Source organism: Strongylocentrotus purpuratus, unplaced genomic scaffold (genome assembly GCF_000002235.5).
Source record: "Strongylocentrotus purpuratus isolate Spur 01 unplaced genomic scaffold, Spur_5.0 spur5_scaffold_6, whole genome shotgun sequence".
NCBI classification, from domain to species: Eukaryota; Metazoa; Echinodermata; class Echinoidea; order Camarodonta; family Strongylocentrotidae; genus Strongylocentrotus; species Strongylocentrotus purpuratus.
Window position 1 is genome coordinate 60,279,261 of NW_022145612.1, and position 60,948 is coordinate 60,340,208.

The window sequence follows — 60,948 nt, forward strand, 5'->3', positions numbered from 1 at the left end:
TAGAAACATAGGAAGAGGAAGCAGGAGAGAAAGAAAAAGAAGGAAAATAAGATGAAAACAGATGGGAGACATATGTGTCGAGAGAAAGAGATAGAAACATAGGAAGAGGAAGCAGGAGAGAAAGAAAAAGAAGGAAAAGAAGATGAAAAAAGATGGGAGACATATGTGTAGAGAGAAAGAGATAGAAACACAGGAAGAGGAAGCAGGAGAGAAAGAAAAAGAAGGAAAAGAAGATGAAAACAGAAGGGAGACATATGTGTAGAGAGAAAGAGATAGAAACATAGGAAGAGGAAGCAGGAGAGAAAGAAAAAGAAGGAAAAGAAGATGAAAACAGAAGGGAGACATATGTGTAGAGAGAAAGAGATTGAAACATAGGAAGAGGAAGCAGGAGAGAAAGAAAAAGAAGGAAAAGAAGATGAAAAAAGATGGGAGACATATGTGTAGAGAGAAAGAGATAGAAACCTAGGAAGAGGAAACAGGAGAGAAAGGAAAAGAAGGAAAAAAAGATGAAAACAGAAGGGAGACATATGTGTAGAGAGAAAGAGATAGAAACATAGGAAGAGGAAGCAGGAGAGAAAGAAAAAGAAGGAAAATAAGATGAAAACAGAAGGGAGACATATGTGTCGAGAGAAAGAGATAGAAACATAGGAAGAGGAAGCAGGAGAGAAAGAAAAAGAAGGAAAAGAAGATGAAAAAAGATGGGAGACATATGTGTAGAGAGAAAGAGATAGAAACATAGGAAGAGGAAGCAGGAGATAAAGAAAAAGAAGGAAAAGAAGATGAAAACAGATGAGAGACATATGTGTAGAGAGAAAGAGATAGAAACATAGGAAGAGGAAGAGGAGAGAAAGAAAAAGAAGGAAAAGAAGATGAAAACAGATGAGAGACATATGTGTAGAGAGAAAGAGATAGAAACATAGGAAGAGGAAGAGGAGAGAAAGGAAAAGAAGGAAAAGAAGATGAAAACAGATGAGAGACATATGTGTAGAGAGAAAGAGATAGAAACATAGGAAGAGGAAGAGGAGAGAAAGAAAAAGAAGGAAAAGAAGATGAAAACAGATGAGAGACATATGTGTAGAGAGAAAGAGATAGAAACATAGGAAGAGGAAGAGGAGAGAAAGGAAAAGAAGGAAAAGAAGATGAAAACAGATGAGAGACATATGTGTAGAGAGAAAGAGATAGAAACATAGGAAGAGGAAGCAGGAGAGAAAGAAAAAGAAGGAAAGAAGATGAAAACAGATGGGAGACTTATGTGTAGAGAGAAAGAGATAGAAACATAGGAAGAGGAAGAGGAGAGAAAGAAAAAGAAGGAAAGAAGATGAAAACAGATGAGAGACTTATGTGTAGAGAGAAAGAGATAGAAACATAGGAAGAGGAAGCAGGAGAGAAAGGAAAAGAAGGAAAGAAAATGAAAACAGATGGGAGACTTATGTGTAGAGAGAAAGAGATAGAAACATAGGAAGAGGAAACAGGAGAGAAAGAAAAAGAAGGAAAGAAGATGAAAACAGATGAGAGACATATGTGTAGACAGATAGAAGGGGATTATTAATGTACATTGTATATACAAATTGTATGTTCTTTATTGTTGTATTCTATTTATTTAATTTCCAGGTACATGTATTAACAAAATAGAAAAGACAACACCTTACAAGACAGTTAAAATGCCACCAGCAGACGGACGCCTGAGGATTACCTAAAAGAATTTCCATTCTGTCTTGAGGTTCTCCAAGTCCGCTGGCTGGGGTTACATGTGAATAGATTTAAGAAGTAAAGGTAAAATAATAGAATTCAAGTACATCCATCAAGAATAATAATTTAAAAAAACTTATAGAAAGATTGCATGTATGTTGAACTTTGTGGCATTAAGAAAATAACAATCATGTATGGCATGTAAACAAACCCAAAGCAACAATATTTTTTCAATGACCTAAATAAATTGAGATAATTAAATCAAATCAATTTCTAACACTAACATGTATCTGCTCGTATAAAAATTCAATTCAAAGACAATGTAAGATGCTCAGTTGAGTCTTTCATTTTAGAATTACAGTATGTGTAACATACATTTTGATGAACATAATTTTAAGTACATATTTTCAAAGTAATTTTACAGGTATATCGAGAGTAGAAGTAAAACCAAAGTAGAAGTACATGTATGTATATGCAAATAAGGTTCAATACAGTTCTGGCTGATTGTCATGAAACGGAGTTAAATCTTTTGCCAATTCTGTTTGTTGCTACGGCAGGCAGCCAGTGAAAACAAATTTGGTTAATAAAATTATGGAAATGCAAGCATTACTTTAAAAAAACATAACTTTGTTATTCCTAGCTCATTTTTCTAGATTGAGGTGTCATATGAAAGGGCAGAAAATGAACTTTCAATAAATGTGATTTTCTCTTTGAAATTCAGATACCATCTGCCAAATGACTCTTTTGGTATCCTTTCTTCAAATTGATTTTAATCACTCATGCGTGAAATATGCATCAAATGAGTTGCATCAATTGAAAGAGGGGAATCTAAGCTTTACAAATATATGTTATTTATTAATTATAATTGTGATCAAGTTATGATAAAACAATGATAATTCTCGGTTTCGTTTTTTCTGGGACGCACTGTATATATACACATACACACATATATATATATATATATATATATATATATATATATATATATATATATATATATATATATATATATATAGGGAGATAGAGAGAGAGAGAGGGGGAGAGAGAGAAAGAGAGAGTGATTCTGGATGAATGGAAGGCAGTTAGCATATTCTACAAAACTACGGACTAAGATACACTAGAATTCTATATGAAGAAAAATGAATGGTTGATCATGAAACAGCCTGAATCTCAATGTCGTCTACTACAAAAATTCATCTAGCATACAAGGGCATGCTTTGTAGGTGTGTGGAAAGGCCTACCATAGTCTAATGTGGTTCTAAAAATAAGTATAAAGTATAAGTCACCATTGTGTTCATCCTCTAACTTTATTTAAATTGTTTGTTACAGGAAAAAAATGTTTCACTTGAATATATCTTTTAATAATAATAATACATAAGATATATAAGGCGCCAAATCCACTTGACAGTCGAATGCTCAAGGCGCAGCTGGTGCAAAAGATGAAATACATACATGATACATTTATACAGAGTGCAATAGGAAAGGTACAGACATGAAAGGTTATGGTAATCAATTATAAGCTAAATTAAACATAACTAGATGGACCTTCGACCGCACACAGTCGAAAATGATGCCTCCTCCATGGAGCAATTTTACAAACCATAACAGAAGCGAGCTATTTTTTGCAAACATAATGAGCCCTGTGACCTGTGACATTTGACCTTGTTACCCCCAAATTTAATCAGTTCATTGGCTCTGCAAGATACATACATGACCCCAAGTATGGCGGGAATGAGATAACGCGATCACGAGCTATTTCTGCATACATAATGAGCCCTGTGACCTTTGACCCTGGATCTCGCGACCCCAAAATCTACTCAGTTCATTGGCTTTGCAAGGTTCATACATGACCCAAGTTTGGCGGGAATCCATCAATGAGTTCTTGAGATAACGCGATCACGAGAACGGGACGTACGTACGGACGGACGGACGGACGGACAACTCGAAAACGTAATGCCTCCGGCTACTTTGTAGCGGAGGCATAAAAATAGACTGGAATAACCCATTAACTTTGAAGCCAGGAAGCAAGCCTTCCTGATTCTTTTTATACTTCTCGTAGCATTGTTTGGGCAAGCTTATCTCATGTCCTGGAAAATAGATCACGTTTTGGTTTGCTGTTTACAATGACATCACATTCTCTCTTCCTCTCTCTTTCTCGCTCTCTATGGGTTGTTTACTTCTTTTTCTGCATTGCACTTTTTTGCATAAAAGGAAAGACAAATACCTCAATCCTGTCATTATCTATCACCATCGTTGTGTTGTACTGGTAAGCCAGATTGTGAGAGTAGTAATAGTTTTGACTTTCATCTTGCATCAATATTCCCTGCTTTTCGTAAACCACATGTATCGATCTCCATTCCCTGAGGAAAAACTTTTTCTGCTCGATATTACTTTCATCTCAACAACATGTACCTGATCAATTCTGTACTGCATGACGTTGTGCGGATTGTCTTCCTGGCAATAGCTTTGGTAATTTCAACTACCGGTAGTGCTACTCCAAGCTGTATCTATGATGAAATTCCTCAATCTATACCAACAGAAGTACACTGACCATTCAAAATGGAAACTTGCGTGCTCTGTCTTCAGTCTCTTTTAGCCACCTAAATAGAAGTACTAACATAAAGACACTGACTCTCTCCGATAATATGGCATCACTGAGATTGGAAGAGATGCCATGCAAAAGTTCCCTGCACTGGAACAACTGGATGCATCAGAAAATTCAATAGTAAGACTTGACTATGCTGTATTTCAGTCTCTGCGCAATCTAACTAACCTTTATCTTCAAGGCAACAAAATAAGAAGCATTTCAAACAGTGCTTTTAAAGGGTTAGAAAAACTGAAAGTTCTACGCCTTGATGACAATCAGCTAAGAAGAATTGATTCATATTTGTCAGATGTTCCTAGCTTGAAAAGACTAAACCTCACTTCTAACAGAATCACAGAGATGTCTTCTGATGCCTTTGATGGAATCACCAAACTGTCGGACCTTCTTCTAGGATACAATCAGCTTATTGAGATGCCAGAACCTTTAAAAGATGGCAGACTGAGGAAGCTGCACGTTCTGAACATCAGAAGTAATCTAATCTGTTTGCTGTGTCATTCCTCGTAGTAGAGCACGATTGCGGTTTGTACTGTCCTCAGCTTAACAGGTGGGGGTGACAAGAAGGTCGCCTGATGTGAAGGGGTGGGGGGAGGGGAAAGCCAAATCATAATACCTCTCACATGCCAGCTCTACCCTAGCTAACTCCTAGCTCTACCTGTTAAATGCACCTCTATTGAACTGATCAATGTTAGTAGGAAGTATGTCAAAGCTTATTGATATTTTTGATCATGAATATCAAATAGTCTCAACTTGATTTTGCTAATGCCATGTTTTTCCTGTAGCTATTACATTGACACTGCATGACTGTTTGCTTAATTATGAACAATCTTTTTCCAAGGAAAACCAACAAAAGACGTCAGACATGTTCAATGAAACTGCCAAGTCAGGTTCCCGGCCCTGGCTGTTGTCTGGCTGCACATGGATGAAGGTTTCCTTTCAAAACATTAGAGAATAGTCCCACCGCAGGACACCTTCTAAAATAAGCTTGTAATCTCATCACGTAAAACGTCCATCACTCCACCTTCAAGTTCAAAGAGAGAGCTTGACGTCTCACAAAAACCTACCTCTCCTAAGGCACGTACAAGTTAGGGTCTTGGCAATCACATGTTGTTCGAGCAATTAACCCAACTTCCAAACGACTTCCCTGATTGCTTGTCATGCGTAGCAAGTCCTCTGAATATTAAACGTCGAATTGAGAGCAGAGTTATCCCCAATTATGATGAAGTCACGGAATGAGACGTTGAGCGCACGCAGCCTTGGAGCAGGATAAGGCATGCCCTGGACCTACCCAGGACCTACCCTCCCAAATAAGGGTCAGTTTCCTGGGGAAGACACAGAACTGCCCCAGGATTCTCTTGCTCTCAATCTGCCTCTAGACATATCAAATTATTAAGATTTGACCTCCTTAAGACTGTCAGTGACACACAATCCAAGTGTTATTTCTTGAATTTCTAGTTCAACCCAAATATGTAATATCATACTGATGAAAATAGAGATTATGATGTTTACAGTCAACCTGTCATATGTAGTTTTGCTTTATTGAATTTCAAAGTCACCCACAATATATAGTACATGTTTGAAATAGGTTTAATACATAAGAGAAGGAAATAGGATATAAAACTTTATCTCATTACTCAGAGGAGTATATATATTCATGTAATACCTATATGTGAGTATCCAGTTATACCTTGACTATACACTTATCTGTCACAAAATACCTGTTTTGGCCCTAAATAAAAGCCTAAGAAAACTAAAAAGGTGTAATAATCCTGATATCAAAAGTCCATCTGATTTAGAGTCTCTTGTGAATCATAGCTTTTTGTAATTACAAGATGCACCTGACTCTAATGTTTTATCTTTAGGAGGACTAAACATTGGCAAGCACTCTGATTCTGGATACATTTACTTATACCAGTAATCTTATTATTATGTGAGTCATAAATGGGCCACCATACAATAGGAGGGTAATAATCACTGAAATTTGAGCTGGGAGGAAAAATTCAAGTAATATTGACACAAATACAACAGGTCATTATCAGTTTTCTACTTAATTCTAAAGCAATTGCTAAATTAAAGAATGTCCTTCTAGTCCTCAGCAGAGGATGTAGTGTCTGTTGAGGACCAGAAGGGCATTAACTCCATGTAAAAGTATGTCTGATTATGCCTTTTTGGCTCTCAACAGGCGATGGACTTCCAAATACAAGCAACTTAAATTTCCCCCCTCTCCCTCTCCCCTAAAAAGAATGTGATAATAAAATGAAAAAATAATAAATGATATTTGTAACGTTATATACTTTTGTGTCTGGGTTAGGGGTGCAGCTCTATCTGCTTTAGATACAATTGTAGAAATGATATCAATTATCTTTTTATCCAGAGATCACTGACATAATCCCTCTTATCGGTCCAACACCTCTTCAATGGCTGATCGTATGACACACTAAACCATTTCTCATCAGCTTAGACCCAACCCAGCTATAGCTATAATCATAGCTATGTTCGCATGAACCATGTGCAATTTTAAGTTTTATGTTAGCGGGAGTGATCCACAGAGAGTGACGAGATTTCACATGCGACCAAAACTTCCAACATTTGACAATTGTAAACTAGAAATCTAGCAAACAGCCGTTGAAACTGCATCACTGTAAGCTAGCAAAAGCTCAAAGTACATTGAATCCACACGACACATAACTTCAAGTGAGGACCCCACTGCTGTAGACTTCCCATAAACCATACGACTGCTACTGGTTTGAAAATTTTAGTAAACTTTAAAGTTTAGAAATAAGTGCTTCCACATGATCCTTACCTATAAGATAAAATCGAAGTTTAATACCATGAGCTAAAATTAAAGTTTTATGTCCTCTTGTGTGAACCTACCTCATGTTTACAGTACATCATCCGATCTTAGCCCCCAATTTGGCTTTTTGGTACCAACCAAGCCCACTACCTGGGATTAAGAGACCGGACCTGAACCCATTTATATCCTCCTCCCTGAGGGTAGGGATAACTCTAATCCAGGTGACAGGATGGTAATCCTAGGAAGAGGCAATCTTTTTTAAAGATTGATTGATTTTGTTCGCATCTCTATGATTCTATACATTGCTTGTCTAAATTTAGGAGGTTATATAGAACTTCTGAATATCTAATGATAACAATAATGATAATGATATCAATAATGATGATGATAATAATATTGATAACAACATCACAGATTCCTAATGAACAGTTTAGGATGTAAATGTCACTGTCCCTCAAGGTGCTATTTGGTTATGCATTGTTCAATCTTACGGTCACTTAACCTTAGAATCCAAACCAGGGGTGGTGTTACAAACATGGTCACTCAATTAGTGGTCTATTACTGTCTTATTAGTAAATAAGTGTTTTGAAGCTTAATTGAGTCACAAATCTCTAAACTACATTGAGATAATCAGTTTTGACAGAGGCGTTAGTGCACATAAACTTAAAATATATTAACATGTTTACCATCAAAATGTCAATAATTTTAGTTCAACATCACGTAACATCACTTTTTTGCCCATTTGAGGACAGCATGAAAGATGAAGGTCAATAATCTCATATAATTGATGTCTGTATGTAAGAAATTAATTAAAATTAGTTGCATCAGTCTTGTTAATGGGCCGGCCCTGCCTTTCTTTCAGACAGAAGATTATTCTTCGACAAATATTTTATTGAAAGACCGAATACAATGAAAAGGGATCAAATGTTTAATTCAGATAATGCACAAACACGTTTAAACAGGGTAAAATTCTTCAAAACAATGATGCTTCTTTTCTATTAATTTAAGTAGGTATACATAAATTGTTATTAGTTTAATATTATCTTCATATTTCTCTGTTTTGTCTTATATCAAATTATCATTAATTCAAATGGCAATTTACTGGTGCCAGTATTTTTTTGTTTAATTGCTTCCATTAATGTTGTCAATAATTGATATTATAATTATCATTATATTTCTTATCATTATTATTGATACAATTGTGTTTATCATTATCATTATTATTATTAAAAAATGTTCACTATCGTCATTAATGATATTGCTATCGATTAATATTAATTGATTTTAATTGTATACTGTACAGTGTTAAATTGACAAATTCAAACTGATTGTAAACTTCTTCGATACCCCAATGTGGATAACATAAGAATAAATTGCCATTGTCCTTGTCATCTTCATAAAAGGCGCAAAGAAAGAGATACAGAACACGAATAATTACGTCACAAAGAGATAAGGCAGACGGTAAGAAATAGGCACGTCGTAAAGAACCAAAGGAGGACAAAAAATGAAAGCACATGACAAAGGACGTGACCAACATGTCAGTAGAGTGGAAAGAAAGCATAGAATATATATGTAGAGAGAGAGAGAGAGAAAGACAAAGAGAGAGACAGAGAGAGGCAAAAAGAAAGAGGGTAAGAAGGGATGGGGCATATATGTATATATATATAAATAATAATTAAAACAATTGAAATACCAATATCCTTGAGAGAGTTCCCAATTAATGATATGTATATTTAAATTTATATCTGAAAAACAGCTTTTTCTGAATGCGGGCACAATTATTGTATTTGTTTTTAACCGTGAATAAGTAAAATATACCATACTATTATGTGTGCATATGTGTCTGCGTTGTAACTACATGTGTGTGCATGCGTGTGTATGTACGTGTGGGTACCCCCCCCCCCCCCTTCCCACAAACAAAAACAATACTTGAAAGTGTAGCAATGTCATTTATTACGATACTCTAATACTGTGTGAGACTCAATGGCCCGAATTCACAAAGCAAGGTTTGAGCTCAAACCTCCTTTTGTTTCGCCAAACCTCCTTTTGTTCTTTACAAACCAGGTTTGTAAATAACGCGTAAAACGCGTCATATGACGTACGAAAACCAAGGTTTGTCGACAAACCTCCTTTGTGAATTCGGGCCAATGTGATTAACAAATTGAGCATTTAAAGTAGATATTCATTGATTTTAAAAACTAACTTTATTATCATTATTGCAAAGTTGAATCTTTGTTTCGACAAGGTTCTCAAAATTCAATGCTTGGAAACATTCGAAGTAATGATTATTATAAATTACAAAACGCTTAAATACAGCCCCGGCATAGCACCTGAAGAGCTCTCCGAACGCTGATGAGATGTGTGAGATCACAGTATGGACATGACTTGCACAAGCAGACGATGTCCCATGACATCATTCTCACACATTTTTAGTGCCTGTGTTTTCATCTTTTCTTGAGTTCTTTCTCTTACTACACTGATGTCAGGCCAAATGTATAATATATTGCCTCACTCTAAACCCCGTGCATGGTTTTATTTTGATGACAAATGCAGCGATATAAAAATAAAGGAATATGTTGCTTGTACTCAAAATAAGACGCCATTGTATATTCAGCTGCACACACCGTGGTATGTTCGGCGTTTCAAGAGGGAACAAATGCCGTCCTTAATATCTTTCCGGGGGGGTTTCAATTTGAAAGTCTGGTTTCTTTGATTGTTAATTAACCCCTATCTTGTGTATTTACAGGCAAAAGATTTTAGTTATCAGAATCGGGTCATATCCCCTGTTAAATGGTTTGACATGCCATTACATTTATATACACTAAACTCATTATAATTTGAGAAATAATAGCTTTGCAATTATGTTCTTTCTCTATGGGATGTCGTCTGCTTGGGCAGTGTTGGTCCATATAGTGACGTCATTAAAACATCGTTATTTTTCCGGCGAATCTCTCGTATATCCCAGCTGCTATGGAGGTGGATGTATTTGTATTTTTATAAATCACCGGATATGTAGTTGACCTAAAATTTGTACGATGGCCATCTGTTAGCTTACCAGTTTCTAGTGATACATTAGTTGACATATTTGTGATCTTCTTTGAATTTTACCTTTAACGAATCATCCATAATTCATCGTCATTATTTACAGATAAAGTTCTGTTCATGCGAATGCATTGCGAAAGAAACGTTTTGGAATCGATCAGAAAAGGTTGATCATCTAGCATCTTAGTATTAATTGGTGTGAACTGCAAGGTTCTGGAATTATCGAAATGATAAGAAATTTGGCCCTGTCTTGGTAAAGTTACAAGAACTGTACACAGACAGATGTCGAGCATGTGGTATTAAAATCCGTCCCGATTTTTATGATGTTACATGCCATATTTAGAATATTTAGGCATTTGAAGAGCCATGCTTTTTAGTGAACATTTTGTATCTGATGTTCTTCCACACTTGCATAATCCAATGATAACACTCACAAATTATTTTTCACCTTTCCCAGAACTCAACCTTCTCTTTAAAGATTAAACATAATAATGGAGATAAGTTAAACACATGCACATATCTATCCCTCGTCACTTTAATATTAGGATTGAATTATGGCGCTTTTCCTTGCAATCCAAGCTATCGAGGGTAATCATGTTTTAATAACTCATTTTCTTCTGGATTTAATGTTTCTTTGGAGGGATCAAATCCGCATATAAAGAAACATGGATGTTTGAAACGATGAATTATGGCCAATGCGTCTGAAGTCAAAGACTAGTTCTCTGCTCTAACATGTAGCATAATTATGTAAGTACAACATAAAATCAATCAGTGTTAAATGAAGCCGATTTTGAAAAGTAACTTTTGTACTCAGACAAGTTAACTGGAAAAATATATCAAACTCTTCAAAAGATATACTTGGTACAAATTAAGACACCAAGAAACCTATTCGAAAATAGAAAATATTACATTGAACCATTTACAGGCACTGTGATATAAGGCACGGTGATTTACATTCTATGGGGGACCATACTTGAGAAGTAGAAACATCAGAAATGAGTAGCCCATTAATTTAAAAATATATATGTATGTAATGGACGGAGAAAAAGAGAGAGAGAGAGAGAGAGAGAGAGAGTGAGAGAGAGAGAGAGAGCAAGGGAGAGAGAGAGAGAGGGGGGAGGGGGAGAGAGGGGGCTATAAATAAATGATTATATAAAACCACAGAGATACTAATCATTAGGCCTATTATTCTCAAATAAAACTGCAACAACAACTCATCAAAGGGGGAAAATCAATTAACCATGCACTATAAGTGATATATGACATTAACGTTGTGCTTCGTTTTATTGATCTGTTACTCAACATGATATACAAACACATGTACGGTTCAGTATACTGGCAGTATTTTAAACAGATGTTACAATCCACTATTGAATTTAATTAATATGAAGGGGAAAATGCAGAAAATCAAAGAAATTGATCTGTGAACTAAGAGAAAATCAAGTGATGATTGAAATATCTCTTCAATAAATGTATGTAGTCCCTCCTATTCTATGAGAAAATGTCTATAAGTATAACTAGACATATAATACTTGTTTGGAACAAGTATAGGTGGGCTGGTCAACTAAAATTTGAGACAAAATAGAGCAAAAATAAGCGACATACTGCTTACAAATTCTTAAAAAACAATATCATGTAGATTCATAACGTGAACTAAATTCACCTTCTATAGGCATAACACGCAAATTATGAAGTTTTTGACATGAGGCCTTCAATCAAAATTTTCACTATGATGACGTCATCAAAATGAAAAATGGTTATTACTGCGCTTGTAGAGAATTGTCTTAGCTACAACATATCGAAAGTTTGAAGAAAATTGATCAATATTTACAGAGATACAATCAATTTTACATAAATATGCTGACGTCATAATATGCAAATTCGTATTTTGAGTTCCAAGACCATTGTGATGATGTCACGATACACTTAGTGGCCAAATGAGACATGGAATCATATTTCCGACTCATACTCTATCTAAATATGAAAAAAAATTGAGGATCCCGGTGCATTCCAAAGAGCTATAACGGATTTTGTATAGGCATGTTTTTGCCCATATATGCTATGTATTAAAAGAGCTCGCGCGCACTGACATTTATCTTGAATTTACGCTCATCTTGTTATTAATGGTCATAAAGAGATAAACATGGTATCAAATTCCTTGAAAAAATATGAGAAATATCATGAAAGAAAAAAAATGGCAATTCTATGTTTTGTAATGGTGTTACGCGCGAAAACGCGCGCGCATGCTCGTACGCGCGATTTTTTATAAAATGCTTAAAATGACCTGAAACGTATGCAAAATAAATTTGAGACCATTTTGAGCATTTAAAAATTTTGCGCGCGCACTGACGCGCGGACGTACGCGCACGCGCGCGTTTTTTGACCTGAAATTAACCGGACTGATATTGACCTTTATCATGATAAATATGAATGAGAAATACCTTTTGGTTATGAAGATATGATCATGAATTGATTTTCCGAAAATTTCACAAAATGGCGCCTAGATGACGTCATCAGTCAAGGTCAAGGTTGAAAACTTTACCGTGTTTTGTCCATATGCCTATACATATGTGTGCCAAATATCAAAGCATTTGATAGAACCATTACAAAGTTATCTTGCTAACAAAAAAGTGGGTGGAAATAAGAAAAACTAGAAATTTAATTCGTCATTGGGACGAATTAGGTGGTCTGTCTTCAAGTCTTATGAGAGATTATAATATTTACTATATTGAGAAAGGGAGAAGTTATATAGACATGTAAACAATGATGATCATCATGATGATCATGATGATGATGAACTTGATAGTAATGGTAATGACGATGATGATGATGATGATGATCATGATGATGTTGATGATTATCATCAACAGACCACGATGACATCAGACTGAACAAAATTAGAGAACATTTAGATAGCGTATAGTCTCAGCTACAACATACTCAAAAATCAACAAAAACCAAGCCGAAATAACGGCGATATTGCTCGCAAAAGACAAGAATGTAGAATCCAGATTTGAGAAAAAGTCATCTCCCATAAGGATTACACGCCAAAAGTAATGTATCTAGTGATAATAGGGTAATAATAAAGTAAATATGGTTGTTTATTACATTATTTGCGATTGTACGTTTTTAAATATTCAAAGGAGATGGTAGAATGAAAGGTCAAAAAGAAAAAAAAGTGAAGAAAAAAAATTGTTAGAGACGCCCGGACTCGAACCAGGGACCTCGAGGTCGGAAGTCAAGTGCGTTACCGATATACCAAAACATTTCCCATAAAGATTACACGTAAACTGAAAATGGAATTATCAAATCCCACTTTGTAAGTGAAATATGAGCATGATCCCGGCATCTGATCGAAAAAATAAAGGGCTAAAGGGCACACTTATGATAGCTTATTTTCTCAGCTACAACATACTCAAAGCTCAGCGTAAACAAAGATAAAACGACGGAGATATTGCTCGCGAAAGACGAGAATGTAGAATCCAGTTAGAGAAAAAGTCATGTCCCATAGAGAATACACGCAAAATGTGAAAAATTGACATGCCTCCTTTAATCGCAAAAAAACGCCATGATACCTTTGTCAAAATGAAATTTCGTGAGGACTACATTTGTAGAGAATATTCTCAAGTAGAACATTTCAAAATTTGAAAGAAAATTGATCAATATTTACAGAGATACAATCAATTTTCCAAAAATCTGCTGACGTCATAATATGCAAATTAAAATTTTGAGTTCGGAGGCCATTATCATGACGTCATGAGTCAATTGAGGGTCAAATGAGACATGAAATCATATCTCCAATTCATACTCTATCAACATATGAAAAGAAAATTTGGTTTATCTTCCATCCTAAAGCGCTACAATGGATTTTGTATAGGCATGTTTTTGCCCATGTATGCTATGTATTACAAGAGCTCGCACGCACGCACATTATCTTAAACGGACGCTCATTCCGTTATTAATGGGCAGAAAAAGGTTAACAAGGTATCAAAATGCTTGGAAAAATGTGCTTAATATGATGACAGAGAAAATGTTGCGATTTTATGTTGGCAAATACAAGTACGCGCGAAAACGCGCGCGCACGCGCGTGTGAGCTTTTTTTGCGAAACGCTTAAAATGGCCTCAAACGTATGCAAAATTAATTTGGGACGATTTTGAGCATTTTTATTTTTTGCGCGCGCGCTGACGCGCGGACGAACGCGTGCGCGCGCGTTTTTTGACCTGAAATTGACCGGACGGTTATTGACCTTAATCATGATAAATATGAATATGAAATGCCTTTCCGTTATGAAGATATGATCCTGAGTAAAAAGTACCAAAAAAAACACAAAATGGCGCCTGGATGACGTCATGAAGACTTGGTGACCTTGAAAATGTTACTGTCACGTCTTATGACAATGTCCTATGACTGTGCCAAAATTGAAAGAAATTGACCAAACTGATCTTGAGTTATCCTCTACACAAAAAAGTGCGGAAAATAAAAATAAATAATAATAATAATAATAATAATAAATAAAGAAAGAAAATTCTGACGAAATCAATAGGTGGTCTGTTGACAACAGACCACCTAATAAAGAAATAAATAAATAAATAAATAAATAAAGGCAATTTTAACAAAAATATAAGGTGGTCTGTATTAGATACAGCCCACCTGATAATTTATAATCCCTATCAGGAAATTTGCTTTCCACTGGTTACAAAGTAATACAATACAAATATATAAATACAATATTACAGGACAGTAATAAACATACACATATGATAAATATACATAATGAATGAGGTTATAAATGAGTAAGCCAAGGTATATTGGTTATAGAAATAATATCAGATTCCATTTTACAAAATATGAAGCTGAATAATTAAATTATTTAATTTGATTATTCCACAGTGAATATTAAGAGCAATTATGAAGTTTTTAATATCTCTTCACAAAGTGGCAACTTAATGATTTCTTTGCTGGCTAGTTTATCTGTATTTACTAATCAATTATGTATTGGGATGTAAAAAAACCTGATACTTGATCATTTTGATGAAGTATGGAGGAGGAGCTGTAAATCATGTTTCTATTGGTTTATATCTTTGACAAACGTTGAAACATTTTATTTGAAGACATTAAAACTTTAAGAAATTTTGATGTAAAAATCAGAGTTACCCATTTCTGTTTGAATGATCATGGCAATTTTCAATATTCAAAACTTCTTATCTTTTATAACATTTGCCTCAAACTTTCACTGATCTATTTATTTGTTGTTCTTCTTTTATCAAAACCAACCTCGTATCAAATGAATTCTCTGAGTTTCAAAATACCAATTCAAACAATACACGTGGGCACTTCAATCAAACAATCATACATCACATAATTTAATTCTAAAATAAGTCCCGTCAATGGTTTTCAATTTTCAATCAAAACATAAGACAGCAAAATCTATTTATGAAAAAGAAACAAGGCAGTTAGAGAAATAATCTTCACTTTTAATTTCTCATATTGCATTAAAAAATAATAATTTTGGAATACATTGCATAAATCTATCAGAATTTCATTGTAACATATCAGTATCACAGTTTCAAGTACTATAAATTGTTGAACCCTACATTTTTTTTGGTAGAGTAAAAAGAGCTCACTTTAGAAAATTGATTAGGGACAAAACAGCTGATTAAAAATAGATAATGAATGATTGTACTAGGGTAAAACAATTTCACATATTAAGTCATCTGTTAGAAAGACACATTCGTTCATTCCATAATTGTGGAAAGATTTCATATAAATTGTAAATTCGAATACTGCCTTTAAAACACCCACTGGCCATTTACTAACACATTGGTATTTTTTGTTGTATTCTACACTGTTATTTGGCCCTAGTCCAAACATTAGTCCTATCCATGACCCTTTCTCTGTATTATGCATATAAAGTTGAGTTCTGATTATGTGATTAACTAAGTACATCGTTAACAAAACTGCTAGGAAACAATTAAAGAAGGTTGATTATATAGCACATTGGTGTATACCCTTGGATTTTGAAATTATCAAAATGATAAACTGAATCGGTTTAGCTGAAAGTCACATGCACTGCACAAAGAAATGTATATATGGGACTATACATCCAGAGTGGCATCAAAGCTTGGTCCTAATATTTCAGCTATATATCATTCTATCTTTCGAATATGACAGCATTTCAGCAGTCTTTCCAGTGGACATTTCTCCAATGATAACCATCTACACTAACATAAAAGAAAGAAAAAGCTCACATTTGTATCTTTACAAGAACTAAACTTTCTCTTGGGTGCCTGTCATTCATGCAACAAAAGCAAAAGCATTCATTCTCACTATGAGTCAGCCTCAAGTTCATTCCTACTCAATTTTATATTTTACCTCTTCTGCAGCATCCCATAGAAACATGTGTTATGATATCAACTTGTGTTTAAAAGGTTTAAAATGTCAGCAAACTTGTACTTTTTTCATCAGTTAAAATGAACTTTGCGAGAAATAATTATCTAAGATTTTCAAAGAATACAAAGTCCACCTGAAATGCAATTTATTAACACTAAATGACATTTGAATAGTTGATCATGAATTATAGAAAATTATAAAATACAAATTCAAAATATGATTTCAAAAAATACATAAATAACATATTTTTACTCTGAATAGTTTGATATACTTTGGCAAAAATGTGACTCTCAAATATACCACTCAATATAAATAAAATCATAAATAATGTGACATTCTATTATTTATAGGGCAATGATTGCTGAGCTTCAAAAAGGACACATTCATTGATTGATCAGCCTAGTAAATGAATCGTCATATCTATAGTGTCTACTGACAGCCAGGAGGGTGTTAACTGACTGACTGTATATCAACAGAAGATATTATGAACAGCTAGTCATCTCAATGACAGACTCCAGAGAAGAAGCATCCTCAATAACATTGTCATACCTGGATCCTCACATGGTGCACCCGCAAGCCTACTGTGTAGAATGAATGCCCTTCTGACTGTATCTCAACAGAAGATATTATGAAGAGCTAGTTATCTCAATGACAGACTCCAGAGAAGAAGCATCCTCAATAACATTGTCATACCTGGATCCTCACATGGTGCACCCGCAAGCCTACTGTGTAGAATGAATGCCCTTCTGACTGTATCTCAACAGAAGATATTATGAAGAGCTAGTTATCTCAATCACAGACTCTAGAGAAGAAGCATCTTCAATAACATTGTCATACCTGGATCCTCCACTTCCTACATTGGAAAGTTTATCTATTGCAACACTACTTGGTTGAGTGCTTGTGTCAGTTCTGCTATGGTTAGGAGCATTTTCAATACCAGATCTGTATTTCTCCAGCTGCTTCAAATTGGCACCACCATTGTTAAACCCTCTTGTTTTCAAGGAGCATCCAGGGGAAAGGTTGTGTTTACTTGGGGTCATCGAAATGACCTTGATGTCATTGACCGATGACCCTTCTGATCGAACAGAACGCTGAGAGCAGATGTGGGTTGCGTCAGAGTCTGACTCGATCACATCATCATCATCACTGATGAGAATGGGAGATGAGGGGTTGTTATCATGATGACCACGCCCAGTATCCTTATGTGCAACGTCTCCTATTACCTCCAGTCTGTCATCATCCTCTTTCTCCTGAGTTGGAGGAGTCTTGGTTAGAGTCTGAGTCAGAGAGGAAAATTGGTGGGAAAGGGACAATTGTTATTCTCGGTACATATAAGTATTATAAATAATCTACAAAAAAAGGGGAAATTGAAGGAAATGAGCAACAAATGGATGATGGCGGTAAGAGAGCAAAGTGCAGAAGGAAGAAGAGTGTGAACAACCAAAGTAAATAAGGAACAGGTGTTGCTTATAAGTATCGGCTTGCATGGTGATGTATATCTACTAAGGAACAGTAGAAAAAAGAGGGTATAAGGAAAAATCAAAATATAAAATAGACAAAGATGTATACAAAAAAGGAAGGGAATAAAGAAGACAGTGAAAGGAGGGTAGAGAGAGAGAGAGAGAGAGAGAGAGAGAAGACAAAGAAAGAAATTTGTGAAAATGAAATGAAGTTAGTTGATGACAAAGTGAAACACAATAAGAAAGATAAATGGAAGAAAATGGGAAGAATATGGAAGAGCCAGAGAGTTGAAACTTGAAAGTTGGAAAGGAAGTAAGAAAAAGAGAAGAAAAGAACATAATTATACTGGCCTGTAAGGTTTTACTAAAAACAACTCTATGCTTCAATGTTTAAACTGCTGTACAAACTATGCCCTCTCTGTTTATTATCAGAACAGGCTCCTATAAAATTTCCATCAGGCACTACTATATATCAGGGATGATCTCTGACTATACCATTCACCAGACCACAAACAAACATTTGTTCACATGTTCATCAATATTTATTTCATACATCACAATCTATCTCCATGACATTAGTCTTGATATCATTTGGCCGATCGATATCAAATCTTCTGTCTTGCATACTTTTGTAGAGATGACTTGTTTAAGTTGCTTACAGTGTTAGTGAATATCTACAACACAGGTTTCAATAAATATGCCATGCTGTGAGACTTTTGAGCAAATCTGATGAAATTCATGCATTTCTAGTTTCAATGACTGAGAACAAAAATAAATGTATGTTTTTTACATATGCCAAGAGAAGAATCCTAATGTACATTTTTGTTCATTTTAAGTTATAATTATATACAATGCCTAAAATGAACAAATATATATATATATATATATATATATATATATATATATATATATATATATATATATATATATATATATATTTTTTTTTTTTTTTTAAAGTGTTGTTTTAAGTCTTTCAAAAGAAAAATTTGATGAAAGTATTTTGACTTCTGATTTCTTTTTCTCCAACATATTTCATTTAGACCTATCTAATAATTGGAAGAAATAACTAATTGTTCAAAATTAAATGTTTTTGTTGACAACCACATAAGAATACCCCCTTCAGTTTTGAATTGAAATTCCCTTTTCACTATTCCATAGAATAGTTTATCATATTTCATAAACCAACTTTTATTTTTAGAAGGGGCAAGGACTTTTCATTTTTTTGTTCATATATTAAGGATGTGAGCATGTTTACTTTCATTTTAAAAACCACAGTGATGCAGCATTTGTATAAAACCTCTATCTGAAAAAGGAGGTCAAACAAATCATAACATTAGCTATTTTCTATTAGCTTCCTGTTATCATTCACGGATCGCATGTTGGTCTCTTTCTCTCTCTCTCTCTCTCTCTCTCTCTCTCTCTATTTATTTATCTCTCTTTCTAACTCTTTCTCCTCTCTCTATCTTTGTTTCCACCCCTCCTCTTCTTATCTCCTCTCTCTTTCTCTCACTCATCTCTCTGTCCTTAAATTTCTTATTCTCCTTCTTATTCTTTCTTTTCTTTCCATCTATCTATCTATCATTCCATCTATCTAACCACCTCCAGCCAGCTATCCATCCATTCATAACCCTTTATAATTAAATAAACTCCATTTGCCTGATTTGGTTGACTTACCTGCTGCATGGTAGGTAGATACTGCAACCAGTTGGTTGAAGAGAGTGATCCTCCACTCCTCTGGCTGTCCCCTGGATGGGAGTCATCTGAAAAGAGCGCCATACTGCCATCATTGGTAGAGGATTGGGAAGGGTTAACGGGCTGAGACTCCTCCTGGTATTCTTCTTCTTGCCTTCCTTCCTTCTCTCCTTCCACTAAACCTTCATCATCATCATCACTTCCAGATGACTGATCCTCTCTTGTCCTCTCATCATCATCCTCAATCTTCAGACGATTACTTTTGTGACCTGCTTTACATTTGATCTTCTTCACACTCTTTGTTCGTCCATCTTTGAAGGAAAGGATGTCATTGCTATGATTATCTCCCTCCGCACCAGAATGGGATTCATCAGAATCAGAGAGAACTCCATCACTATCAGCGAAGGTGCAGCTGTAGGAACTTTCTTTGGTTCCATTTCCTTGTTCCCATGGCAACGCATCAGATATGTGACCCTCCCCATCCACTCCTCCTTCCCTTTCTCCATAGTCCCTTGATTCTTTCTTCAGTTTTGAATCACTACCTTCACTGTCTTTGGTATGATTGAGATGCCCCCTTGAGCTTGAAGGTTCACCTTTCTTATCTCGCTTCTCTGGACTGCACTCAAAAAGCAGACGGAAGTCCTCTTCTGTCTGATGATCTGCTGGATATATACAAGTAAAGACAAAGCTCAGCTATACTGATATGTTACATTTGGTTGCAAATCATATGCACACATGATGATGATGATGATTCACAGCATTTGTATGGCGCCATTTATCTGTTTCAAAAACATTCGAAGGTGCGAGTTCCTCCAATAAAGTTAGCATTTAAATGTCTTAAGGAAGATGTGAGTTTTGAGTGAAGCTTTGAAGTGGTCAAGGTTGTCAAAAGATTGTGACTTGACCGACATAGCAACAATGTTCTGCAAGAGTGAATCCATTTTTAGAGGCACTATGATACATACCAACAACTTAAAAAGGATCTGATGATCAAACAGCCATTAATGAACATGTCTTCGTTGTATTCTGATTAGTTCAATTAAACAAATTAATTATTGATTTTGGACATCTGTGTATCTTAAACAAGGGGCTTGGTGGTCAGTTGAAAAAAAATAATGGGGGCTCGGCGCGAATTAGCCCCCAAAATGCTAAAAAGAGCCCCTGGAAGTCATAAAAGAGCCCAAATTTTTTTGCATAGAGTTCAATGAAAAACAAATTAAAGAGTATATTTTCATGCAAGCAAGCTTGAAAAGTACCCCCCGAAATTTTTAAAGTATTTTTTTCCCTTATAATTTAATGGTGGTGGTATGAAAATGTCATTAGTTGAACTCTGTCACACGTAACATTTTTGTAGACAGTAGTCTTTATTTTGTCTTTAAGTTGTATGTTGATGCATATTTGTTCATAAGGGGCACCATATAAACTAACTAAACCAACAAGCCCCAGAGATGCTACTTTATCTACAAAAATCTCTTTAATGACCACATTCTACTGAATAACGTTTCTGGTAGGAACAATTTCTGGGAACAACTGCAGACTCACATCAATATTTCCTGGTAGATAATAATTATAGATAATTTGGTTAGGTTAGAATTTACAACAGAATAAAGCCAGAGTTGGGCATACATGTATTAATAGCAATAATAGGATGCAGTGGGCTTAGACCTGTTCAAATGTTTCTCAATGTAATCATCACCCACTGCAGATCACAAAATCAGAAGGCTAACAGTAAATATAAAGTAGCAGTTCCCACTATATAGAAAATACTTTCTTCCCCATATCTTTTCTAATGTAATGCAAGAACAACTTATTGGGGGATGTGCTCTTTTATAAACTTGAATCAAAATTCTCTGAAGCTTGAATAAGAATTCACAACAATTTGTTTTCAAATTTACAACACTGATATAAAGGTGATAGTTCAATACACATGACTGACTACAGAATGACTCATTTACGCCCGTCTAATATTGAATTTCCCTTTTTACCATAAGAAATACATATTTAAACACTATACTTTCAAACCAGACAAGGAAATAAGTCACTGCCTTTAGATAAAATTGTGGTATTAGTTTGTGGCTGTTGTCCAAGGCAACAAACAAGGCATGCTTGTATCATTTTCCCCTTTTTATTGCAATTCATTGAATAATGCGTTCAATCAATATACAAGAGTAGGTGGTTCAACATTTGCTCTGTCAACAATTTCTCTAGGTGTTTGTCAAAGGTTAGATTTACATTACTTTGACAGGTTGGTTTTAATTTAGTTACGGTAGGTTAGGTTTAATGTCAAGGTTACATGTAGGCAGTGTTGGTCATAGCTGATGAATTTGGGCATTTGGTTGACTATTAATTGTTGCAGGAGCATGTGTTGTAAATAAAAAGTTACTTTTAATTAATTGATTGCTATTTTCACCCATATAATGAACACTGAATGTGGTATTTGTTTGTGGCTATTGTCCACGTCTATAAACAAGGCATGCTCCTATCATTTTTCCATTCAAACAATGCGTTCAGTCAATATAACAGAGTACGTGGTTCAACATTTACTCTGCCAACAATTTCTCTAGGCTTAATTGTCAAAGATATAAGGTTAGATTTAAAGAACCTTGACAGGTCAGTTTTTGGTTACTAGGTTAGGTTTAATGTCAGGGTAAGTTAGGTGGTGTTCTTCGAGGGCTGAATTAGGGAATTTGGTTGACTATTAATTGTTGCAGGTGCATATGTTGTAAAATAAAAAATTACCTTTAATCAATTGATTGCCATGCATGTTCACCCATATAATGAAAATTGAAAGTGTTTTTGGTTGGTTAAGAAACTTCATCATGGATTAAATGTAGCAGGAAAATGTGTCTTGAAACAAAACAATCACCTTTCATCTAATTATGACTATGCTTATACATCATAACCTCTTACATGTGGATTTCTCATGAAAAGGGAATTAATTCACAAACACCTTTACAGACAATAAATTCCCACCAGTATGGTACCTGTGAACCCACTACATCTCAACCAAAACAAAACAAAAATAGAGTGAATTTGCAAAACCTGTACAGACACTTGATTAAAACAATAACCTTTGCTTGTAGCCTTGTACTAGTGATTGACTCTACTAGGAAGTCTTCCTATCCATATCCTGTGATTGGATAGTCATTCCTGTACGTCAGTCTAGCTTCTAGCAAGTAGACGGCTTTACATTGTGACCTTACAGAATTACAGGAAAAAGTTTGTCCAGCCTAGAAGGAGACTTAAATGATTCTCTGGAATCTTTGATAGAAAAAATTCCACGCCGATATCAAGAAGATAAAAATGTTTGAAATGAATAAAAGGAATCATTAAAATGTTATCTACAGGTTTCTAATATGGTGAGTTAGTATTAACAAATTGAGGGATTAATCTCCTAACAGATAAACTCCTTTTCACGAAAGAATACTGTAGTAGTGCTTTTAGAACTACATGTTTCATTTTTAACTCTTGAACTTTTATCAGTTCACAGCCTTCTCGATCTCAATTATTCCTTCTTTCCTTTCCTTTCCTTTCCTCCTTATATTTCATCTCATTTTGGATGTACACATCACCACCCCCAAAAAGTCTTGTGTAAGTATTTAATAAAACTCCATTCCATTATAATCTCTCCCTTTCTTTCCCTTATACTTCCTCCTCAATTCCTCTAAATGCCCTATAAGCCGGTTCTTTTAATAGACAAATAATACATCAACAGCTAGCCTTTTCAGTTTGACTATTACATGGTGTAACTGAAAGCCTCCTTTCTTTTTTAGATCACTCAAAGTTCGATACTTTGACAGGGGTGCCATGATGGTTGAAGAAATCTTTAACTTGTAGTATTTTTCTTGCCTATTCCTCCCCTGTCTTACTACCCCCCCCCCCCCCCCCCACGCCCTGTCTCCTCTCTCTCTCTCTCTCTTTATCTTTTTTCGCATAGATAGACAACATATTGTAAAATAAAACAACCTTCTCTGTTTCAATAAATGAAATACTAAAAATTATCAAAAATAAACAAAAGGAAACTGTTTCGTATAATTCTTTGCATAATTATTGAATCTGGAATGAAATAGCATTCATAGGGGGAGGGGGGGGGGGAGCTTATTCCAGAAATGCATTCACCTGGTTTTGTTGCAAGATAAAATAGGACAAGAATATTCATTCTCTGTCTAAAATGGAACAAAAGAATATTTTAAAGTATTTATTCAGATTTAAAAGCATGAGGAGCAAGAAAAAACTTGCCGACGGGAAAGTCACAAGAGGTCCTTTTTTATCAAGATTTTTAATTTTCTGGCTTTACAGGGCATGATTAACCACCACTGACAAGTTCATGACTTTGGATGATCTTATTTTCCAGAGGGCAGGGCCTATATTTTTTTTACAACATAAAAGTACACATGGGTACTGTACTTATCTGTGAAAAAACTAGGTTACCGGTACCCTCAATTCATTACTGTCACAACAGGCAGAGGATGCAATACTAAGGCACGATCCTCAACATTTCATCAATATTTTTTTTTTTTTTTTTTTTTTTTAGCCAACCGGTAGTCAAATGCCATTCACTTGAAATAGAAAAATAAACAAAGCAAAAGTGCATTAACAGGTTAACACGTATCAAATCGATTTCCTTAATTTCTTCTCGGGCGATTTATGTTTTCAAACATATATAAATTTATCATTTGGTAGGTTACTCTCCTTTGAAACAAACAGAAAACCTATGCTTCTTTATTCTTCCTTGTATTTCATATCAAGTTGTATTTTCATCAGATAGGGCCTTTAATAATAATATTAATAATAAATATTCTCCCCCTTCAAAAAGTTGTAATTTGTGGCAGTAAACTAAGGGTAATTACAATAGTGATCTTATCAAAAGTAATATTTTGTTCAAGTTATAATTTAATTGTCATCAACAATGGATTAGAATGAGCTGTTAACTTGGAAACTAGAAAGCATACTTTGAGAGAACAACATTGTGGTAAGCCTGACAAACATATTAGGAAGTAAGCCATGCGATTGTTTGCCCATATCCTTGGTTTGTTTATGGAGCTACAAATTATAGGCAAGGCCATTACATCATTTCTATTTCCTCTTTCTCTTTCTCTCTCACTGTGGTCTACTAATCAGTGCATATCAATTGATATTGAAATTATTTTTTTAGTATGAGAGTTAGATGAAATGTTATATTGCTGACACTTCTTGCAAAGATTTCATAGAGGTGAAGCTACGAGGCATAAAGCTTGTGACCGACATAAAATAAAGTATTTCCATCGAAAGAAAGCATATGTTATTAGGAGCGGATCTCGTTGCACCATCTCATTACAAAGTGACAGTAGAATTTATTATTCAGCCCCTTGGATGTCTAAATCTTTGGTTTCATAACTGGAAATCTTGAACCACAGTACTTAACCATCTCCAAGCAATATGTACTATCTGAAGAATAGTATGTTGTACCACCTCATCTGGCTTGTTTATCTGCTACTACCTTTTCTGGAGTTTGGTGAAGCCAGTGATATCTGCATTTATCATGGAATTCCTCAGTCTTTACCGATCAATTGCACAACACTGATCATTCAAAATGGAAACTTGGGTGCTCTGTCTTCAGTCTCTTTTAGCCACCTAACTACAAGTACTAACATAAAGACACTGACTCTTTCTGATAATGGCATCACTGAGATTGGAAGAGATGCCATGCAAAACTTCCCTGCACTGGAACAACTGGATGCATCAGAAAATTCAATAGTAAGTCTTGACTCTGCTGTTTTTCAGTCTCTGCCTAAACTGAAAAACCTTTATCTTCAAGGCAACCAAATAAGCAGCATTTCAAACAGGGCTTTTGAAGGGTTAGAAAAACTGGAAGATCTACGCCTTGATGACAATAAGCTAAGAAGAATTGATTCATATTTGTCACATGTTCCTAGCTTGAAAAGACTAAACCTCACTTCTAACAGAATCACAGAGATGTCTTCTGATGCCTTTGATGGAATCACCAAACTGTCATACCTTCTTCTAGGATACAATCGGCTTACTGAGGTGCCAGAACCTTTAAAAAATGGCAGACTGAGTAAGCTGCACGTTCTGAACATCAGAAGTAATCTAATAAACATACCTTTGAATTCTTCACACCTGCATTATGATTACCTAGAAGAACTCTACCTGACCAACAATGACATACCCGGCCTCTCTGGTGATGTCTTCAAGTATCTCAGAAGGCTACAGGTGTTGCACTTGGACGTCAATTTCCTGACCAACATGGATGCTTGGCTTGAGTACCATCCACAAGAACTCCAGGAGATCAAACTGGATAACAACCAATGGGATTGTAAATGCAACAACACAGAGGTATGGAAGCTCCTTCGCGACCAACAAAACCTTACAATTGTTGAACAAGAATCCACTCTTTGTGTCACACCTACCTCCAGTAAAAATGAGGTAATTTTTGATTTTGTGTCATCTTGTAACAGGGAACCTTTTTTATCGACCGCCGCTCTGACAGGAATAATTGTAGCCTCTGCAATTATTGTCACTTGCATTTTGATGACTGTCTGTATCTACTGCATTAAAAGGAACTGTAAACGCTCACACAGGATGACAGTGAATCCAATTCAATCTCGTCAACCCGGTGTGACAGCAACAGACAGCCAGGTTGAACTACCCACTCACGAGTACCTCTGCCATGCAACTAGTCCGACTGATGTCTCCAAAGCTGGAGATACCTCGACCCTTCGCTCTCACATCTACGACCTGCCAAAGGACCTATGCCGCGATCCGTCTTACATTAACAACAAGGTATTAAGACTGAATCTTCAGAGAAATGGGATCGAACTGAAGACAAGTAGCCAGGATAAAGACTTAGACACAGATAAAGATTACTACTTGGTCCCTATTGAAATGGCAAAGACAAACAGATCAAGATATGACAGTGATGATGGAATTGTTGTCTAGTGCTTTTGCGATGTCTCTACCCTCATTGTAAATTGTATATTTGTCATCTGTAAATTTGCCTTTTTATAATGCTTTTGTCCATATACCTATTCATTCTCGTGCATATTGCCATTGTCAATCGCCTGACCAACATGGATGCTTGGCTTGAGTACCATCCACGAGAACTCCAGGAGATCAAACTGGATAACAACCAATGGGATTGTAAATGCAACAACACAGAGGTATGGGAGCTCGTTGACAACCAACAAAACCTTATAATTCTTGAACGAGAATCCACTTTTTGTTCCACACCTATCTCCAGAAAAAAAGAGGTAACTTTTGATTTAGTGTCATCTTGTGAAAGTGGACTAAGCCCTACTTTTATAGGAATAATTGCAGCCTCTGCAGTCATTTTTGCCGGTCTTCTGATACCTGCCTGTATCTGTTGCTGTTGGAAAAATTGTCAATGCTTCCACAAGAAGAAGACAATGAATCTTGCATCCTCAGCTCAGCCCGATATGGAAACCCCCGAGAGTTGGTTCAAGCGCTCTCGTTTTCCTACTCCTAGAAACATCAGGCCGGTGATCTCAGATGGAGACAATTATGACCAGCCACAGCAGCCAAAGTTCAGCTCAGATAACTACTTGGTCCCAATGGCCATGGAATAAAGACAAAATGATATCAAATGACAGATGGAATTGTTATCTAATGCTCTATCGCTTTATCTCACCATGTCTTTTGCCTCATTACAAATACAGTTGATATCATATCCTCTAAAGAGTTGAGCTACCGCTAAAGATTCTATCAACATTTATCATGTCAACTAACAGAAGGAAATGAGAGCTATTAAATCTAGTTTTCCTGTATCGATAGAACAATTTTTTTAACCTGGTCTTGTAGGGAGGATGTCAGAGAGTAACACATCACACAAAGATATAGCAAATAATTACAATTTAAATTGATCATTTAATATTCTGAAAATCTATAATTTACTTTGGAAACCTCATTTTATTTAGGATAAAGTTGTATCAACAAGGGATGTGTTGTTTTCTGTGCACTGGAAAAACTTCATGTGAAGCATATATGCATGTATGCATGTATATACTCTCTGCTCACCCACTCTGATTCTCCCACAGCCAAGTCTGATTAAATCATTCACAATGAACAGAAGTAATAGACTTTTTGCTTTGAAAGATCAATTATGTGAATTCAGAAACTCATTTCTTGTCTCTTGATGCTATATTATTTTGGTAATACTCAATTTCTTTCACTTTCTATAGAGTGTAATTGCTGTTAATTGATTATACAACACAATATTTTGGTTGCAAATCATGTTTTAACTATCAGTACATGCATAAAGTAATTAAAGCATTCATGCAATTTCTAATAATTGGCAGTACTACTTGTAACGACTAATTCAAAGTTGTGTAATTTGTTATAATGTAAATAATTTTGTACTCTACTAATTGAAATTTAAGATACAGGTAAATTTTTTAAATTACATTATTAACAGACCTAGCAACACTATACATTTATGGTAAGATACCCAAACAGTAATAAAGCAAACAAAGTTGTTTATTTAAATCTCTAACAAGTGTATATACCCTAAATCACTGAGTTGATAGTAAGAATATATTAAAATATCAAAATACTTACAAATATATTTATTTTTAATATACAAAGGTTGACTTACATCCATATAAAACACTGCACATGAAATGTTGTGTTCTACAGGGAGTAATCATTGAACCCTCCTGTTTACTATGTTAATCAATCACATTATCAAGTCTTCTGCAATTTTCTCTTGTGTGTTTTTTTTGTTTTGTTTGCAGATGATAAAGCAATATGACATTCCCAAATCAATATGATCAACATGTAATGCTATTGCATAAAAACAACCCCCATGTTATTTTCGGTAATTCATTGTTGTTGTTGTAAAATTATTTTAAGATTAGAAGTATGAATAAAAGTAATAATTGAAAGATGAATAATGTAAGCACATGTGACTTTATTTAAATGGCATGTTCCTAATTTCTAACAAAAGATAACCAATTAAAAGTAACAAGGAGAGGAGATGTAGAAATAAAGAAGAAAGGCTTGTATGCATTAGAATGGGAAAGATTGTGGTAAAAGAATAGGAACATGAAATGTGTCAGATTGAAAAGAAAGAGGTTGAAAGAAGTGCAAAGAAAAAGAATATGTAATATAGGGAGTGAAATAATACATTTTGGACAAGAGAGAGAATGAGTTTGATACTTGATCACATACAGAATATATTGGACAAATAGAATGGAATTCATAGAAACACAGACGGTAAAGAAAGCATGAGTGAAGATAAGACACAAAGGGGAGAAAAACTGAGAGAGAGAGAGAGAGAGAGAGAGAGAGAGAGAGAGAGGGGGGGGGGGGGAGAAGGAAAGAGAAAGAGAGAGAAAGAGGGGAGAGGAAGGGGGAGTTAAAGAAGGATAGAGGCACAAGGAAAAGTGAGTGAAAATGAGCATATGAATAGCAGGAGGAAGAGAGTCTGATAGAAATATAGGAAGAGGAGAGAAAGAAAAAGAAGGAAAATAAGATGAAAACAGATGAGAGACATATGTGTAGAGAGAAAGAGATAGAAACATAGGAAGAGGAAGCAGGAGAGAAAGAAAAAGGAAAAGAAGATGAAAACAGATGGGAGACTTATGTGTAGAGAGAAAGAGATAGAAACATAGGAAGAGGAAGCAGGAGAGAAAGAAAAAGAAGGAAAAGAAGATGAAAACAGAAGGGAGACATATGTGTCGAGAGAAAGAGATAGAAACATAGGAAGAGGAAGCAGGAGAGAAAGAAAAAGAAGGAAAAGAAGATGAATACAGATGGGAGACTTATGTGTAGAGAGAAAGAGATAGAAACATAGGAAGAGGAAGCAGGAGAGAAAGGAAAAGAAGGAAAAGAAGATGAATACAGATGAGAGACATATGTGTAGAGAGAAAGAGATAGAAACGTAGGAAGAGGAAGCAGGAGAGAAAGGAAAAGAAGGAAAAGAAGATGAAAACAGAAGGGAGACATACCTGTAGAGAGAAAGAGATAGAAACATAGGAAGAGGAAGCAGGAAAGAAGGGAAAAGAAGGAAAAGAAGATGAAAACAGAAGGGAGACATATGTGTAGAGAGAAAGAGATAGAAACATAGGAAGAGGAAGCAGGAGAGAAAGGAAAAGAAGGAAAGAAGATGAAAACAGAAGGGAGACATACCTGTAGAGAGAAAGAGATAGAAACATAGGAAGAGGAAGCAGGAAAGAAGGGAAAAGAAGGAAAAGAAGATGAAAACAGATGAGAGACATATGTGTAGAGAGAAAGAGATAGAAACACAAGAAGAGGAAGCAGGAGAGAAAGGAAAAGAAGGAAAATAAGATGAAAACAGATGGGAGACTTATGTGTAGACAGATAGAAGGGGATTATTAATGTACATTGTATATACAAATTGTATGTTCTTTATTGTTGTATTCTATTTATTGAATTTCCCGGTACATGTATTAACAAAATAGAAATGACAACACCTTACAAGACAGTTAAAATGCCACCAGCAGACGGACGCCTGAGGATTACCTAAAAGAATTTTCATTCTGTCATGAGGTTCTCCAAGTCCGCTGGCTGGGGTTACATGTGAATAGATTGAAGAAGTAAAGGTAAAATAATAGAATTCAAGTACATCCATCAAGAATAATAATTTAAAAAAACTTATAGAAAGATTACATGTATGTTGAACTTTGTGGCATTAAGAAAATAACAATCATGTATGGCATGTAAACAAACCCAAAGCAACAATATTTTTTCAATGACCTAAATAAATTGAGATAATTAAATCAAATCAATTTCTAACACTAACATGTACCTGCTTATATAAAAATTCAATTCAAGGACAATGTAAGATGCTCAGTTGAGTCTTTCATTTTAGAATTAACATACATTTTGATGAACATAATTTTAAGTACATATTTTCAAAGTAATTTTACAGGTATATCGAGAGTAGAAGTAAAACTAAAGTAGAAGTATGTATATGCAAATAAGGTTCAATACAGTTCAATTCCAGACGAAAGACATTTGTGCATGGCTGATTGTCATGAAACGGAGTTAAACCTTTTGCCAACTCTGTTTGTTGCTATGGCAGGCAGCCAGTGAAAACAAATTTGATTAATAAAATTATGGAAATGCAAGCATTACTTTAAAAAAAACAGAACTTTGTTATTCCTAGCTCATTTTCCAGATTGAGGTGTCATATGAAAGGGCAGAAAATGAACTTTCAATAAATGTGATTTTCTCTTTGAAATTCAGATACCGTCTGCCAAATGACTTTTTTGGTACCCTTTCTTCAAATTGATTTTAATCACTTATGCGTGAAATATGCATCAAATGAGTTGCATCAAATGAAAGAGGGTAATCTAAGCTTTACAAATATATGTAATTTATTCATTATAATTGTGATTAATGAAGCTGAGCGAAGGTTTCAGAAGGCTTTTAACCTTAATAATGGTATCATTGCAAAGTTAATGTTACAATCTTTCTAATGGTTCATATTTAGTTATCAAAAAATGTTACAGAATTGACTTATCTGCTATTAAAAGTGGTGAAATTACTACCCGATTATTCCGCCCTCGATCGGCCCGCTATTGTGACGTACGATTTGTGACGTAGGAGGTTGGGCACATGAGCGCGAGAGTGCTCCCAAGAGCTCTCACACAACTCTAGCCTGCTTGCATTATACATATACAAAAACGCCACTCGAACGCTAAATATCTGATCAAAATGTCCGAGCTCGAAGAAGAGGTTTTACTTGATTTAGAATTCGAAGATGATGAGCACAGCTCCACAACTAGTGACAGTGGTACTGATAGTGAGGATGATGATGATGGGGGTGTAGGAGAGATGGAAAAAAGAGAACAATTCGGAAAAGACGGCGTCGATGCTGGTGCAAGTCCAGTGATAATATATCAGCTGAGCTGCCAGCTGCCGCTCAGCTCCACCGGCCCCGCTCAACTCGCGATTGATCTGCCATGCACCTTGTCACTGGGGTGACTGGGCGAGACATTTTTCGAATTTTTCGGGATGTGTAGGGCTTTTTTAGCAAATTTCACGGATAACAAAACATACACGATTAGATGTGAGGTTATATTTGGCGAAAATCTATTACAAATATGCACCATTCATATAGAACTGCAGCTGCAGGACATAAAAGTGCAAAGGGACGCTCGTGATTCACTCATCATAATATTATGGTCTCCGTATATAATCAACAGCAATCACTATCACGCCAAGGCACGATGACCGAACAAATGCAAAACATCTCGGCAAATTACACAGAACGGAAGGGTATTTGGACAAATCGAATTGCACGATTCACCCCTCGTATTATATAACATAAATTTGCTTAATATTATATGTAATTACATGATTTCTAGAGATTGTTATTCCACTTTCTGGTCAGGATATGAAGCATGCAAAGTCTGGATAATGTATACGTATAGGCTTATGCAAAATACCGCACGCGAGCTGTGCGAGAGGCGAGCTTGAGGCCTAGAATTGCGATCGTGCCAAACCAGTGGCGTCATAATCGGCCTACTGCGCGAACAAACTGTTCAAGCCAGGAATAGAAGTTTGAGAAGGTTCTTGGAAAAAGCTTCTTACCGCGTTTCATTTATATTTACAAGACTTTAGAGCAGAATGTGTGTGTTCAAATAGGTCTACGCTATCCGGACATGCATAATTTGCCCATTTTGAGTGATTATGTGGAATTTCTTCGCCAAGCTACTTTAAGTTATGATAAAACATTGATAATTCTCTGTTTCGTTTTTTCTGGGACACACTGTATATATATATAGAGAGAGAAGGAGACAGTGATTCCAGATGAATGGAAGGCAGTTAGATCTAGGATATTCTACAAAACTACAGAGTCAGATACACTAGAATTATATATGAAGAAAAATGAATGGTTGATCATGAAACAGCCTGAATCTCAATGTCGTCTACTACAAAAATTCATCTAGCATACAAGGGCATGCTTTTTAGGTGTGTGGAAAGGTAATACATAAAATTTATAAGGCGCCAAATCCACTTGACAGTCAAATGCTCAAGGCGCAGCTTGTGCAAAAGATGAAATATGTACATGATACATTTATACAGAGTGCAATAGGAAAGGTAAAGACATGAAATGTTATGGTAATCAATTATAAGCTAAATTAAACATAACTAGATGGAATTTTGACTGCGCGCAGTCGAAAATGATGCCTCCGCCATAGAGCAATTTAAACAAGCTTGGAGTTTAAATCTCCAGTGGTTCTTGAGATATCATGATAACAATCTCAATGTATGGAATTTCATAAGTTGACCTCTGTGACCCTTGACCTTTGACCTACGTGCTCCAAAATCTAATCAGATTGTCTTCCTATGGTGATACACACTATCATTAAGTTTGAAGTTTAAATCTCCAGTGGTTCTTGAGATATTATGATGTGGTGATACATACTATCATTAAGTTTGAAGTGAAAATTCTCCAGTGATCTTGAGATATCGCGATAACGATCTCAATGTATGGAATTTCATAAGTTGACCTCTGTGACCCTTGACCTTTGACCTACGTGCTCCAAAATCTAATCAGATTGTCTTCCTATGGTGATACACACTATCATTAAGTTTGAAGTTTATGTAAATCTCCAGTGGTTCTTGAGATATTTTGATAACAATCTCAATGTATGGAATTTCATAAGTTGACCTCTGTGACCCTTGACCTTTGACCTACGTGCTCCAAAATCTAATCAGATTGTTTTCCTATAGTGATACACACTATCACTAAGTTTGAAGTTTAAATCTCCAGTGGTTCTTGAGATATCATGATAACAATCTCAATGTATGGAATTTCATAAGTTGACCTCTGTGACCCTTGACCTTTGACATACGTGCTCCAAAATCTAATCAGATCGTCTTCCTATGGTGATACATACTATCCTTAAGTTTGAAGTTTAAATCTCAAATGGTTCTTGAAATATCGCGCTAACAAACTCAATACAAGGGATTTCATAAGTTGACCTCTGTGACCTGTGACCTTTGACCTACGTACTCCAAAATCTAATCAGATCGTCTTCCTATGGTGATAAATACTATTCCCGAGTCTTAAGTTTAAATCTTAAATGGTTCTTGAGATATTGTGATAACGGTCAAACGGGACGGACGTACGGACGGACAACCCGAAAACATGATGCCTCCGGCACCACCTTCGGTGGCGGAGGCATAAAAATAGACCTGAATAACCCATTAACTTTGAAGCCAGGAAGCAAGCCTTCCTGATTCTTTTTATACTTCTCGTTAGCATTGTTTGTGAAAGCTTATCTCATGTCCTGGAAAATAGATCACGTTTTGGTTTGCTGTTTACAATGACATCACATTCTCTCTTCCTTTCTCTTTCTCGCCCTCTATGGGTTGGTGTCTTCTTTTTCTGCATTGCACTTTTTTGCATAAAAGGAAAGACAAATACCTCAATCCTGTCATTATCTATCACCATCGTTGTGTTGTACTGGTAAGCCAGATTGTGAGAGTAGTAATAGTTTTGACTTTCATCTTGCATCAATATTCCCTGCTTTTCGTAAACCACATGTATCAATCTCCATTCCCTGAAGAAACTTTTTCTGCTCGATATTACTTTCATCTCAACAACATGTACCTGATCAATTCTGCACTGCATGAAGTTGTGCGGATTGTCTTCCTGGCAATAGCTTTGGTAATTTCAACTAGTGCTACTCCAAGCTGTATCTATGCTGAAATTCCTCAATCTATACCAACAGAATGTATGACACTGACCATTCAAAATGGAAACTTGCGTGCTCTGTCTTCAGTCTCTTTTAGCCACCTAAATAGAAGTACTAACATAAAGACACTGACTCTCTCCGATAATGGCATCACTGAGATTGGAAGAAATGCCATGCAAAACTTCCCTGCACTGGAACAACTGGATGCATCGGAAAATTCAATAGTAAGTCTTGACTCTGATGTATTTCAGTCTCTGCCTAAACTGAAAAACCTTTATCTTCAAGGCAACCAAATAAGCAGCATTTCAAACAGGGCTTTTGAAGGGTTAGAAAAACTGGAAGATCTACGCCTTGATGACAATAAGCTAAGAAGAATTGATTCATATTTGTCAGATGTTCCTAGCTTGAAAACACTAAACCTCACTTCTAACAGAATCACAGAGATGTCTTCTGATGCCTTTGATGGAATCACCAAACTGTCGGACCTTCTTCTAGGATACAATCAGCTTATTGAGATGCCAGAACCTTTAAAAAATGGCGGACTGAGGAAGCTGCACGTTCTGAACATCAGAAGTAATCTAATAAACACACCTTTGAATTCTTCACACCTGCACTATGATTACCTAGAAGAACTCTACCTGACCAACAATGACATACCCGGCCTCTCTGGTGATGTCTTCAAGTATCTCAGAAGGCTACAGGTGTTGCACTTGGATGTCAATCGCCTGACCAACATGGATGCTTGGCTTGAGTACCATCCACAAGAAATCCAGGAGATCAAACTAGATAACAACCAATGGGATTGTAAATGCAACAACACAGAGGTATGGAAGCTCCTTCGCGACCAACAAAACCTTACAATTGTTGAACAAGAATCCACTCTTTGTGTCACACCTACCTCCAGTAAAAATGAGGTAATTTTTGATTTTGTGTCATCTTGTAACAGGGAACCTTTTTTATCGACCGCCGCTCTGACAGGAATAATTGTAGCCTCTGCAATTATTGTCACTTGCATTTTGATGACTGTCTGTATCTACTGCATTAAAAGGAACTGTAAACGCTCACACAGGATGACAGTGAATCCAATTCAATCTCGTCAACCCGGTATGACAGCAACAGACAGCCAGGTTGAACTACCCACTCACGAGTACCTCTGTCATGCGACTAGTCCGACTGATGTCTCCAAAGCTGGAGATACCTCGACCCTTCGCTCTCACATCTACGACCTGCCAAAGGACCTATGCCGCGATCCATCTTACATTAACAACAAGGTATTAAGACTGAATCTTCAGAGAAATGGGATCGAACTGAAGACAAGTAGCCAGGATAAAGACTTAGACACAGATAAAGATTACTACTTGGTCCCTATTGAAATGGCAAAGACAAACAGATCAAGATATGACAGTGATGATGGAATTGTTGTCTAGTGCTTTTGCGATGTCTCTACCCTCATTGTAAATTGTATATTTGTCATCTGTAAATTTGCCTTTTTATAATGCTTTTGTCCATATACCTATTAATTCTCGTGCATATTGCCATTGTATCACTCTGCTATACATGTCATTTTATTCAATTTTGTCATTCTTAGTCTTGAATTGATGATCATCTGAAACTATTTTAGCTTTTAAGTAAAAATGGAAAAGGTGTTAAAAATGGGTAAAATGCTTATGCTTAGTTCACACCGATGCCGAATTAATGGCGAATTAAATCGGCGGCAAAGCGTAACAAAGCTTAATTAAAGTGTAAAGACCGTAATAGAGCGTGAGAAAGCTTTGAGCAATTCAGGACATTCGGCAAGAGCGCCAATTTTTTTTAAACTGTTTAAAAATTTGAGGCGATCTGTCAAGAATTGCGTAAAGCGGGGAGAGCGTATTAAAGCTTATCAAAGCGTCACAAAGCTTATCAAAGTTTTGCTCAAAGCGTAGGAAAGCTTAACAGAGTTTAACAGAGCTTGGTTCAAAGCGGTGACACCACTTTGTACGCTCTGTCACCAATTGACACGCTTTGTTAAGATGTCAGAGCTTCCCAGAGCATAACATATCTGAGGAGATTGTGAGATTTTTTGAAAAGTAAACAAAAATGACGCCGAATTGATCGCCGATTTAAAGCGCGACATTCGGCGTCGGTGTGAACTGTGCATTAACAGTTCCCCTTTTAAAGGTGTTTATTCTAGAATAATATTGTGGTATCCTACTATTTGTTCAGTGCATGCCAATGTAACACCTGTGTGGTTTGTATCTGTTAAACGCATGGCGAGTTCTTATTATCTAATGATATGCATAGTCACGTACTCTTGAAGGCCTCCAGGGACTCTGACCTAGGACCCTTCAGCAAATGACCTTATTCTAATAAATAGACAAGTTAGGCTTAGCAGATAATCATTGATCATTCTCTTAATTTATTGTACTTTTTTCAATCAGACTCAAAATACGTAAAAATATTCACGTTTGTAATAGCCGTATGAAAATCTAGACTAAAGCTTATATAGTAAAATTTGCAGACAATTCCATAACATCAGAATAATAATTAATGACCAGTTATCAAAGAATTTTATTTAATTCACAATGTATTTCCATTTTAGAATTAGTATTTTCTATGTATTTATTCTTACCACAAATAAATATTATCTGAAATGAGTTTTAATTTTCAAGAAATAATATTTGTTGATATCCCTTTCAAAAACGTCTTTACAATTGAGCAGAAATACATGTAACATCATGCACAAAGTCACATATTCATTGGAGAATGTATTTGCATGGGTTCACTAAATTACTGCATGTTAATGATTATCTACATACATGTTTATGATGAATTTCCAATCTTAAATGCCAAATACTGTATATCATATTGGTACCTTAAAGTACAATGGAACTATTCAAAGTAAGAACATAAACTATTTTGTCATATTGAAAACATCATGTATGTAGCGGATAATACATGTACACAAGAATAATTTGTATTTTGTAAATATAAATTAAAAATACCAGTTGAAGATAAATTTTTGGTGGAAAATATAATTTGTTATGAATTGCTGTCTTTCCTTTATCTCAAATTACTACAATATTATATGAAGATGCAGTGAAAAACAAAATGGTTAAAAATTGATCACAAGAGCAGATCAGTAGGCTATTGTATAAGCACTTTCACCCCCCCCCCCCCCCTCTCCCCAATATGAAATTGTTCTCATAACTTATAATTGTGGTAAATAATCTGAACTTAAAATATTTGGAATTAATCAATAAATAAAATAAATAGATACCAACTATAAATCCCTGTCTGTGGGAAGGTACAAAATGATAAGCAATTTATTTGATCTGGTGCTAGAAATATATTTCAAATTTTTACTTTAACTAGAGGGGGTTAAATTCCTCACATGGGAGATTTATGAAGCAACTAAAAGAAAATGATTGAGAGAGGGAGAAAGGCAGCAAGAGGAGTAGAGACAGGAAAAGAGACAAAAATGAAGAAAGACAGATAGGCTTATGAGAGAATGATAAAGAGAGAGAGAGAGAGAGAGAGTGGGGAAGATAGTACAGTAACAAATATAGTTATTGTAAATAAACATAATGTAAAGTAAAAATCCAAAGACTTTGGTGGCCCAGAAGGGACATCGTGAATCTTTAAATCGCGAATCTTTGTTGTGAAATTAGCGACGAAATATGCGACTTTGCATATTTTGTCGTGATTTATTTTTCCTTGCTTGAGCAGCAACCAAAAGGTGAAGCTGTTTTTGACACATGAAGTGAAGATTCAAAGTCCACCAATGTGTATAATTGCCAATTTGATAAGTGTAAAGATCGTATTATATTCATACAACAGCTATACTATTCACATGCAATATATACTTTGTGAGTTTGTGTATCCGTCAGGCATCAGCGCAGCGATCGCTTCCAATTAAAACGGGCATGATGGATATAAGAGGGGGAGAGGAGGGGGTGGGGTAAAAACGTATAATTATTCTATGACCTATGTAATAAATGAAAAAATAATGAATCTTATGTAACAATGAAGCTATAGTCCTCTTTTGAATTGCTATCCCTTCACCAATAAGAAAGTCATATACATTTTCTGGAGGAAAATTGGCAAGAAAAATTTCAAAAACAACTCTGGTGCAGCCATCACAATCTGTACAGGCCTAAAGATTGTTCACCCTTTACACTTCTTTCAACTAAAACTTGTATTTTCCAGTTTGCTTTTAGTTGATCTGATTTTTCTTCTTATCATGTTATATTGTATTTTTGTACAAGTATGTTTATGAACTTTCATGTTTTGCACTAGTGCGCCTTGAGCATTTAGTTATTAAGTTGATTTAGCACCTTATAAATCCTATGTACTTTTATTATTATTGTAGAATAATGCCTCATGTATGCCTCGTGCATGTTCATATCTTCCACTATGATAAGGGCTTGTCCCTCTTACCAAATTCTTGGGTATAACAGTTGATGACAAACTTTCTTGGAAACCACACATTGATAATATTGGTAAAACCATTTCGCGCAATATTGGTGTTATTAATAGACTAAAATTGTACTTACCGCAATTATCATTATTTATGCTGTATTCTTCATTGATCTTGCCATATTTGAATTAAGGTCTTCTAGTTTGGGGCAATACACATCATACATTGTTGGAAAGAGTTCTATTGCTGCAAAAGAGAGTTATTCGTATTATCTGTAATGCCCCCATACGCTCCCATACGGATCCTCTGTTTTTTTTAAATAACATCTTAAAAATTAAGGATTTGTACTTATTTCAGCTCGGTCAATTTATGTTTAATTACTATAAAGGTATACTGCCCTCTGTGTTTAATGATATGTTTCTTAAAAACCATGCTGTTCATAGATATCCCACTCGACAATCCGATGAGTTTCACTTACCTCTTTTGAGAACATGTTCTGCACAGAACACGTTCATTTTTGAAGGCCCTAAATTTTGAAATACTTTGCATAAGGATTTGAAAACTTCCCCTTCACTAATAGCTTTTAAAAAAAAGTTAAAATTTTCCTTATTACAATCTTATAATATTTAGAAAATTATTGTGATAGAACATCTCCTTCCCAATTTTGTTTTCTTTCCCTCTTTTCTTCAGCCCATCTCAAAACAAAAAGCTACTTGCCATCATGTTCTTGCTCTTTTTGTTTCAGCTATCTCAAGGATTTTGTGCGCTCCCTATTTCGTGCTCGATCTCTACAACTTTCCTTTTCTCTCACTCTCCTTCCCTCCAAACGCAGCCCGCATTTTTGTTCCTTTTTTTCCCCCCTTTTTTTTCTTCTTCTTTTTTTCTGTTCTTTCTTAGTCATGTAATTTGTTACGTCTTCTTGTTTACAGTCATTACATTTTTAATAAATGTTCTCTGTTGGCCACTATTCTTCTTTAATTGATTATGTATTCAATATTTTGTTCACACTCATTATTATCTGAGGGGTCCACAATTTACAAGCTTTGCTTTTCAGTGGACCTCTCCATTTTCTCAAAATATAAATGCAATTAAGTTTTAAAATTCATTTTTTTGTCTTCCTAAAATGTATAAATTATTATTAAGATTTGTTTATTACCAATGTAACTATGTTTTGTATACATTTTACATTGTATTCGTTATTATGTATTGTATTTTGTTGGAAATGAAAAAATAAAAATGAAATGAAATGAAATGAAAATGAAAATTCACTCAAGTTCAAAATCTTAAAACTCCTTTTATATAAATATATTTGGATACTTCAGCTTGAGTTATCTTGGATTCAGAATTCAGTTGACAAGCCTGGGCCAGTTGTTTATTACCTCACTTGTTATTTCCTTTCAGAAAGAGATGAAAACATGATCTGTAGAACATTTTGTGGTGTTCTATTAAGGATACCAAGAAATGGAACAGTTACATTGATCACAAACAATGTGGGGAAATGACAAATTCCTGCCATGTATTATTTATTAATATATATCACAACGTCATTCTTGAAAGTCACAATCGAACAAACAAACATAGGAAGTCATTAATGATTTAGCAATCATTGAAATTACTTCATAGAAATTATCCCCTTGATGGTTGGAAAACAGTTTTGACAAAATTTGGGTTAGTTCACCATAGTCGTCATGACTATGGTGAAGGTGAAATACCCAAACTTTGTCAAAACTGTTGGAAAACAAATTCATTGAAATTAATTAACAATGCATAATTCTTTTGAAACCAAAGTTTTTGTAAAATGTAATGACTCTAGAAAAGAATAAACAACTGGAAGGATAGCAAATACTAATTACCTTGCATGATATGTGTTTTTGCTTTGGCTGTTGAAAAAACCAACACCCAAACAAGATCTTACCTCTCTCTCTCCAACTCTCGCTCACCATCTTTCTCTTTCTGCCTCTTGTTTATATAAACATATATTTACTATTCCATTTTACATATGTCTTTCTCTCCAAGTTCCAGCCATTCTGCCTATTTCAAAATACCTCTGCCTGTCTGCCTTTTAGTAGGAATCTCCCCTCCCCCCCCCCCTCCTCCCTCCCTCTGTCTGTCTTTCTCCCTCCCTTTCTCTCTCTCCGTCTCTCTTTATCTCTCTCTCTCTCTCTTTCTCTCTCTCCCTCTCTCTCTCTCTCTCTCTCTCTCTCTCTCTCTCTCTCTTCCAAGTCAATCAAAAGGTTCTTTCAAATAAAAATAAAAAATAATTTAAAAAAAAGGAAATATCTTCTCAAAGTTAGATTCAGTCATGTCTGGACTAGAATATTAAAGAAACATCCAGCAAATCCTACCAAAAAGCTCAAATTTAGGATGTAGATGATTAAAAGGAACAGCCATATATATACCATAACCCCATATCAGATCAACAAACTAAATGGTAACATAGTCTTAACGTGAACACTTACCATGCTGCCTTTTCCTGCTTGCATTCCTAATGTCCTTCAAACTGCCAAAAGGTTGGAAGTTGGTTGCTATGGAAACATCATGATCCTGGATCACACCCCTTTTGTTACTTCTCAAACAGTCTTGGAGTCTGGGTATTGTTTTAAAGGAAATCACATATACACTGTATTGCATTAAAAGGGAGTTGAGAGGTTTTAATTATTAGAAAGTGTCACCCACTGCATAGGCATGTCAAAATCAATTCTTCATCAATATTAAAAGACTACATCTACTTGGTTTTTCAAAATGCTAACACAATTAGGTTGGGCTAATATTCAAGCTGATGGTGGCAAACATGTCATAACAATTTTAAGACAGTGTTAATATTATTGATCCTAGTGAATAAACCTGACTGAACATCCTTCCAGTTTGGAAAAAAAGTAGTCAAAAGCTGATCCAATCATCATGACAACAACCACTAATTGACTTTAAATGAATTAACCATAGCATCCTGGACAAAAAAAGAAATCATTCTGTGCAGTTTACTTGTTGTGAAAATATTTAAGATGTAAGAAATTACATAATTCACCGTTTTACAACTTCTTCCTCTGATGAGCCATATGGAATCACATTTGGGTAGACATGTTGTGGTCTGATATAACCAAGAAAATCTCGAATCTAGAAAGGTTGGGAGGGCAGGAGAGAAAAGATAATTGAAAATACAAAGAGAGAACTGAATGAGAAGAGAAGAGAAAGAGTTAAGAAAGAAATAAAGAAGGAAAACAGAGAAGGAAAATAGAGAAGGAAATAGGAGAGAAAGAGGGAAAGAGAAGGAAACAGAAAGAGATAGAAGAAAGATAAACAGAAGGAAGAGAATGACAGAGAAATAATGAGAGAGGGAAAAGACAGAGACAAAGACAAAGACAAAAAAAAAGAGAGAGAGAGAGAGATAGAGATAAAGAGAAGAGTAGGGTGAAAAAGGCATTAAAAATCACCCAAGTTCTAATTATCAGGAAATCACACCTTTATTATATTTACTTTTTAAACCATGACCTTGAACACTCACGCATTACAACAATTATCATGGACCAATTACCAAATAAAGTACATGAACATGTACTTTTTGGGGGAAAGCAGCTGCCTACTCATTCATCAACATGTAAACATAGCACAGGGAATTCCCCTTGTGATATTATTTCAACTTGAAGAATAACAGGAAAAGACAGACAAACACATTTTTACCTTGAATCTGCAATAAATGATAAATACTTGGGAAAGTTGATGAAACAGAAATGAGTCATATTTAGGAAAGTAAAAGTGAATCAGTGATGATATCATTTCCTACAGAGAATTCAATTGTCATAATATTTTTATTTTATTTCATTTGTTCACATTTTTATCATATCATCATTTTTATTACATCATTGTTGCTGAATTGGGTCAAATGATAACATTCCATGAATACAGGAAGCATGTGAGTTTCGGATAAAGTGGTATTGCAACCTTGTATTGAAAACAGTACATGACTCCTCAGTGATGAATCACAATAATTTGAGATATGGCATAATACCTGACTCATTTTCAGGAAGGAGGTGGGGAGGGGGGAGATTTCAAAATTTACCTCACTGAATGAAGAGTGGAAGGAGAAGCAGAGCCTGTATCTACGACCAACCTTTCTGTTGGGAAAAACAGGAAAACACAACAGAGGTTACCAAGGAGACCTGGAGCGGGAAGGAATTCTCATTAAAAAAAGAATATACCATGGATATTTTGACTATGTCAAGAAAAAAAAGGGCATAGAAAGAATAATAATAATAATAATAGTACAGTTCTTATAAAGCGCATAATACATTTGTTAACATCTCTACGCGCTGTAGGAAAAATGAAAAAGAAAAAGTAAATACTAGTAAGGAAAAAGAAGAAAAAAAAAAAAAAAAAAAAAAAAACACTGCATGGTAATATTCTACACAGAAGGACCTGTATGACCTGTATGAGTATGAGAATGAGCATTTATTGTCAGATTTTCTAATACTTAGCTAAATACCTTCTAAGGTTACTGAAATTAATTGAACTGCAGCAATAACCATCAGTCATATTGCAGGGTCTGAAATAATATCTTGGCCATAGACTACACTTCATACATATGTTTTTGTAATGTAGCCATACATATATAGCCTTGTCTCAAGTGACCATGAATGTGTTGAATTTTAAATGTTTTTAAGATTAAAGGGTTAATGCAGAGTAATAGACAGTCATGACACTTCGGGACTTGAATTCTTCAACAAGTCTATAACATTTCTGGGCATCCATTCTAAATGCAAGTTAAAAAAGACATTTTTGACATGCATTTGATAGAATTATCCTGAAAAACTTAGGACTTGTGACAGTTTCTTTTAACAGGCCTCAAGATTTTATCTAGATAAACTGATTAGAACAGGCCATACTCAAGGAGCCAATGATGACATAGGCTAAGGGTTCCATATCACTCTTAAATATAACTATAATTAATTACACATGTATCTATAAAAACCTTGCCTGAATTTTATGTGAAAAAAAGGTATTGGATACCAGCGATTTATGCTGAACTTCAGAACCAATCTTTCTATCACATCTAACCTTTTCTACTTCAGGGCACTGATTCTACTGTTGTATTTGTGTATTATTATAATTTGGGTGATAGAGACCGCCCTCCAGGCTATTACGCTAATGCAAACATTTTCTCTTTAGTAGAAGTAATATTTGTATATTTGCCGAAATGAAGATAGAATGGCAATCTTACCTAATGACATCCTCTGGCCTGGCATTACCCGTAAACCACATAGTGCTTGGCGTGATTGAAAGAATGTTTGTTGCATTCTTGAGGGAACATGGCTAGGAGACATAGGAAGAAGAGTGCAAAGAAAAGGACTCTCAATAGAGACATTGGTCTGGACTCTACTAACTCACTTAAAACTGACTCAGGGGCTAAGATCACGTTTAATAAAGGAAAACCTAGACCTAAGACAGACTTTCTTTTTTAAACCCAGTTTTGACTAATAGCTGAAGCCTAGCGTTGGGTCTGAATTTGAGTAGAATATGGGCCATTGATCATCATCAGCAATGGAAACACTACACATACCTTACAATGGGGAAGCTTGATACTGAGTCAACTGAAATCATAACATGTTCTTTAATTATTTCATGAATAAGCACTCATATTGAGTAGCTGCATTGTACCAACCTAAGATTCCCAGTACACACATTACATGTATTTCATATCACTTTGCCTTCAAAAGATTACACAATTCTATATCAACTTCCATTAACTTCCTGTTATCTGCAGTATTGTTCAAAGTGTAGATGATGTATGTATGGTTCATGCCGGTGAACTTACCCCATATCTGCAAGCATGGATCTGGGTTAGACTGCCCTCTGTTGTCAAGTGATAGCACAGGTCTGGGACTCTGTTGTACTGTTTCATCAATGTATCACACACATGAATCTATAAATCAAATCAAATGATGGATGATATAAAAACACTTAAGATGAATGATGTAAAGGTAACATATTTTCAAGACTGTAGCAATTTGAAATATCATACTATTTCCTTCGAAGCACAATAGTATAATTTTTTTTCTGTAATCAGGCAAGGAATTCTTGGCATGAATTCTTTTTCTTTTCTTTTTTTTATTTGGAATGGGGCAAATGTTGAGAGCGTTATTGCAAATTAATCTGTAGGAAGATGGGAATGATTTGCTGAAAAATGACTTTAGACAAGACAAAATAAAAAGCAAATCCATCTGGCTTTGAGAGAACCATCTTGTTGTATTCATGTCAAATCATTCATGTTACTTAGAACTTGAACGAAAGATAAGAAAGAAAATTATACCTTTTGATTGAAAGTCTTGCTGAGCTCCACAAAGAGGTACTCATAGCCATACTTGGCCTTGCAGTTCAGCTTCACCATATGACCAGCACTCTTACTTATATGGCTAGAATGTTTGGATTTATTAAAGAAAACAAGAGATAGATGAAACACTTTTCTACACAACCTTATGGCGTTTTGAACTATTATGAATATACCATTACCATTTAGTGTGCTCTAGGGACAAATTTGCTTAAATTTGTATGCACGAACCCAAAGACCGGAGTATCCTTCATAGCATACAAACATTTACAGCCAGTACACACAACCTTATGTCAACCTGCCTATTACTTGATTTCGGTGTAAAGTATTCCTGAATTGATCTTGAGATCCTGAATGATCATATCTATAGTGATAATAAGACTGCTGAATATATTATTGTGAGCCTTGTAGTTAAAGAAAATGGCTGAACACCTTTGGGGTGGCGTAGTCGAGTGGTTTAAGCACTTGAATTGAAATTCAAAGGTCGTGGTTCGATCCCCGACACGGCACTAATGTCCTTTGGCAAGGCATTAATCTTCATTTGCCACAATCGACCCAGGTGAGGTAAATGGGTACCTGGTAGGAATTTATTCCTCGAAATGCTGGAGTGCTGTAACGGCAGCTAGGCTAAAGCCGGGGTAATAATGAATGCGCCTCGGAATAGAATTTCTAAAAAGATAGACGGTGCTATAGAAATGCCTATTATTATTATTATTCACAATGATGCAAAACCAGCCACAGGACTGACCATTGACTAGCAGCTGATTGAGCATTTCCTTTGACTGGTTTAGAATACCTGCCGATTTCAATAATACTCTTCATAAATGCATGAACATTATGGACCTCATGCAGTCAGAGAGAGTTCATATATAACATCATTTCAATTCAGCTGGATAGCACTAGATTCTAAGTGCTTGAACCATTGCCACAGATGGGGGGATGTCTGAGTGGCACTGGTAGGATTATTGGAAGTGTACCACAATACTAGCCATTTGACTTTCACTGTATTTCTCATTATTAAGTAAACATTCTTTATAAGACATAGTTTTTAATTTTCTAAATAAAAATCAACATTTTCAAATTTTGTATGATCAATGGAATGTCCAATTTTCTTAAGAACTCAAGGATATTCACAAAAATATTGTCTAGACCTACCTATCAACTAGATCCAAAAGAGCATCCTTTGATTCTCCCTAAAATGGAAATACAAGGAATACAAACGAAGATAATAAAATAACGATTATAATATAGGTTTTCCCGCCCACCTTTGTAAACTTAGCATCCAAATTAATGTTACGTTCATTCAAGTTTGTGCGAAATTGAATGACTATGTAGATCAACATTCAAAAAGCTAATTGCGTCATTCAATTTGATTTAGTAGCATGCGATTTCATACTCTTGTCACAGAGACGTGCAAAACGAGCATTCAATTTAGAAAAGCGTGCAAAGAGCATTCAATTTCGGGCCAGCAAACGGTGGTATGTCTTCGTGCATTCAATTTCGTGATTAGGCATATATATGTGACATTTGTGCATTGCTTTTCATTTGATGTTAATTTGTCACTTAATATATTTCTGTTTGAATAATTTTATGCAAAGTTTACTTGGAAGAATGACCTGCGTATTCGTTCTGTCATTACACAGATAACTGTCCCCAGAGAAGGTGCACAATTGTGACTTCTCTTCTTTTTAAGCACAAACTATACAGTGCGTCCCAGAAAAAATGAAACCGAGAAGTATCGATGTTTTATCATAACTTAATCACAGCCATAATTAATGAATGATACATATTTGGAAAGCTTAGAGTCTCCTCTTTCAGTTGATGCTACTCAGATGATGCCTGCCTGCCGTAGCAAAAAAACAGATTTGACAAAAGACTTAACTCCGTTTCGTTGACAATCAGCCATGCATGAAGACTCTCGTCTACGGCCGATTGTCAACGAAACGGAGTTAAGTCTTTTGTTAATTTCGTTTATTGATACGGCGGGCAGCCAGTGAAAACGAATTCGTTTAATAAAATTATGGAAATGCAAGCACTACTTTAAACAAACAGAACTTTGTCATTCCTCGCTCATTTTTCCTGATTGAGGTGTCATATGAAAGGGCAGAAACTCAACTTTCTAGAAATGTGCATTTTTCTTCGAAATTCAGATACCGCCCGCCAAATGTCTTTTTGGTTTCCTTCCTTCAAATTGCTTTTAATCACTCATGCGTGAAATATGCATCAAATGAGTTGCATCAAATGAAAGAGGAGACTCTAAGCTTTCCAAATATGTATCATTCATTAATCATAGTTGTGAGTAAGTTATGATAGAACATCGATACTTCTCGGTTTCGTTTTTTCTGGGACGCACTGTATATAAACAGATCTTGGACAGAGGTAGAGTTCAGGTTTAATAGACATGGACATGATGGAAACGAAATACAATGATGAATAAAGAAAAAGATGTTAGGTGAAAAGAAAGAAAGATCACCTCCTCAATCAAGATTGATCAAAACAAACCATTAAAAAAAATAACCCCTAAGGTATTTATAATTAAAAATACGAAGATATGAATAAAGAGATGATTCAACAAAAATAAAGAATGTTGAAAGAAAGAAAAAACATAAAATGCAATATAAATATATCAGACAAATTATAAGAAGATTGTATAATGTGAAATCATGTCAGAAAAGATCATAGAGAAAAAGAATAAATAAATGAACATGAAATACTGAATATCCGAATGAACATCGAGCCTCATACTATGATTATGAGGTCTAGTTTTAATTTGAATGACCCGATTGCGAAAGAGGTTGCCCATAGACGAAAATGAAACCGCAATTCGCCAAATAATTCACCTGCCACTCAACATTGGCGAAATTGAATGACCCTTACGCATTTCCAAATTGACTGAACCGAGCTTTAATTTGAATGTGCATGTTGAGAAAATTTGGTGACTCTAAACGAAACAGGGAAGGAATGAGTTGAGAAAATTTGCTCGAACATAAATGCATGTTAATAATATTGATTGCTGCTTTTACGAAATTGGCCGGGAAAACCTATAATAACAATACTAATAGACATGTATTACATTTCTATGAATAGATTATAAAATGGTGTAACTGAATGTTTCACACATCAAATTTAAGTAATGTACAGGCTACAGAAAGAGGATTGGTATTACTCTAATTACCTGACCAAGTGGAGAATTAACTTACCCGGCTTGGGATATACATGGCTTCAGGGACACAGAAAGTGGTGTCAAGATATACACTGATTATATCTTTCACCCTACAGAAAAATATAAAGATAAAGAGAACACAATATGAGATGCTAGTGAGGTATAAAGGGTCAGCTAGATAAATGCAGGTGAAACTTAGTCCTACAGTTTTCAAGAAAATTAATCTGTTTGACACTGGACCTAATTATAACAATTAAAAAAGTTACCGGTAATCTCTGACTGGTGAAAAGGTGGTACCAGATATTATTACACTCATGAATAAGCAACTCATTATCTCCACATTGTAGGCATTTTAAGTCATTAGCTGCATTTAGACTGCAACAAAAAAAATTCCTTGGTTTTCTCACATTCTGATGTTTCACCATTAGTTGCTATTAAACTGTAAAATAGAAATAGAGAAAAACACCTCCGGAGTGTTCTTATTTTGTTAAATGCCCACCGAATTTATACTGATTTTTTGAAGTGTAAAAGCAAACTTTGGTAAGACACCATTTTTGTTGTCACACAACTGTTCTAGCTAATGCATGCAGGGCACCTACGAGTCGCGCATGCGCATTACTCCCCCCTCCCCCTCCCCCTCCAAAAAAAGGATGAGCGAACATCAACAGTTTTTTATGGGTTTTTCCCGTAGTGTAAATGTTAGTCCAAAAAGTTGACAATTTTTCAAAATGGTCTTTAGGATGTGTAAATGGGCCTATTGTCAGACTAGAAATCCCTTGACGAGCTCCCACATCCCGGAAAGGCTTTGTTTCTACAAGCTTTATTATGTTCATTGATTACACATTCCTCCTGTCTTCAAAATTTTGATCAAGAAATTACTTGCTGTTGATCTCTTGTAGATTTCCCTTCCAATGTAATTTACAAACCGTCAATTTACAAGCTTGCCATTGTTATGTTCCTCTCTAGGCACACAGAAAAATCCCGACCCTTCTTGAATAAACCAGATATTAGAAATCTAGTTTTTTCATTTACGTCAGTGACAGACTGGTGACAGACAGGCTACGAATAATCCGGATAACTAAAATCTGGATTTTTGATGGGCCATTGCGCATGCGCCGTTTAGGTAGATAAGCATTGTGACATCACAAAGTAACACGTCTCATTAAATGCGCGCTAATACAATTGTGCGCAGGTCATTGATAGCGCGTTGACCTTACACTGACCTTAAAGGGGATTATTTCAACATTGGTGTCTGACAGAAATATCCTTTAAAAAATCTCTTGAAAAATCCTTTCAAGGGAGAATTATCTTGCTTCGTTTGAGGATTTTTGAAGGGATTTTTGAAGGTTTTTTTTAAGGGATAATTGATAACGGACAGCCAATTAAGAGGATAACTAAAATCCGGATTTTTGGCCTCTGTGTGACACCATCTTATGTGTAAATTGCACACCAGTTTGTGTAAATTTCCTGCAAGCATTTTCTGTGCAATATAAAGATAAACTGAGAAATTGTGTGACATACCGGTACTTTTTTCTTTAATCAGCTGCTGTTCAACAATGATTAAAAGTGTAGACTTTTATCTTAATAAAGTACAGACTGCATTATATTTTTACAGAAATGCCTGGAAAAGGGGCAATTTTGACTATTTCATCTATGAAAGTTAGCGCTAAAAGTTCACTTATGATCTGGTGCATATAAAGCTAAGACCATTAATTGTGTTTCTCATATATTAAATAATCTTCTACTTTATCATCTATTAATTTCTCATTCAAATTTTTTAACATAAGGGGTACCAAATATTTTTCTTATTTATTGATAACATGTTCAATCGTCCATCGTTACGTATGACTTTCAATCAGGTGATTTGATTTACAAACCTAGATCCAGAATGCAGAGGTTCCATCCTTGCTGCTTCACCCTTGGCCAATCTGAAGTCTCCAGTGTACAGGACAGTGCCTTGATCACCTTCAAACAAAAACCTGGGTAGATGAAGAGATACAGATATGAGATGCACTACTGTTTAGTGTAGTTGGGCAGATGAAAGAGCATCTCAAAAAATCTAGGATAAGACTCATTATCTGGCAGAAATTACTAGTATACAAATGAAATACAATGGTCTGGGTGTTGACTATGATTTGGGGTAAGTAATTTTTCCCTGAGATATCATAATGAAACCTTGAAGTACACAGACTTACATGACAGAACCAGGGCAGTGGCCTGCTGGCAGCAGAGTGACCAATAGCTTTTCTTCCTGTAACAAATCAGAGAATAGAAACATTAGAACTTGATTTAATTTCATGTTACAACAATACTTTGTAAATTTATCATTCAATCAAATAGTTCTGCAAGACTTACAGGGACTCAGGGAGGCCTACTCATCTTTTCATATTCATATACATACGATTTAATTCATTTCCATGCCTGAAATACACACTAACAAACACTATTAAGTGGTAAAGGACTGATAGAAAGTCAGGTAACTTAATTCCTATGAAGCCTTGCTCAGATATGACATGGTAAACCAAATCGTTTGTCATGACATAAGTGTAATACACTTCACATTTCTGTATCTTATAGCACAGAGGTCAGTGCATACAGTTAGGGCCTCTGTTGCGCGATTGCTTTCTATTCATTTACACATGGTGAGAAAAAAAATGCTGCAGCTTACCACTTTACCTCTGTATGAGCTTTAAGAAGACTATAACATGACATCTCCACATACCTGGCCATTGAACTCATTCACTAGTGCAACTGTGCTGGTCTGTTCAATGGGCAGTGAGGACAGACTGGCCTGCAGGTGCTTATACTTGTCGTCTGTCAGTAGGAACTCATAGGTCACCTCAGAGCAATACAGTCTAATGTGGGGACTGTTCACACAAATAAGAGGAGATTAAATGCAGTTGCATCACAAAGACAGGTATTTTGTTTTATGTTTAGTCCTAAAACTGTCTTGGTTGACTTTTAGTATCAATTTTCACCATAAACTGAACTCAAAGAGTTTTACAATTTTGAACACATATTTTATAGAGCAGATTTCAAAAACGCTAATATTTATCCACTGTTTTACAAAAATAAACTAGTTCTTGGGAGTCAATTTGTGTGTACTCTACCTATATCTGTGTCTCCTCCTCTCTTTCTCTCTCTCTCTCTCTCTCTCTCTCTCTCTCTCTCTCTCGCTAATATGCTTTAAAGTGCAGTGTATTGTGTGTGAGTATGTGCTTTGTTCAATCCATCTAAAGCAAGTGGTTGCAATGACATATCCCCTCGGGTAGTTGAATAAATTGAATATCTGTACATAATCAAGTTTCTCTCTGCACATATTTATTTCTTGTTTCTCCATGCCGGGCATCAAAGGGGGCCAATCCGTCAAACAGTAGAAATGTATGTGAGTACAGCTAGTAAGAATAACCTACATGTATGCTAGCTGTAACCTTCATCCCATGGATTAACAGTAAGAGTATCAAGAAACTAAATGAAAGCATAACAAATGGACTTACAATGTAGTTCTGTGCACATTATTTTCTATGTAACCACGTTTAGAAAGGGCAGACACGGAATGCGAGTCTGACTTGGATAGGCTAATATCTAACCTTTCATCAAACTCCTCAATGATTAAGCTTTAAGAATTACATATTTCTTTGAGTTGATTTCACTCATTCTAGCTGTATATAGCTTATGTTTTTAGATTGTTCCCTTTGACATTATCTTTGGCCTTTCTCTGTTTGATGATTATTGAAGGTTGAATGGTGTGATTTTGGGATGGTAGACTGGATCTAAAGGAGAAATACTGCTACATACAATGTTCAATGGCTGTATCGATACTTCAGACTTACTTGCATTTAAGTCTATCGGCAAACTTTTTGCTGCTGAGACCGACCATGTGATCTGTGGGGGAGAATATGGAAGAAAGGAGGTATAAAAGCTCAATTAAAATTGTATCACAGATTATCATTATTGTTATGTTTAAGACAAGAAACATGCGTATGTTAAGTTAGCGACTGTAATCTAAGTAATTCATCATTACGGTCGCTAACTTAACACACGCGCCGCATGACGTGCGCCCCCGCACCCCACCGTCTGTACGAGTGTACGGTATGCAATTGTATTGTGCAGCAGTTTGCTGTGAATCCCATGAGAAAGTGTATATTAAAAGTCAAAAAAAGATAAGAAAATTGACACGAAACAGGTATGAATCATAATGAGTTTTAAATCATGACCATTTTTTGAACAATTGGTGAAAATTTAGTTGATTTTCGGTATGTTTTAGTAGGGTATCTCCACGCCGACACACATAGGAGACTGGAGTAAAACCAAGATGGATGACAACGAATCATGTCGACTACCAGACTTTCTCGGATTAATCATTAATTTAGGATCTAAATGAGCAAGATATCGGAAGTCAAAATATATATTTCTGTGTTATTTTTTATTTTTTAATATAATTATTGTAATATTGCAGCCAAACTGCACTTATGAGGATGTAAAGAGTGAAAATCTCGTTGCATATCTCATTCATCGCCGTCCGGCCGAACCGAACCATTTGTTCCACTCATTCCCATAGGCTGTACTTCAGTCTATATATAGGGTAGACATAGAGTGCCCAGTATTCGGTCACTTAAAGGGAAATCACTGATATTTTGAGTTCTTACCTCTTTTATTTTGCAATCTACCCATCAAAAGAACGAAAAAATATTCCTCTAACAGGATTTTATACTAATTTATAGTCACTTAAAATAAAGAATGATAATAAGAAAAATATTTCCGAAAGAAGACGGAATTCGGTCACGCGATTTGTGCGTTTAATCTCCGTTGCCAAGGAGCGAAGCGTATTTGCGCGCTATTTTCACACAATTGCGCGATAAAGCACCGATTGTCAATGCGTTGACCGAATACTGGACGAGCGTTACCGCATGGCAAGGGTATCGTATAAATACCTCTTGCACATCGGCAAGTGCGACATTTGCAAATTCGCTGTGATGGAGCGAACAAGGAAGAGCTCCTCTTCACACACATACTAAATTCATTGCGACAGCACACAAAGTTGTTTCGCAATAGACTTCTACATATGGCTATGCATGTTAGCGCATGTGCTAACAGAACGCGGAAGTGCAGAAAGTGGTGCGACACTGACCAATTTCGAGCTAAGTTGGAGATCTTTCCAGGGCCCTAGTCTATATCTGATTTAATTTTGAGAGTTAAGAAAAGTTGTTTAGCTGCCTGATTTGTGCAAGTTTCGCGGCTCATTAATTATTTTTTAAATTGTTACAGCTGTTGAAATGGCTGTCTGACCGAATGCTGGGAATGGACAAAAATACTGGGCGCGCTACCCTAGAGGCGGGCAGAGGAGCCAGGGGCCCGTTCCTAGAAACCGTCATAAGTCTAACTTCATGACTATCCCATTGAAACGCGTGTTAATTCTATAACACACGTTTCAATGGGATAGTCAAGAAGTTAGACTTATGACGGTTTCTAGGAAAGGGCCCCAGATGCAATCTCTGCGGAACAACCGTCGATATCAGAGTCATGCTTTGCTGGAGTGGTCTAGTGCCAAAAATTTACTTCTTCTTCTTCCAGTAAAAAATAATTGTCTCGATTTCAACCGTGACAACTATCATTAAATATTGTAAAATCGCATATTCTTCCAATATGTTCATTTGGAATTCATGACCCCATACCAAAACTTGATTATTACCTTTAAACTAGTCAGATACTAGTCTACTTCTCGAATTGGATTAAACCATAATTTAACCAACACAAAATACAACGCATGGGACAACAATTAAGGGTTTACACTTACCAGTATGACAATGAGATAGAAAATAACCCCTTGCCCTAAGCACAGCATCCCCTTGAAATCGATCAATGGCAATCTGTGGATACTCCACCATCAACCCCCCAAAGGTGCTCATTATCTTCAGCAAATTAACTCATTGAATCAAACAATTTAATAAAAATCCTCCATCAAAATTCCCGATTCGAAATGCCCGCACTCCAACAAAAGTGCGATTTCAGATTCTTCAACTATATTTTCTGATTGAACTTTTTCATTCGATACGACAGTCGGAAGATATTTAAAAGTGATAACAATTTTTTTTTTTTTTCATTTGTCAACATGAAAAATATTCTACATTAAAGTCATGATAGACAGAAATCGACAGAAAGGAGCAGTAAATCTAGAAATTAATTACTCTTAAAGTCCATCAAGGAACGAAAGAAAGAAAAGAAGAAAAAGAAAGAGTGCGGTGCACTCCAAAGAGCAGTCTATAAATGTATAAATAATATTGTTTGAACGACACTGTTATACTGTTAAAATATAATCTGTTCTATATTTGTTTTAAAAAAAGGAAAATCTTCTACATGTAGTTCTAACTTGCTGTATTTTTATTTTTTACGTGAAATTAGAAAACATATGACTTAATAAGCTAATCATAACTATTATTGCTTTTTAAAACTATTTAGACTTGATGTTTTTCCTTGAAGTTTTACACAATTTAGTTAGATTTTGAGTCATGGTCTATTTAAGCATATGTACATGTAGTTCATTTACAAATATGATAGGCCTACTTAGGCTACATCTAGCAAATAATTAATTATAAAAGTAAATAATTTTTTGTCTTTATAAAGGGCGGAAAACAAATTAATATCCCATTAACTGGATTTCTTTACTTTTTGCATTCCTTATGAAATTGCTTATCAGTTTTATTTTGTCCTTGTAGATTCATCTTTCTGGATATGCATCATTCATTCCCCTCGTTAATTTTTCAGTTATTTGTCATTTTACAATGACCAAAGGGAAAACTTCATCAAAAGCCTAAGTTGCACTCAACACCAACACCAACTCTGTTCCTCCCCATCTCGTGGCTGACGTCACCACAAATCTCATGTTCCTTTATAGAGTCGATCATCTTCTGTAAACAAAGCAGCTCCTAAGATGTCATCACAGCACATGACGACCCATTACTGCCCACTGACCCTGGATTACCATGCCGCATCCTTAAAATTTATCCTAGAAATGCACTTAATTGAAACCATCTTCTGTAAACAAAGAAGCTCCTCCTAAGATGTCATCATAGCAAATCTTGTGATCCTGATTTATGTTCCCCTCATTGGCTACTGATGGGGGGCTTGGGGGCAGTTGCCCCCCCCCCCAAAAAAAAATCAAACGTTATTAAAGAGGTATTTACACATGTTGCTGAAACTCCATGATTTTCCGGGATTTATTTTCATTTTTTCTTAAATATTACTTTTTTATGCGTTTGTTGGAAAACTACAAATTCCAAAATTTTCAGTCGGGCAAAATATATGCTTATTTACTTTTTAAAACCCTACATGTCAGGGCCCGCGAAACTGCAGGGCTCGGGGGTCGACCCCCCCCCCCCCTCGCCTCCCTCACTTTTTTTTTACAATAGTAAGAAAGAAAGAATAGCGATCTGCCATTGTCACAAAATGAGGTATCAAAATATGATTCCCTAACCGTAATTTATTGCCTAAAACCCCTGAACTTCTGGGGCTTCCGGGGGTATGCCCCCTGGACTCCACCAGGGACCCTAAGGCGGGCCCCTGAATGCCCATGTGAACGTAATTAAATGTCTAAAACCCCTGAGCTTCATGGGGCTCAGCCCCCTGGACCTCACGCCAATACGTGCGTGACCTGCCAGTGTCACAAATAAGGTATCAAAATATGCTCATCTGACCGTAATTAAAAAGCCTAAAACCCCTGGGTTTCCGGGGGCTTCGCCCCTTGACCCCCGCCAAGGCTTTGCCCCCCGCCAGGGCTTTGCCCCCTGGACCCCACTTAAGTCCCCCCCCCCCCCCCCCCCATTTTGAAAAAACGTTCCTCGGGGCATTCATGTAACATGTAAGAGTGGTGGTGATGCGGATTTTAGTTCTCTCCCTCCCCCCCCCCCCCCATAAAAAAAAAACCGTTTTGCTCATTACGCCACTGGTACCCCTATTATAATTGTCTACCTATTCTCTATTGACTCACTCTGCGAAGGATCCTGGGCGAAGGACACAACTCCGCAGTTCACCAAGCCTGGAGGAAATCAAGAAGAAGAAGAAGATGGCCTGTTTTTAATTATATACTTGTGTTTTCACTATCGATTGTATACTCACTATAATACCCGCGTATCATCATTTGATATCAATGCTACGTCTCTATATCCAGGGGCGTTTTTGAAACTTTAAAAAAAAATATGATGATTAATTTTGTATACAGAGAAGAACACCGACTGAGAATGAATCAGAATGACTCCTAACAATCTCTCCTTGTTTAATAAAAAATATGAATAATTTGACGTTGGAGAAAATGTTTCTGATTGTCTTTTTTCCCATTCTTTTAGAAAACGCCCTTTTACGCACTCTGAGTCAGAAGAAAAACCCCACCAGCATGCCATTGGCATTGCCAAACTATCCCCACTCTAAATTACAGGGATTTAAAATTTAAATCTTAAGCCGGATTTGAATGAAATTAAATCCATAAAGATTGATTTTTAATCTTAAAAGATTGCTAAACTGGTTCTTAATCCGAGTTTCAAATATAAAAAAAAGAAGTCCCAAAAAGGATTGCTTTTAAATCTTTATCAGGGTTAATTTTAATCTAGAAAGATTTATAATATAAATCTTTTGAACTTATTTTTTAATCATTTACAGATTAAAACTTTTTAATCCTAGCGAAGATTAATTTTAAATCCACATCGATTGGTCCCTACCTACAGTACATGAAAGATTTAAAAATAAATCCTATAGATTTAAATTTAAATCCCTGTAATTTAGAGTGATTCATCATCACTATACTTCTCTATATAATGCTTGTGAATGGAGGGGTGAGCTTTGTTCTTTAAATTATGAGGGGCTACATAAATTGATGGGGGTCTATCAGGTGACAAATCAGAGACCGAGAATAATTATATTCACTCTTTCCACTGGATAATTGTGGTTATGAAATGAACTTATTGTGATAAAATGTGCTGTACTTTGAGATGACGTTAAGTCAAGCTGCGCACGCTCGATCTACTTTGCAGACACAAACCCTTTTTAGCGGGAACACGTATCAGAAGGGTCTGGAACATTAGACTATGTAAACTATACACTCCGCATGTCCTGTACTGTAGTCGCTCCTGATTAGGCACAGTCAGAAAATCTACAAAGTTAGGCTGAAATCAAGGATTTCAGTTTTTTTAATATTATGAAAAATGTGAAAATAGGGTCTGTGCGTGCAGACTATATGCTCGAATGCACAAAAGAACCGATGTTGGGGTGTTTCTTTATGATTGAAACACAAATTATGACTCATGCTTGGTTCATACAAATACCAGCATGATGTCTCAAATATCACGACAGGTTAATTGCTACCCCCCCCCCCCCCCAATCAAAACTCTCTCTCTCTCTCTCCCCCTCTCTCTCTCTCTCTCTCTCTCTCTCTCCTTCTCATTCCGCTGCATAGCTTTTTTTTCTCACTTTTCTCTCAATCTCTCTCGAATCCATAACATATTTGTACCTCTCCCCTTTCTCCTTTTCTTTTCTTTTTCTCTTACCATTATCTCTATTGTCCCCCTCCCCCTTCTCTCTCTCTCTCTCTCTCTTCCTCTCTTCTCTTCTAAATATTTATACAAATTCAGAATAGAAACTATATTTCAGTGTTCATACAATTATTGAACCTCGTTCGCGTCCGGGTGTAATCATATTTATTTAACAGAATACGAAGCTATTTGAGTCCACAGGTCTAGACCTCCATTGTGACGTATGTCTGATTAGGTGAAATGCATTCTTCACATTCCTGTAGTTAGTAAAAGAGAATGAGACATGCTTTACATTCTTGAGAAACCAAGAATAGATGGTTTCCTTCTTGATAACTAGAATACACCATTTTAATCCTAAAAATCGGATTTCCTTAAGAAGATTATACTTTTTATGTGTGGATTAATCTCTTAAACATTCCATGGAAACAAAGCAAAAACACGCAAAATCATTCTGTCGTCTTTATGTCTCTATAGAGTCTTAGCAAGAAGAAAATCTTTCGAGGATTTTGGACGAGTATTAAGAAAAGCAGTATTTGATTATTTAATTTGTTTAATGTAAATGTACTTTAATGTGATTACGCCTCACCTAAGCTGCTTTTCAATGCTGATAATAGATAAACTCAAGAATTATTACATTACAAGCTTTCTTTTTACAAGAATAAAGTCCTTGTCGCCTAGTAAAAATAATTAGCAACAACACTACTTTTGTAAATCTAGGCGAAAATAAGGCAATGATTATCTTGAATACTTCATCGCCTTATAGCTTGAAGAGACGTGAAAATGGCATTCCTTCTATTTAGTGGTGTTTTTGCCTCTTCCTTTCTTTCTTTCCAAATTCCTTCCTTCCTTTTTTGTCTTCCCTACTTTCTTCATACATGTATATACCTTTCCTCCTTTCTTCCTTTTTTCCGATAACTTGTATTCGTTCCATCATTCTATCTCTCTAAATTTCTTTTCAATAACAAATCCACGTGAAATCAATTTCTCAAGGCGCACTAGAGCGCAAAAGATGAAAATCACGTAAAAGCACTATTTATAATGCATAAGTAAATGAGTAAGATATAACATTAAAAGAAATAGAACGATTATGATTAATAATATTAAATACTTATAAAGCGCAGTTATAACTTACTCAACGCGCTATATAAAACAAAATACAAAAAATTCTCTAGGCCAAATCTATAGGGCAAATTTAACAGATACGTTGGAGGAGGGGGTATCCCCCTCCCCTCTTTCATTTCCTCAATGGTACTGACATTACAGCTTCCTGGTTTAAGGTTGTTTGGTCGCAGCGACATTGCATGTTCACAGTCACAGCCTCTATATAGGCTGTACCATTCGAATGTAAACAGACCTTATCACCTTCCTTGGAATTGGGCGACCAATAAATCGTCTTATTGTGACGTCACCGCTTAGCCAAACATTTCCATGAGTCAAGAATAGCACAATATGAGAGAGAGCAACAAAAGGAATGTCATTGGAAGGAGAGCAAGGTCACCCGACACTTTACGCGCTGAATTTATGAATGAATACTTATTTTGTATACATTTAGTTCGATCGTAATAACAGCCTTGCTATTTGAGAAGAGAGGGAAGATAAATATATCAAGAATAATCAAGCGTGAGAGTTATGGTGAAGGACAGAGAAAAAAGTGCCTTTCACAGTGGCACAATAATTAGTGTGCATACAAAAGCTATGAATATTCTTTGAATGACTTTGTATCCGATTTATACAAAAAAAATATATAAAGCAAGAAATATAAAGATTTTTTCAAGCACACAAAATCGTTCTTCAGACATATTAATGGTCTCAGATTATTTTAACCATCTCCCTATTTCCTGTTCGATTGTATACAAAGCTCATTACTGAACACGTTTACGTTACTCGTTAATCCCCAGTGGACTGAGGTGTCGTAGTCATTATATAATATAGGATTATTTGTTCTAAATACAATATAATAAAATTCATTGACTCCTGCAACCCGTTTACATAAACTCGAGGCAGGAAGTTGGGATTATATAGGTCCTCGACTCTATCAAAGACAAAGCCGATTTAGGAGAAGCATGCTTCAGCTCCTTACAGTTTTTATAAACTTGAATAATCGAGTAAAGTTTTCTCAGAGAAACTAAACTCCCATCTCCCTGATGAGACACTACTTTTGGACTACCCAGAAAGAAAACAATAACATATGAAATGCTTTAATACACAACACAATACGTAGGCCTATACTCGATTTATTTTCATGCAGAGAACATACTAGTCTTAGGATTTGAATGGATAGCCGGGGAGAACCATAACTCAAAGGACGATATACATGATATATCTGTTCACTTGCACCTGTTTCTCTTCCTGACGCGAGAAAAAAACGGAAGACGACATGAGAAACGAAAAGGTAGGGATAGATCATTCAGATAGAGGTCGCTTTAGGTCACGTAGAACTGATGTGGTTGTCATAGCAACAGGCTATGTGGTCAAACCCTCGTGGGCGTAGTTATGAATGGGCGTTATTATCATCATAGATATTTGACATAACTGTGAGCAGAGCTAGTCTCGAAGGGGTGGGTGCATATCAGAGGAAAGTGATTTTCCTGGTAGGTATTTTCGAAATGAATTTAAATAGTCAGGCGCGGATCTACGGGGGGGTTTAGGGGGTTTAAACCCCCCCCCCCTTGGGCGGCCAAAAAAAAAAAAAAGGAAAAAAAAAGGAAAAAAAAAGAAAAAAAGAAAGAAAAAAGAACGCACGCTGGAGAGAAACCCTTTCAAGTGCAAATATTGTGAGAAGATATTCAACTCATCTGGTAACTTAACCAAACACATGATAACTCTGTGTATTAAACTGTTACTTGATTTAAAAAGACGTTATCATGCACTGCTTTTTTATGGTCTCCATTGTGTTAATAGATGCCAGGAAAACATCACTTACGGGGTTCAAATAAACACCCCCCAAAAAAATCGGCTCGCCGCTTCGCGGCTCGAGGACGATGCTCCGCATCGTCATTATTTTGGTAAAACCCCCCCCTTAGCAAAAAGCTAGATCCGCCCCTGATAGTGGACTGTTTTTCTATGATGTATCAAGGGATTCGATGAGGCAAGGAAATTGGGTATACTGATGGATCATTTCATTATTATGTTTCTTAAATTACAATCAGAGAAAGAAAATATGTAAAGGGAATGAGAGGGTAT

General features: G+C 35.7%; 1 protein-coding gene and 1 long non-coding RNA gene across 4 annotated transcripts; both read right to left on the reverse strand.

The window, feature by feature from the left end:
• Positions 1–15,581: 15,581 nt before the first annotated feature.
• On the reverse strand, positions 15,582–54,253 carry LOC576456 (protein artemis). Of its 3 annotated transcripts, none has more exons than XM_031000428.1 (15): positions 54,042–54,253; positions 52,078–52,129; positions 50,967–51,111; positions 50,440–50,495; positions 50,122–50,223; positions 48,282–48,354; positions 46,237–46,274; positions 45,064–45,166; positions 44,569–44,676; positions 43,975–44,066; positions 42,868–42,871; positions 41,785–41,873; positions 41,219–41,346; positions 19,653–20,332; positions 15,582–17,795 (listed from the first exon to the last, which is right to left on the reverse strand). In XM_031000428.1, the coding sequence occupies exons 1-15, from the start codon at positions 54,151–54,153 to the stop codon at positions 17,289–17,291; spliced, it is 2,289 nt and encodes a 762-aa protein (XP_030856288.1). In that variant the 5' UTR covers positions 54,154–54,253; the 3' UTR covers positions 15,582–17,288. The 3 variants fall into 3 exon arrangements, with proteins under 3 accessions (XP_030856288.1, XP_030856287.1, XP_030856286.1); XM_031000427.1 differs by having other exon boundaries at positions 19,653–20,329; positions 42,817–42,871; XM_031000426.1 differs by having other exon boundaries at positions 42,817–42,871.
• On the reverse strand, positions 25,934–36,455 carry LOC115930043. Its single transcript, XR_004066806.1, has 2 exons — positions 35,874–36,455; positions 25,934–26,695 (listed from the first exon to the last, which is right to left on the reverse strand). It is a non-coding gene; the product is annotated as an uncharacterized LOC115930043 (long non-coding RNA).
• Positions 54,254–60,948: the final 6,695 nt, after the last annotated feature.

Bases quoted from the DNA above. Each gene is read 5' to 3' on its own strand.
- LOC576456 (XM_031000426.1), bottom strand. From the start codon at position 54,153: ATGAGCACCTTTGGGGGGTTGATGGTGGAGTATCCACAGATTGCCATT. The intron at 50,496-50,966 runs GTATGTGGAGAT...GATTTGTTACAG, and splicing joins TGAATGAGTTCAATGGCCAG to GAAGAAAAGCTATTGGTCAC. The intron at 46,275-48,281 runs GTAAGTTAATTC...TTTCCATTTTAG, and splicing joins CCATGTATATCCCAAGCCGG to GGAGAATCAAAGGATGCTCT.